The sequence below is a fragment of the Trichomycterus rosablanca genome, chromosome 4 (genome assembly GCF_030014385.1).
Source record: "Trichomycterus rosablanca isolate fTriRos1 chromosome 4, fTriRos1.hap1, whole genome shotgun sequence".
NCBI classification, from domain to species: Eukaryota; Metazoa; Chordata; class Actinopteri; order Siluriformes; family Trichomycteridae; genus Trichomycterus; species Trichomycterus rosablanca.
In genome coordinates this window covers 44,589,209-44,641,112 of record NC_085991.1, presented here as the reverse complement: position 1 = coordinate 44,641,112, position 51,904 = coordinate 44,589,209, and the positions used below count along the sequence as shown (strand labels likewise).

General features: G+C 40.0%; 1 protein-coding gene across 3 annotated transcripts; it reads left to right on the top strand.

Moving 5' to 3' along the window:
- Positions 1–14,515: 14,515 nt before the first annotated feature.
- Positions 14,516–51,648, top strand: LOC134312429 (Fc receptor-like protein 5). Of its 3 annotated transcripts, XM_062994370.1 has the most exons (15): positions 27,436–27,514; positions 28,312–28,447; positions 30,929–30,964; positions 34,465–34,734; positions 38,398–38,670; positions 38,943–39,215; positions 42,457–42,726; positions 45,510–45,782; positions 47,960–48,235; positions 48,378–48,650; positions 48,742–49,056; positions 50,060–50,338; positions 50,503–50,751; positions 50,896–51,006; positions 51,156–51,648. In XM_062994370.1, exons 2-15 carry the CDS (start codon positions 28,381–28,383, stop codon positions 51,221–51,223), a joined length of 3,033 nt encoding a protein of 1,010 aa, XP_062850440.1. In that variant the 5' UTR covers positions 27,436–27,514; positions 28,312–28,380; the 3' UTR covers positions 51,224–51,648. The 3 variants fall into 3 exon arrangements, with proteins under 3 accessions (XP_062850441.1, XP_062850440.1, XP_062850442.1); XM_062994371.1 differs by lacking the exons at positions 27,436–27,514; positions 28,312–28,447 and adding an exon at positions 14,516–14,559; XM_062994372.1 differs by lacking the exon at positions 27,436–27,514 and having other exon boundaries at positions 28,374–28,443.
- The last annotated feature ends 256 nt before the right edge of the window (positions 51,649–51,904 follow it).

The following is a 51,904-nucleotide window of genomic DNA, read 5'->3' as shown; positions in this document are numbered from 1 at the left end:
TTGCCCCTCCCCCAACAAATGTCATTTATATATATATATATATATATATACTAGGGCTGTCGAAGTTAACACGATAATAACGCATTAACGCAATCTCAATTTAACGCGATTAAGATAAATAGTGCCATTAACGCAAATTCTAGTTCATGTTGAGACTTGACTGGTAGAACAAACGTTTTAATGTCGGACATGCCACCGTTTTTCATTTGCGGTTTGTTAACAAAATGTAAAAGAGCGTCGTAGCATCTGCACTTGCATAATAAAGAAATAAATACACGCTATATTCACAAGTTGTCGGGAGCAGAACACTTTATTAACTTATTCTGTTACGGTAAAGAATACCGGACAGCTGAGTCAAGCACGTTGTCCATGAACTATGGAAGCCCCAAAGGGTCAAAACACACTCACTTCGTGTAGAAACGTCCATCAAACCATTGGATAGTATTACTGCCTAGTATGTAAGTGAATAAAACTCCCTTACAGTTTTCTCTTGTCCCAGCAGTTTTTAACATAAGTACATTTAGCATAAAATGTGTTCACCATTGTAATTGTAACATTTCACTTAAAAATCCTTGTTTTCTCTAACATTTACACAGATTTTTTTTAATGTGATTAATCGCGATTAACTATATGAAATTCTGAGATTAATCGCGATAAAAAATTTAAATCGTTTGACAGCCCTAATATATACTGTATATATATATATATATATATATTAGGGCTGTCAAACGATTAAAAATTTTAATCGCGATTAATCTAAGAATTTTACATAGTTAATCGTGATTAATCGCATTTAAAAAAATCTGTGTAAATGTTATAGAAAACAAGGATTTTTAAGTGAAATGTTACAATTAAAATGGTGAACATATTTATGCTAAATGTACTTATGTTAAAAACTGCTGGGACAAGAGAAAACTGTAAGGGAGTTTTATTCACTCACATACTAGGCAGTAATACTATCCAGCAGAGAACCTTGACTTCGTATATATGTCAGATGCGCAGTTATTGTAACAGACTTTTCTGTGGTTGTATTGTGACGATGGTTTGATGGACGTTTCTACACAAAGTGAGTGTGTTTTCACTAGGGATGCATCGATACCATTTTTTCCCAACCGAGTACGAGTACAAGTAAATGTATTTTTGTACTCGCCGATACCTATTTAGAATGATGCAATCTGAAGCATTATGGAATAGTTTAGTGTTTAGTGTAAAATAGTGCAGTGGAACAGTTGCTTGCCATCACTAATTGTAAAAAAAAAACACCGCTCAGACATCATTGAGAAAGCTTCTGACAAGCTAACGTAAACGTTCATTAATAAACGCACGTAATTAACGTTGTGCACATCATACATGCGATGCGATTCTGCTGATTGAAATATTTACTTTAAAAAGATAATACAGTCCGATCCCATCTGAGCCGATTCTATCAGCACGTTCGTGGTTCACCTCGGTAAATCGTAAACGACTCTGAGTCGACTCCCGCTCTGTGGTAATAACCAGTATAATTAAGCCTGAGCTTTATAAGGTAAGCGAGTCACACAAAATGTTCTGTAGTATTTGGTGTTTATTTACAACCGCATCATTTATTATAACAGTAAACACGGAGAGATGACTGAGAAAAGAAACTTACGCTGTGCTTACAATGAATCGATTCCTGAATCACTTGTATCGACACTGTGAACAGAGTATTGAACACAAACAGCGGTCGCTGCTTTTGTAACCGGTTTATCTTCGCTGTTAGCTCTATTTTTAAGTGGTTTTTTTGTCAAACGGAACTAAATAACATTAAACGTGCATGTGAGCGTGGTCAGTGAGAATAATTCAATCTGTCTCCCGTGGGTGAAAAATTAATTGCTTTAGTTTTAGAAGTGAAAAAATCTCGTAATGTAATTAGTGCGTTAACGGCACTATTTTTTTTAATCGCGTTAAATTGTGAATGCGTTAATGCGTTATTATCGCGTTAACTTCGACAGCCCTAATATATATATATTGATCTAGTAACATTAAGCAGGTTACACAGATTCCCAAAATCCCTTGCTGTGCACTCACTGTGTATTTTGATCACATGTTTTCTGATATTTCATTGTCTTTTAGTTATTTTAATATTTTACTTAACAAAAGTAGTCGTGTTTTTACTTTCATTATCACAGACATCCCAAGTTGCAAAAACTCATTTCACGGAGGTACCTCCGGACCCGGACCTCGACCCCGACCCCCCAAGCCCCCAAAAAAAACCTAAAAAACCTCTCGCACACACCAAAGGATCTGGGTGATAACAGAACTTTTAGGAGCTGCTAACTGAGCTACCAAGCTAACTGTTTGCGTCACAAACACATTAATGTGTACTACATAGTGCATTAGATAGTGTGAAAGATAATAGATTTATGTTCCCTACATAGTGCACTAGATTTTATATTAGAAAATAATTCATGTTCCTTATTTAGTGCACTAGATAGTGTACTAGATAATAGACTTATGTTTCTTACATAATGCTTTAGGTAGCGTATTAGTTAACGGAAATTGTATATCAGATAACGGATTTATGTTCCCTACATAGTGCACTAGATAGTATTTTAGATATGAATTTATGTTCCCTACGTAGTGCACTGGATAGTGAATTAGACAATTGGTTTATGTTCCCTACACAGTGCACTAGATTGTATATCAGATCATGGTATTATGTTCCCTACATAGTGCACTAGATATTGTATTAGATAATGCATTTATGTTCACTACATAGTGCACTAGAAAGTATAACTAGGTGATGATTTGTGTTCCTTACATAGTACACTAGATAGTGTATTACATAACTGATTATGTTTTTACATAGTGCACTGAATTGTATATCAGATAATGGATTTATGTTCCCTACATAGTGCACTAAATTGTATATCAGATAATGGATTTATGTTCCCTACATAGTGCATTAGACATTATATTAGACAATTGATTTATGTTCCCTACACAGTGCACTAGATAGTGTATTAGATAACGCATTCATGTTCACTACACAGTGCGCTAGATAGTGTATTAGATAACGCATTCATGTTCACTACATAGTGCACTAGATAGTGTATTAGATAACGCATTCATGTTCACTACATAGTGCACTAGAAAGTATAACTAGATGATGATTTATGTTCCTTACATAGTGCACTAGATAGTGTATTACATAATTAATTATGTTTCCTACATAGTGCACTAGATTGTATATCAGATAACAGATTTATGTTCCCTACATAGTGCATTAGACATTATATTAGACAATTGATTTATGTTCCCTACACAGTGCGCTAGATTGTATATCAGATAACGGATTTAATACGCGATCGGGGAAAAAAGTCTGTCACCTGCGTGCGCACGTGTGTGTGCGCTCTTGGCCGCTCGTTCTAGATTCCGGGAGATTTTATCTGACTTGCGGGCATCAGGGAGCCGCTATGTATATGTGGGAGACTCCCAGAACTTCCGGGAGACTTGGGATGTCTGTTATCACCACACTTTACCGCTAGTATTAGCCACTTGCTACTGTGAGTCGGCTCACCTAGCCGCTGCGAGTGCTGCTCGTCTGGCAGGGATGCTATGGGTCTTTTGCTGTGTGCGGTGGTGGAGGTGTGGGAATAAAGGCACAAGACAAGGTAGAGTCACTTTAACTGTTTAGTCAGGACTTCAATGAGTGTTACAACACTTTAGACTGCCTAGCTCCAGCACCTGAACTTTAATGCTGGGGCCATACGGCGAGTCTCATACACAAAACTAACTAACTGCAGAACGTCCGAACGCACTTGTATAAACCGGGTGCTGCATTCTGATTGGCTGAACTGAATATCACTCACATATTGCTGCTACAATATTGTAAATGTAATAATAACGACCAGGCGAATGCAGCCAATGGGGAGGCAGTGCGGTGGGGGGGTTGAGTTTATGTCGTGGAGGGCACCCCCCCCTTCCCAGCCATGGGCCCCAGTGCACCTGCCCCTTGGTAGTTACGCCCCTGTGGACACCCCAGTTAAATTCTATACATTATTGACATTTTATGTTGTATATTTGTTCATGTTTTGCATTTGTTTTGTTTTTAAGGTAATAATTTTGTAATAAATGTGTTCACTAATATTTAAAGTTTAAGTTTTTTTGTTGTAGAGGAAGTACAAACAATTTTATTTTAAGAATAGATTTGACCAGAGGTGACCAAACTTTTGCATTAAAGTTAGATTAGTTTTAGAATAGTTTTAACAAAAGAGATCTACACTAGTCCACACTAAAGCCATCTTACTTCTTCTTAGTCATTTTAAATATTTGAAGAACTAATTTACTAACATCAATATTAACCTCTGGTATTACTGGGGTTCTGAACAGTAGCTATTGTAGCAGCGAGCGAAACACCAGTAACAATTAACCAGTGACAGCTTTTAACATAAACATTCATATCTGAAATCTGTACAATACAAGGCAGGGAAAGCAGAAGCATTTTTTAGCTGAGCACATGCTGTTTTCTCTTTTTCGTTCTTGCCATTTAATAATTTTCTATTGTTGGATTTTCACTTTGTCATGTTTAATTACAGCACCATAAATATTAAATAGCATTTTTCACAGCAAGACATAAAATCCACCAAGCAATGTAACTCAATTGTCCAAAAAGCTGCTTTCTTTGCGGCCAATAACTGCAGTTTCTACACTGCTAATTGGCTGACTTATTATTGGTGACTCTGTGGCCCAATGCCCTAGAGTCACATAAACAGTATCTAATTTTGTTAATAATTACAAAAAAACACATTATTCTGATTAACCTAGTTTTATATATGTTTGTATATTCACTTACAAAATAAACCACAAAAATGTGCATGTTTTAATGCTCACTTTATGAGCTACTATCTGGTATGTACTTTTGGGTTTACCTGGAGCTGTCTGGTATATGAATGGTTTCATGAAACTGTGTTTCATGGGTAATGGGACATTGTGTTTTGGTATGGTAGCCTTAGTCTGTGGGAGGGGTAGTCTAGATCGGACTGGAATGGACTGTTATGTCCCCTTCAAAAAATACTTTTTTGTTCTCAATGTTTGCCTCCATTCTGCTTAATAAAAGCCTTAATTACAAATCCAGATCTTGACTGCTTTCTTCTAAACCTACCTAACGCTGCGGTACAATAACTGTTTTTACAGACTACACCTACCACACTGATAGGTGCAGTGGCATAACTAGGAGCTCATGGGCCCCAGTGCAAAAAATTTTTCGGGCCCCCTCAACAAATATATATATATATATTAGGGTTGGCACTGAACCGGTATCGGTCTGATACTGGCCCAAATCACTGGATCGGATATCAGAAGGAAAAAAAAACGTGTAATCCGATCCGATACTGTTGCTTAATGTAAATAACACTTAATGTAAATAACACTTAATGTAAATAAGGACATTGTTTGTGTTTAAAGCAAATAACACACAAACATACGTTCCAGCAGAGTGTTGTAAAATAATTCAGTGTTCAAACATTAGAGTGGGGTTTCACGAGAAAGCTACTTTAATGTCACACGCTCAGTGCAAACACAGAACAACATAGCACAGCCGGACACTATCATTTTCTAATCTCTTCCCTACACACTCACTCCCTATACCCGAGCATTGTACACTTAACATTCTTAAAGGGCCAGACAATATATATGTATTTACAACTCATCCGCAACAGCCATTCAGAAATTAAAACGCACTGATGTACTTAAACTTTTGCATTTTTAAAAATCATCTACTACTGCCACATCGAAAAACATTGTTTAAACACAATAAAAATCACTTTATAAATGATAAGTTGGACTTGGATAAATCGGTCTTGTCCCAGCTTGGAGATCTCTCACATCCTCAATGATTAATCTAACTACCCAGAAATCAGAGATCAGTGATACTGTTATACTGACTGTATCAGGTGAGTGTTTGTTCACTTGTACACGGAACTTACCAATGCTGCAGAAGTAGAGAACCTACCTAGTGAGCATGCACTATTATTAGACACACTTGTACACAGAACCCACCAGTGCTGCAGAAGTAGAGAACCTACCTAGTGAGAATGCACTATTATTAGACACACTTGTACACAGAACCCACCAGTGCTGCAGAAGTAGAGAACATACCTAGTGAGCATGCACTATTATTAGGCACACTTGTACACGGAACCCACCAATGCTGCAGAAGTTGTTGAGCATTTAGTTGTTCACTTTGCAGTGATCTGTTGGTTCTTGGGATTAATTGATAGTAAGGTGGCATGTTTGGTGGGAAGATAAAAGCCCAAAGGTGTTCCACCTTTGCTGCATGAAGAAGAGTTGAACTGTTTGGCATGGGTTGCAGGCGCTGCAGGAGGAACGAGGCGATTGGTTTGGTCAAAAAACGGAGTATTAATTTAGTCGAAATTGGCGACAGGTCTCCAGCCTGTATGTAAGTAGCGATGTATTCAACTTGTCTGGTCGTAACAAAGATTTGTAAAACGCTGTTGCTTGGTGTTGAGATTAGTAGCGTAAAGCTGCAGTGGGTCCGCCGATTGGAGAGACTGTAAATAGAGTTTGTGGTATCTTCTCTTTAAATAGTGAGTTAGTGCTTGACTTCAGTGTCCAGGCTACCTGTGGAGTGCAGCCAGTATGAGTGCACGACTGCAGCATTGGTGGGTTCTGTGTACAAGTGTGCCTAATAATAGTGCATGCTCACTGGGTAGGTTATCTACTTCTGCAGCACTGGTGGGTTCTGTGTACAAGTGTGCCTAATAATAGTGCATGCTCACTAGGTAGGTTCTATACTTCTGCAGCACTGGTGGGTTCTGTGTACAAGTGTGCCTAATAATAGTGCATGCTCACTGGGTAGGTTCTCTACTTCTGCAGCACTGGTGGGTTCCATGTACAAATATGCCTAATAATAGTGCATGCTCACTAGGTAGGTTCTATACTTCTGCAGCACTGGTGGGTTCTGTGTACAAGTGTGCCTAATAATAGTGCATGCTCACTAGGTAGGTTTTCTACTCCTGGTATGTAGGTATTTGTAGGTGTTGCATTTTACATAATGTCCTGACTTTTCAGGAACTGGGGTTTGTACATAAATAAATGTATAGAATCAAATGTAATATTATCAAACGTACAGGCGTTTCTAGTAAAGTGGATGAAAAGTACGGTTTGATTCAACCTAGAACTGAACTAGAATGGATTTTTGGATTTGGTACAATAAATGTGTGACTAGATAATCAAACTCTGCTTTCTTATTATGTGTCTGAAGTAGTTAACACAGGCTTTATGTATTGCTATTTTTAATTCAACTGGTCACCACAGCCTATTGTTTTTGGTATTTTTCTTCCAAAAAAATCTGATATCGAGCATTTATTAAAAGTGCATTTATCATAAGTGCAGTTATGTATTTTGTAACTATACTTTAACTTTATATACACCGATCAGCCATAACATTAAAACCACCTCCTTGTTTCTACACACACTGTCAATTTTATCAGCTCTACTTACCATATAGAAGCACTTTGTAGTTCTACACCCTGCTTTCACCCTGTTCTTCAATGGTCAGGACCCCCACAAGACCACCACAGAGCATGTCTTATTTATGGTGGATCATTCTTAGCACTGCAGCGACAATGACATGGTGGTGGTGTGTTAGTGTGTGTTGTGCTGGTATGAGTGGATCAGACACAGCAGTGCTGCTGGAGTTTTTAAATACCGTGTCCACTCTATTAGACACCCCTACCTAGTTGGTCCACCTTGTAGATTTAAAGTCAGAGACGGTCGCTCATCTATTGCTGCTGTTTAAGTTGGTCATCTTCAGACCTTCATCAGTGGTAACAGGACGCTGCCCATGCGGTGCTGTTGGCTGGATATATTTTTGGTTGGTGGACTATTCTCAGTCAAGCAGAGGCAGTGAGGTGTTTAAAACTCCATCAGTGCTGCTGTGTCTGATCCAGTCATACCAGCACAACAAACACTAACACACCACCACCATGTCAGTGTCACTGCAGTGCTGAGAATTATCCAATGATTTGGCTGAACCGACTTCACTCCAGTCCGTGAATCTAAGCAATAAGTTAAATATTCCAATAAACAAGTGGTTAAACACACTGGTGTTCAGTATGTGGCTGATTTTATGCACATGCTATTATTATTATTATCAGTAGTAGTGGTATAGATTAGTAATGCAGCATATTTTCTTGTAAGCAAAACAACAACAAAATATAGTTATATATTATTAATATATTATTATATTATTAAAATGCAAATGCTTACAGGCTACTTCAGTTCTGCACCACGTGCCACTGTGGCTGCCTGACTGGGTGAAGTTACCATGGCAATTTGTTGTTGACCATCCCCCTTGAACTCTTGATCCATTAATATACAGAAGATGGCGCCCACCGTGGCAGACGTCTTTGTACCGTCCTCCTCACTCAAACGCAATGTTTTGTTTATTTTAGCTCTTTTGTTTGAATTAAACACAAAGTTTAGTAATGTACAAATTAAGTATAGCAGAGAAGCACTACTGGATATCGGTAAAGTTCACCATGAACTTTCATTAAGCATTTCGGACTTCGACTTTCTTCTACATCCACACTCCGCGGAATTTGAGCAGCGTGGCCCAGCAGCACCGGCGCTGGACGAGCGACGTAGGCGGCGAACAGAGCGGCCACAACGGAAGCGTGGCAAGAGAGGTGGGCTTCATGCTAGGCTAAAGGCTAGGGCTACGCGACCACCGCTACCTAGCCTGTTGCTGGCTAACGTTCGCTCCCTCGAAAACAAGCTGGATGAGCTGAGAACCAAGATAACAACACAACGTGAGATCAGAGACTGCTGTGCTGTTATTCTGACAGAAACCTGGCTTTTGAATAAAACACCGGACTCGGCAATTCATCTGCAGACGCACTCTGTTTACCGCTGGGACCGCAACTCTGCGTCGGGTAAGAACAAAGGCGGCGGTGTGTGTGTGTACGTGAACAACAGTTGGTGCTTGGATGTACAGATTGTGGAAGAACACTGTTCAGCTGATTTAGAACTGCTAATGCTGAAGTGTGGACCTTTTTATCTGCCAAGGGAGTTTAACGCAGTGTTTATACTCGCTGTTTACATTCCACCGCGAGCTAACGCCGCTACAGCACTGGGACTACTGCACGATACAATCAGTAAACAAGAGACTGTACACCCGGACGCCGTGTTCATCGCAGCCGGCGATTTTAACCATTGCAACCTAAAACGTGTTCTGCCCAAATATCACCAGCATGTAAGCTTTCCGACGAGGGAGAGGAACGTGCTTGACCAAGTCTACAGCAATGTAAAGGCAGCTTACAGGGCAGTACCACGACCACACTTCGGACAGTCCGACCACATCTCCGTGTTCCTCTACCCTGCATACAGACAACTCCTCAAGCGAGCACCACCAGTGAGTAAAACTGTTAAAGTGTGGAATGAAGAAACTGATCTGGAACTTTAGGACTGTTTTAACAGCACAGACTGGGACGTGTTTAGAACTGCTGCTCTGAGAGAGGACTGTACTGTTGATTTAGAGCAGGGCTGCCCAATTTGGGGCCCGCGGGCCAAACTTGGCCCGCCGTCTCTTTTTTCTGGCCCGCCTCACTATATCAAAGTAGCGCTTACTTTTGTCAGTAGCTGGGAATTTCTTTTAAGTGTTGAACTGCCTATAACGCTAGCTGCAATTCATTGGCTGACCACAATGTTACATGAGACAGTGGATAGGAGAGGGGGGCGCTGTGGAGCTCCTGTCAGCAGACATGATGACACGAGTGAGGCTGTTAATCATGGAGCGTATGAGGCAGTGGCATTGGATAAACGAACATTTAAAAACAGTTTGAATATTTTTTCACCGAAATAGATTAAACCGCAGTTTGCCTCATCTGCGGATAGAGAGTGGCTGCACTAAAGGAGTACAACATCCGTCAGCATTACGAAACAAAACATGCACACCTGTTCTCAAAGTACAGTGGCGAGGAAAGGTGAATATATTGAATATTTGAATATTGATGGTATATACGTATATATACAGTATATATTTTGCTTTGCATGTTTTTCTTTACAAATTTACATTTGTTCAAATATTTCTGCTCCTAAAAAGAAACATCTATCATCCGTTGAAATAAATAAAAGCACTGTTAATTAGAATAAACAGTAGTGTTTTATTTAACAACAAAAACGTGATATTTTTAAATTTAATGCAATATTAAAATTAGGGTGGGCGATTTTCACGATTAATTCGAATGAACGTTTTCACACGATGTTAGAAATGTGACAATCGCGATTGTTTACATACTTTATATTTTAATTAAAATACCAACATGTCAGTTTAATATCAAAAGAGTAAAAACAGTAAACGGAAGACAACAGGGGTCATACACGGTAATAGTTAGATTCAGAAATAAGGAGCGCAAACACGATCGGCAAAACTTCACAACGAGACTCACAAACAGAAGAGTTTAATTAAGATTCATGGAATCGAACACAGCTGAACTGAATCAAAACTCCGGAGTGGGAGGACCAATCAGAATTGACTGACCGGAGACTTGTGGTAGTCACGTGACAGTCTGTGAGAGCATGGGAGTTGTAGTCAATATTGTTAGAAGCGGAATGTGCCCCTCCATCCACCCCCCAATCACAAGGGGACAAAATGAAAGCTGAGTGATTACTTGTGGTCCCCCAGTGTAGATACTGATACACTAACTTCATTGGTGAAAACAGTATACAGGCTTGTGTTTCTTTTAAGAAATCTGTAAAGAACTTTTTGTAGCTTTGCACTTTTCTTAATGTAAGGAGGTTCTGCTGCAAATTACTTAAAGTGAGTTGTTTGTGAGCTGTTCCTAAAAAGCATATAGCTAATTAAGATTTATGTTTATTGTTAATTGTTATATTGTTATTGTTATAAAGTTTGAGTCCCTTGAAAAGATAATTATAGGTGGTGCTGTTACTATTTTTTCACTTCTGCAGTCTTTTAAATTAAAATGCAAAAAAAGTCTTTTTTTTTTCAATTGCATTATACAAAAACAAAACAAAAAAAACAAAAAAAAAAACACAATCAGAATCTTTTTTTTTTTTTCAATATCGCCCAGCCCTAGTTAAAATAACTTTTAGTTTTGGCCCGTGGCCCCTCACTGAGATTAAATTTTGGCCCCTTATAAGGAATTATTTGGGCACCCCTGATTTAGAGGAATATGCTTCTGGAGTAACTGGCTACATTAGCTACTGCACTGAGGCTATTGTTCCCACTAAACACTGCAGGAACTACCCCAACCAAAAACCCTGGATAAACTGTGAGGTTTGTTCCATGCTACGTGCTCGCTCAGCTGCATTTGTCTCTAGAGGACTACAAAAGGGCCAGATATGACCTGCGTAGAGCCATCAAAGGGGCCAAGAGACAGTACACACTGAAGCTGGAGGGATATTACATCAATACGGACTCCCGGCGCATGTGGCAAGGTTTGCAACACATCACAGATTACCAGCAGAGGAACATGGACATTACAACCAGCAATGCATCACTAACAGAAGAACTGAATGAGTTCTACGCGCGCTTTGAGGCCCTCACCATCGAACCACTGCAAGAGGTTCCAGCCGCAGAGAGCACACAGGACGCTTCACTCATTGTGTCTGTGATGGAGGTGCGCAGGGCGCTTCTGAGAATAAACCCAAGGAAGGCAACTGGTCCAGACAGCATTCCCAGATGTGCACTACAGGTTTGTTCATCAGAGCTGGCGGATGTGTTTGCAGACATATTCAACCTGTCTCTTATGCAAGCCTCTGTTCCTTCCTGCTTTAAGACCACCACCATTGTTCCACTCCCAAAGACAAACACAATAACCTGCTTGAATGACTATCGTCCCATTGCGCTCACACCTATCGTAATGAAGTGCTTTGAAAGGATAGTCATGACTCGTATCCAAAAAGCTATTCCAGACACATTGGACCCCCTACAGTTTGCTTATCGTCAAAACAGATCCACTGATGATGCAATCTGCACAGCCATGCACACAGCCCTTTCACACCTGGAAGGCAAGGACACGTATGTAAGAATGCTGTTCATCGACTACAGCTCGGCGTTCAACACAGTCATACCACACAGGCTCACCGAAAAGCTCCACACCCTTGGACTGACACAGACCCTCTGTAACTGGATACTAGATTTTCTATCTGACCGATCTCAGTCAGTCAGAATTGGCACTCGAACATCCAGCACAAAGACCATAAACATTGGGACACCTCAAGGCTGCGTGCTGAGCCCTCTTCTGTACTCGCTCTTCACACACGACTGTGTGGCCTCTTATAACACCACCAGTATTATTAAGTTTGCTGATGACACCACAGTCATTGGTCTTATTACTGGGGAGGATGAGACGGTGTACAGGAAGGAGGTAGCAGATCTTGTGGACTGGTGTCAGAACAACAATCTTTCATTAAACATCAACAAAACAAAGGAACTGATTGTGGACCCCAGGAGGAGAGGAGATCAGCATACACCGCTGTATATAGGTGGAACAGTGGTGGAGAAGGTGAAAACCTTCTAATTTCTGGGTGTGCACATCAGTGAGGATCTCACCTGGTCCTGCAACACACGCCACATCATCAAAAAATCACAACAGAGACTGTACTTCCTGAGAAGACATGTCAACCAAAATTCTCAGCAACTTCTACAGATGTACGGTGGAAAGTGTCCTTACCAGCTCCATCACAGTCTGGTACGGAAACTGCACTGCAGAGGACAGGAAGGCTCTCCAGCGTGTAATAAAAACTGCACAGAGAATCTCTGGAACATCCTTCCCTGCACTACAGGACATTTATCACACCAGGGTGGTCAGGAGAGCCCACGACATAATTAAGGACAGCACACACCCCCAAAACTACCTCTTTACTCATCTGCCATCAGGCAAACGCTTCAGAAGCCTAAAGGCCAGAACAACAAGACTGACCAACAGCTTTTACCCACAAGCAGTCAGACTTGTGAACAAACATGGACTGTCACATACACAACTTACCTCATGAATATTGTACATCCTCTACAATGCACTATTGCACATTTAAATGACTGCTGCTACTTCCACATAATGTTGCACAATTTGCACCTCAAAATAACTGCTGCTGTATTGTATGTATTTATGCTGTATAATACTGCAATAATTTCTGCACCTTATGTGACTGCTGCTATATGCCTTCTTTTTTTACTGCCATAGTTTATTTCAATTTTTTTTATTCCTCTGTATATAATACGTCTTTTTTATAGTTTAAATTTATGTATCCTTTAAAAAGTTTTTTATACTAAGTGTTTTTATTCTGTTAGTTAAATTATTATTATTTTTTTTTTTTTTTTTTTTTTTTTTTTTTTTTTAATACTTATTGATGTTTGGAGGACGAACAAAGTAAGAATTTCATTGTACAGTGTAACTGCCGGTTCTTCTGTGCACATGACAATAAAACTCTTGAATCTTGAATATACCCATCTGATTGGTAGGTGACTCCAACCCCCTCTCCCCCATGATCAAGATTCCACTTAGAAAAAAGTGTCAACTTGTCACTGACAAGAGAAGTGTGAGGTGCCAAGAGAATTAAGAGAGAAGGATTATTTACAGAAGATTAGAGCACATAAGACAAGTGATATCTGGATGCATTTTCATGCAGTAAATCAATCGCAATCAAGATGTCAGTACAAGTGACTCAAGTGAACCGGATCACATTACTGAGTGACTCAGATTAACCCGAGTCCATAAAATTTACCGAATTTACCACCACTACTTTGAATCTAGGCCTTTATGGACTGATCATTTCGGTTTGGTTTTATTTTATACACCTGTTGGCAATGGTCGTGGCTAAAACACCTAAAGTAAAAACACACTTTTGGTCATATACTAAATACTGCTGATGCTGCTTGTATTTCTGGGTTTATTTACATTTTGTACAATAAGAACATGACAACTGTCTCCTATTGAAAATGTATATCACATTATGAAGCACAAAAAAACTAAATAATTTAAAATGAAATAAATTGAAATGTTTTAACAGTTTTGTTCATTTAAATCAAATCAAAATGATTTTTTTAAACCATTTTATTTTTTAACTGGCATTTTACCAACATTTTGTCAGTGGTAGTTTAAAATACTGGACCACTGACTAAACCCCTAGCATCACCAAGCTTTCACTGTGAGGCCCTTAACTATGAATTGCTTCTATAAAAATATCTCATAAATGCCCACAATTTATAAATATTACTGATATCAGTTGTATGTTTTGGTTATTAGCCTGCAATATAGAACATACGGTTTATACATTATAATTCTGTAATCACTCTGGTGAGATTAAGTTTGTCTTCTGATGTCACCTTTTAATTTTTGCTACAAATTCCTAAGAAGAGAGGAAGTAACAAAGTCTGATTGTACAAAAGGAAACTTCAAAGACATCATTCTCTTTTTCTGTCTCTCATTAGTTGTCAGGCTATGAGAACAGGAAATGTTGGAGCTTTATCACACACTATTGCTTTGTCATTTAGTCATTCAGTCAGTGATCAGTGGGGCAGGATGGAGATCAGTCCACTCTCTCTGATGTTCTGTGAGTACATGTTCTCTCTGGATCTTTATTAGAGTGATTAGTGGGTATAAAGTTCTGCTTCTAGTCTGAATGAATAAGTGAGGAAGTTTTTGTGAGATTTCAACACTGTACCTCAGAAGCACTGATCAGTGTATCGCTGTATCTGATCTCTTATGTGAAGGGATGTGTTTGCTGTGTAAAATACAGGGGTTGGACAATGAAACTGAAACACCTGTCATTTTAGTGTGGTAGGTTTCATGGCTAAATTGGACCAGTCTGGTGGCCAATCTTCATTAATTGCACATTGCACCAGTAAGAGCAGAGTGTGAAGGTTCAATTAGCAGGGTAAGAGCACAGTTTTGCTCAAAATATTGCAATGCACACAACATTATGGGTGACATACCAGAGTTCAAAAGAGGACAAATTGTTGGTGCACGTCTTGCTGGCGCATCTGTGACCAAGACAGCAAGTCTTTGTGATGTATCAAGAGCCACGGTATCCAGGGTAATGTCAGCATACCACCAAGAAGGACAAACCACATCCAACAGGATTAACTGTGGACGCAAGAGGAAGCTGTCTGAAAGGGATGTTCGGGTGCTAACCCGGATCGTATCCAAAAAACATAAAACCACGGCTGCCCAAATCACGGCAGAATTAAATGTGCACCTCAACTCTCCTGTTTCCACCAGAACTGTCCGTCGGGAGCTCCACAGGGTCGATATACACGGCCGGGCTGCTATAGCCAAACCTTTGGTCACTCGTGCCGATGCCAAACGTCGGTTTCAATGGTGCAAGGAGCGCAAATCTTGGGCTGTGGACAATGTGAAACATGTATTGTTCTCTGATGAGTCCACCTTTACTGTTTTCCCCACATCCGGGAGAGTTACGGTGTGGAGAAGCCCCAAAGAAGCGTACCACCCAGACTGTTGCATGCCCAGAGTGAAGCATGGGGGTGGATCAGTGATGGTTTGGGCTGCCATATCATGGCATTCCCTTGGCCCGATACTTGTGCTAGATGGGCGCGTCACTGCCAAGGACTACCGAACCATTCTGGAGGACCATGTGCATCCAATGGCGGTGCCGTGTATCAGGATGACAATGCACCAATACACACAGCAAGACTGGTGAAAGATTGGTTTGATGAACATGAAAGTGAAGTTGAACATCTCCCATGGCCTGCACAGTCACCAGATCTAAATATTATTGAGCCACTTTGGGGTGTTTTGGAGAAGCGAGTCAGGAAACGTTTTCCTCCACCAGCATCACGTAGTGACCTGGCCACTATCCTGCAAGAAGAATGGCTTAAAATCCCTCTGACCACTGTGCAGGACTTGTATATGTCATTTCCAAGACGAATTGACGCTGTATTGGCCGCAAAAGGAGGCCCTACACCATACTAATAAATTATTGTGGTCTAAAACCAGGTGTTTCAGTTATTTTGTCCAACCCCTGTATGTATGCATTACTTTAAACTGTGTGTGTGTGTGTGTGTGTGTGTGTGTGTAAAGATGTAAGACTCATGTTAAAACCTTATCACATAAAAAGGTCCAATCCAGCACAGTGTTGTAGCAGCTGCTGTACCACACAGCACCAGGGTCCTAGTTACTCTTGTTACTGTCTGAGAGATGTTTGGTATGTTCTCTGTGTCTGTCTGATATGCAGGAGTGTTGGTAACTAAATTGACATTAGGTAGGTGAATAAGTGGTGCTGTTTGTGGTTCTGATAGCTGCCAAATTACAGGATTTAGCATGCTTTGAAAATAAAAATATATGCTTAATATGCAAGACTATGCTATTTAGTCATTAAATTATCATTATCATATCTTTAAATTTAAGCAATTATTACATCAATGTTTTCTGGAAGTTCTGTCAATACCTATATAGTAGGAGGAATAAATGTGATTATTATTATTAATGTAAATTTAATTGTTGAAATGATTAAGATTAATTAAGATTATTATTATTACTGGACTGGACAGAATTCTCTCAGGTGTGACAAGTGCAGAATGAGGCTTTGCATTGTCACTGTACAAAATGCTCGTAACTGCTTTACTTTTAGCTTTTACTGCTAACAAGACGTTGGTATTCAGAAAGCATATGTTTTTAATAAAAGTTAAAAAAAATATTACAACACCATCTAAAAATCAGTTTTTTAACAAGCACATGTAAAATATTTACCCTAAATGTGCAATGTATCCTGGGAGATACGAACTGTAGAAAATTGATATTAAGCCTGAAAGTATTAAAATTGGGTTTTCAGAAGTATGCCTTTTTGATGTACATATTTGTTTTGTGGATTTTGGTTAGTGGTTATCATCACTGACAGCTTGTATTTTTTAATGCTGTTTTTCAGTGTTTCTTTTTTTTTACATATAGCTTAACAGTAGTGACACGAGTTCAGCTTGCAGACACATAAGAAGACAGTGTTTCTTAACAGCTACTTTGCAAATCCTTATAAATTTCATCAGGTGACCAATTTTACCTCCTCTGTGTTACAGGGCTTAAACGCCTCGTGTTGTGTTTCCCAGATCTTAAATAACAGTCTGGTGAGACCCAAAAGCAGATATGAAAAATTGCAGTAAGCGAGATTCGAACCAGGATCGCTGGTGTTAAAGAGCCTTGCTGTACCCGATTCGCTATGGGCTTGGATATATAAAAAGGGAAAACAGAGAGGAAAGACTGACTGAATTAGCGAAGACCGCAACTTGATAATAAAAAATAAAGCATGTGGTTTCGAACCCCGCACGTCAGCGTACTGAGCTCGAGAGACCGATGCACTAACCACTACTCTATAGGGTAAACTTAAGAAACTGCGATCTGAATCGCTTATTAACATATGTGCCTCAAACAGGCGGGAAACGAAACAAAGGATGCCAAACAAACCCAAAAAAGATACACAAAGAAAAACTAATCTGATGAGCTACCCGCAGGCTGTTGGGTAGTCGTTTCAGAACTCAAAGAGACCTCAACAAAGGTGTGAGGTTACTAAAGAAATAATAAATTACTTTACTTTTCTAAAACTGTTCCAGTTATTTAAACAGGGAGATAAACAAAAAGGTGTCTTTTTTAAGAAGAAAATACCAAAGTACCGGCGAGGTCTGGTATTACTAGATTAACACAAGACTCTGCGCCAAGTGAGCCGTGCGCAGCCTTTATAAAGGTGCTGCACAGCTGATGTCAATCAGCTTAATTATCCCTGGGTGTGGCACGCGGTCTCCCTCTAGTGGTGGGCGGATGGCTATATATAAGTGTCTTACAGGACCCCCTCCCCGAGGGGTGTCTCCTGACATCCCCAGGCCGGTCACTCGATCCCGGTTAAAAGTCCGGATGAGATCGGGATCGAGAATCCGCGCTGCCGGTACCCAGGAACGTTCCTCCGGGCCATATCCCTCCCAGTCCACCAAATATTGGACTCGATTTTTGACTTATCGGGAATCGAGTATCCTATTTACTGTGTAGGCTGGAGAACCGTCAACCATGCGAACAGGGGGAGGTTTTGGTGATCGGGTCCCAGGGGAACACAGGTATGGTTTGAGGCGGGAAACGTGAAAGGTTGGATTAACCCTGAACGAGGGCGGGAGTTGCAACCTGTAGGAAACTGGGTTGATGCGTCGGACTATTTTGAATGGTCCAACGTATCGAGGCGCCAGTTTTCTGTTGCTGACCTTCAGAGGTAAGTCTTTTGCGCTTAGCCATACTCGTTGACCCGGGCGGAAGGTATTTCCCAACCTTCTCTTACGGTCTGCTGTGCTCTTCCGTGAGGTCGTTTGGGCTACCAGGACCGCCCGAGCTCGTCGCCAGGTGGACCTGCAACGGCGTACCATATGGCTGGCTGACGATGTGGCCAGCTGAGTTTCCTGTTCAGGGAACAGGGGAGGTGGATAGCCAAACTGGCACTCAAAGGGGGACATGCCCAAAGAGGAGTGCCAGAGAGTATTGTGGGCGTATTCCGCCCACAATAGGTGATCCACCCAGGTGGAGGGGCTGGTTGAAGCCAGACACCTTAGCGACTGCTCTAGGTCTTGGTTCACCCTTTCAGTCTGCCCATTGGACTGGGGGTGAAAACCTGAAGAGAGGCTGACAGAGACCCCTAGGGAAGCACAAAAAGCTTTCCAAAATTGGCTAGTGAACTGAGGACCCCTGTCTGAAACCAGGTCTGTGGGCAGGCCATGATACCGCACAACCTGTTGAAGGATGAGGTGGGCCGTCTCTCTGGCTGAGGGAAGTTTGGGCAAGCCACTGATTCTGGCGGCCTTAGAAAACCTGTCTACCACCACCAGAATTACTGACAGGCCTTCAGATTTGGGCAGGCCAGTGATAAAGTCCAGAGACAGATGTGACCATGGACGATGGGGAATGGGCAAAGGGTGTAACAACCTTGGTGGCTTGGCTCTGGAGTCCTTGTTGCGTGCACACGTTTCACACGCAGAGACGAATTGCCGGATATCCCGAGCCATATTAGGCCACCAGAACCGCCTCTGAATTAACTTCAGGGTGCAGGTAGCTCCAGGGTGTCTTGCGAAGAAGCTCTCATGCCCCCATTGCAAGACCTGAGTCCGGGCTGATGCGGGGACATACAGGCAATGGGTAGGGGTTCCCCCCGGGTCGGGTTCGACTAGAAGGGCTCTCTTGACTACTTCCTCAACTCCCCAACGCAGCAGTGCCACTATGCGTTCTGGAGGAAGGATGGGTAATGTTGGTCGGGCTTGTGGCTCCTCCCACTGTCTGGAAAGGGTGTCAGGTTTGGTGTTCTTGGTGCCTGGCCGGTATGAGAGGGTGAAGTCAAAATGACTAAAAAATAACGTCCAACGGGCGTTATTGGACTGAATGTATGCAAGGTTCTTGTGGTCCGTCCAGACCAAGAACGGATGTTTGGCCCCCTCTAGCCAGTGCCGCCACTCTCCGAGAGCCATCTTGACTGCAAGGAGTTCTCTATCTCCTATATCATAATTGCGTTCAGTAGGCGTTAGGCGATGGGAGAAGTAGGTGCAAGGATGAAGTTTCCTGTCCACGCCCGAGCGCTGAGAAAGGATTGCCCCCACCCCTACCTCGGAAGCATCTACCTCCACTAGAAAAGGAAGTTGGGGATCAGGACGATGAAGAATGGGTGCCGATATCACTCTACGCTTAAGTTCGTCGAACGCCTTCTGTGCTTCGTCTGTCCACCGAAAAGGTCCTGGCACTTTTCGGGTAAGAGCCATCAGGGGCGCTGCGACTGACCCAAAACCTCTAACAAATTGTCGGTAAAAGTTGGTAAAATCCAAAAAGCGTTGGACCAGCCGGAGGGAGGTTGGACGTGGCCATTCAGCCACAGCCTTGAGTTTAGCAGGGTCCATGGCCAGTTTGCCCTGGGAAACCACAAACCCTAAAAAGTGGACTTCGGGTATGTGGAACTGGGATTTCTCCAGTTTCACGAAAAGGTGGTTCTCAAGGAGTAGTTGAAGCACTCGTCGTACATGGCCGACGTGTTCCTTCACAGTTTTACTAAAGATGAGAATATCATCAAGGTATACGAAGGCGTAGAGACCAAGTGTTTCTCGGAGGACCTCGTGGATCAGGCGCTGAAAGACAGCTGGTGCGTTCATCAACCCGAACGGCATGACTAAGTATTCATAGTGACCGGTCGGGGTGATGAATGCTGTTTTCCATTCATCCCCAGATCTAACTCGCACGAGGTTATAGGCACTGCGAAGGTCTAGTTTAGAGAAAACAGACACTTGCTGCAGTGTCTCGAAAGCAGATGTCATAAGGGGCAAGGGATATCGGTCTTTGACTGTGATTTTGTTAAGGCCTCTGTAATCGATACAGGGCCGTAGGCCTCCATCCTTCTTGCCTACAAAGAAAAAGTCCGCTCCAGCGGGAGAGGATGAGGGTCTGATAAAGCCTTGGGCAAAGGCTTCTTGGATGTACTTCTCCATTGCTGTTCTCTCGGGTCCTGAAAGAGAGAAATGGCGCCCCCTAGGGGGAGATGTGCCCGGTAGCAGATCAATGGCACAATCGAACGAGCGGTGGGGGGTAGCACCTCCGTCTTCCGTTTACTAAAGACTTCTCGTAGGTCATGGTAGGCTGTCAGGACAACTGGTTTGTGAGGGAGGTTGCCTGGGTGACACCTAGGAGCCAAACAGGAGCCCTGACAATATGGGCCCCAGTGTCGGATGGATTTGGAAAGCCAGTCGATTCGGGGGTTATGCCTGACCGACCAGGGGAATACTAGGATGACCGGCAAATCCGGCGCTTGCGTTAAAAAAAATGAAAGTGACTCCGAGTGTTGACCTACACTCACAGTAATGGGTCTGGTCTGTCTTTCGATGGCCCCACACCGGAGTGGGAACCCGTCAATGGCAGCCACCGGTAGCGGTGTCACCAAAGGTTCCATGGGTAGCCCTAGTTCTAGGGCCATTGTGAGGTCCATAAAATTACCTGCGGCGTCGGAATCTATGAAGGCCTGCAATCTTTTTTCGGCGCGCGAGTTGTTCCAGCTCAACGTGACAGGAAGGAACAACCCACTGGACCTGGGACCTAGAACTGGGCCTACCCTGGGGCCCCCTACCGGGGGTAGGCCTGGCCTTTTACTGGCCTGACTGGACACTGAGCCAGCTTGTGGCTCCCCTCCCCACAGTACATACACCGCCCCCCCTTGCGACGTTGCTCAGCCTCTTGGGGAGTCAGGTGAGCCCGCCCAATCTGCATGGGCTCACCTCCTTCGGAAAAGGCCGCAAGTCGGGGGCGGGCAGGGGCTTCCTCTGGGGTCAGGGCTCGTTGTGCCTTCTTATTGGTCCACCGACGCTCTCGTAGGCGGTTGTCAAGTTTGGTAGTGACCTCGTACAGGTCCTCCAAACTGGCAGGAGGGTCTCTGGTGGCCAAGAGGTCTTTAAGGTCCTCATTAAGCCCCTGTTGGTAGACGGCCATCAGAGCCTCCGAGTTCCAACCACTCTCCGCTGCCCAAGTGCGGAAGGAGATGGTATAATCGGCGACTGAGAGTGAGCCCTGCCGCAAATTCAGAAGGGCTGAAGCAGCTTCGGCACCTTGTACAGGACTATCGAAGGTCCGCTTCATAGCTGCGGTAAAATCCGCAACGGTGCTACAGTCAGAAGACTTGCTCTCCCACAAGGCTGTAGCCCACGTTAAAGCTCTGTCCGTGAGGAGAGAAATCATATATGCGACCTTGGCTCCTTCAGTGGGGAACCGGGTGGGTGCTAGTTGGAATGTCAGGGAACACTGAAGCAGAAATCCCCTGCATGCCCCTGGTTTACCACTGAATCTAATGGGTGCTGGTAGCATGACGTCCTGGTGGATAGAGGGGGGTGGCTGATCAGGTGAAACAGAAGGTGTCTCCTCCTTGGGAGGGGAGTTTAACCGTTGGACTGCCAACGTTAGTTCATGCATGCGTTGGGCCAAATGGCTCAGCGCCTCCTCATGCTCCCCTAACCGGGCCCCCTGGGCTGTTATGGCTTGCTGCAACACATTCCTGTCTGCTGGGTCCATGCTGGCAGAGTCTTTCTGTTACAGGGCTCAAATGCCTCGTGTTGTGTTTCCCAGATCTTAAATAACAGTCTGGTGAGACCCAAAAGCAGATATGAAAAATTGCAGTAAGCGAGATTCGAACCTGGATCGCTGGTGTTAAAGAGCCTTGCTCTACTCGATTCGCTACTTAACGAACTGAACTACTTAACGGTTTTAAATGATAATCCTTGAATGTAAACAAATAGCAGAAGATATACTGTATATGTACACTGTATCACAAAAGTGAGTACACCCCTCACATTTCTGCAAATATTTCATTATATCTTTTCATGGGACAACACTATAGACATGAAACTTGGATATAACTTCGAGTAGTCAGTGTACAACTTGTATAACAGTGTAGATTTACTGTCTTCTGAAAATAACTCAACACACAGCCATTCATGTCTAAATGGCTGGCAACATAAGTGAGTACACCCCACAGTGAACATGTCCAAATTGTGCCCAAAGTGTCAATATTTTGTGTGACCACCATTATTATCCAGCACTTAATTATCCTTAACCCTCCTGGGCATGGAGTTCACCAGAGCTGCACAGGTTGTTACTGGAATCCTCTTCCACTGCTCCATGATGACATCACGGAGCTGGTGGATGTTAGACACCTTGAACTCCTCCACCTTCCACTTGAGGATGCGCCACAGGTGCTCAATTGGGTTTAGTCCATCACCTTTACCTTCAGCTTCCTCAGCAAGGCAGTTGTCATCTTGGAGGTTGTGTTTGGGGTCGTTATCCTGTTGGAAAACTGCCATGAGGCCCAGTTTTTGAAGGGAGGGGATCATGCTCTGTTTCAGAATGTCACAGCACATGTTGAAATTCATGTTTCCCTCAATGAACTGCAGCTCCCCAGTGCCAGCAACACTCATGCAGCCCAAGACCATGATGCTACCACCACCATGCTTGACTGTAGGCAAGATACAGTTGTCTTGGTACTTCTCACCAGGGCGCCGCCACACATGCTGGACACCATCTGAGCCAAACAAGTTTATCTTGGTCTCGTCAGACCACAGGGCATTCCAGTAATCCATGTTCTTGGACTGCTTGTTTTCAGCAAACTGTTTGCGGGCTTTCTTGTGCGTCAGCTTCCTTCTGGGATGATGACCATGCAGACCGAGTTGATGCAGTGTGCGGTGTATGGTCTGAGCACTGACAGGCTGACCTCCCACGTCTTCAACCTCTGCAGCAATGCTGGCAGCACTCTATTTTTTAAAGCCAACCTCTGGATATGACGCCGAACACGTGGACTCAACTTCTTTGGTCGACCCTGGCGAAGCCTGTTCCGAGTGGAACCTGTTCTGGAAAACCGCTGTATGACCTTGGCCACCATGCTGTAGCTCAGTTTCAGGGTGTTAGCAATCTTCTTATAGCCCAGGCCATCTTTGTGGAGAGCAACAATTCTATTTCTCACATCCTCAGAGGGTTCTTTGCCATGAGGTGCCATGTTGAATATCCAGTGGCCAGTATGAGAGAATTGTACTCAAAACACCAAATTTAACAGCCCTGCTCCCCATTTACACCTGGGACCTTGACACATGACACCAGGGAGGGACAACGACACATTTGGGCACAATTTGGACATGTTCACTGTGGGGTGTACTCACTTATGTTGCCAGCTATTTAGACATTAATGGCTGTGTGTTGAGTTATTTTCAGAAGACAGTAAATCTACACTGCTATACAAGCTGTACACTGACTACTCTAAGTTATATCCAAGTTTCATGTCTATAGTGTTGTCCCATGAAAAGATATAATGAAATATTTGCAGAAATGTGAGGGGTGTACTCACTTTTGTGATACACTGTATATAAATAAATAAATATAGAAAACAGAGAGGAAAGACTGACTGAATTAGCGGAGACCGCAACTTGATAATAAAAAATAAAGCATGTGGTTTCGAACCCCGCACGTCAGCATACTGAGCTCGAGAGACCAATGCACTAACCACTACTCTATAGGATAAACTTAAGAAACCGCGATCTGAATCGCTTATTAACATATGCGCCTCAAACAGGTGGGAAACGAAACAAAGGATGCCAAACAAACCCAAAAAAGATACACAAAGAAAAACTAATCTGATGAGCTACCCGCAGGCTGTTGGGTAGTCGTTTCAGAACTCAGAGACCTCAACAAAGGTGTGAGGTTACTAAAGAAATAATAAATTACTTTACTTTTCTAAAACTGTTCCAGTTATTTAAACAGGGAGATAAACAAAAAGGTCTTTCTGCCATATCTAGATGTTGTTTTGCAAGGTTTGCTGCCGATTATGTTTCTATGCAGTTTGGACTGTGCAAGCAACACCACATAGTGTCACAATGCACCACCACCCCTGTGTCAGTTAAACCTTCCTGCTGGGTTTATTTTTGGTATACTGAATGAGGTTTTTGCTTTACCCTTCCTGGTCTTTAAGATCTTGCCTTGACTAACAGTTCAGGATGTATTTTTGCCCATCATACACAATACACAATGATGAAATTTGGGATTACAGTTTAATGTATGTCTTGCTAAGTCTGTACTAATTTATCAACGAACTGCAGGTGGATTTATGCACTAAAGTGGTTGAAATCTTCTCTCTGTTTGATGGAGGTAATTCAGTTACAGGTACTGTACGTATAACATGTAAAATCGTTCTAGTATGATCAAACAGACCCTGCACAAGAGGAAGTGAAAGATCTAAAATCAGAGACATGTTGGTTTAGCTTCTATTTTTATTGGCTTCTGCAGTAAAACATGATGATGTACAAATGTGGAGATGTGGGGTAACTGACCACTGCAACTTATTCCTATAACTCATTATACTGAGCCAAAAGCAAACATGTTCACACATCAGTTTGTGCTTAATTCTACATGTAATGAATATGTGAGCCTGAATTTTGATAGTGAATATGCATCAGTTGCTGATTTACTGTCATTTCTGCTCATTTTATATCACATACACATCACCATCTTATGCTGCTTTAGATAGTGATTACTTATGGTCATTGTTAACAAGAAGATTAACAAATAAGACTGTATTTGCTCTTGCTTTCATACTCAGTGTGCACTGAGACGGAGGTAAGGTAAAAACATTCAGATCTATTTTCTAACATTATTACTGACCCTAAATTGCCCCAATCCCATTTTTGGAATGTGTTGAAATATCTTGTTTATACTGTCTGCAATGAAATAAAAGTAACAAGCACTGCATTTTTTATTTTCTATACAGTCCCAACTTATTTGATTTGGGGTTGTAATGTAAAAAGCTTTTGAAATGTTATCTTCTAAGTTTCAAAGGATTTATGGTGGGTTGTGGGAGGATTTTTAGGTATAAAATATTCCAGTTATGTGATAAAGGAGAAAGAGATCATCTCTGCAGTACAAGTTTAAGATGTTTAGTAATACAGAGATTAGGAATTTACAGAAGGAGGTTGACTTTATCCTGCCATCCTATCCTGTTCATTAAACCACTGTTAATTATTTTTACAGTATGTACAGGTGTCACGGTGGGGCTTAAGGCAAGACAAAAGGGCAGACACACACGCAGAGATGTAAAAACTAAGGAATATTTTTTATAACAAAAAGACAAGGCATACAGAACAAACAAGACCAAACAAAACTAACAAGGCTAAACTAAACTAAACACAGCTAACTAAACATGACAAAACATAAGCAAGAGCTAGAAACATGACTTTACGTGAGCAAGAGCTAGAAACATGACTTAACCTGAGCAAGAGCTAGAAACATGACTTAGCATTAGCAAGAGCTAGAAACATGACTTAGCATTAGCAAGAGCAAGAAACATGAACAGATTGGATGAAACGGCACAGATACAGTCAAAGAGTCTCCAAACAAAGTACAAACCAAAGCCACCATAGAAGTCCAATAGTTCCCAAAGTCTGTGGAGAAGCTGCCTCCTTAAATCAGGAGCAGCTGGGACCAATTAGTTCAAATGAACCAATCAGGAACAGGGGTGTGGCAGGAGACAGCATGTGCTCCCAGTGAGAGAGGGGTGTTGCACATAGGCACACTGGAGCACACAAAGGCTCCAAATGTGACATATGCCCCCTGCTGAAGGCACTACTCCTGGAGTGCCTTCCAAAACAAAAACAAAAACGAGGAGGTCCTGGTCCCTGAGGGGCAAATTCAAAGTAGTTAAGGAAGTTCTGAGGCAGGCTTGACAAAAATGCTGTAACGTGGACTGCCGACGGAAATCCAGAAGTGCCGTCTTGGGGCACCAACGACGGAACAGAAGCGCCGTCGTGGGGCGTTGACGAGGAGCCAGGAGCACCATCTAGGGGGTGCCAACGAGAGTTCAGAAGTGCCATCATTTGATTGATATGGTGGGTAGAGCTGTTGGAACTCAGACTGTGGTTATTAATCGCAACATGGATTCCATTTTGGAGAAACTAACGGCTTTGCGAAATGAGATGGATCAGAGACGCATTAATTCTGTGAGTTCTTGTTAAATTTGTATTAGGGCTCAGACAAAACAACATGTCATTTCTGCACTTGGCTCCCACTGTTATCATCAACGACCTTGGTGATAAGAAAATTCCTCCAGAGGATCTGCTGCGAAGCACCCTACCCTCCTCCACTGGCTGGTTCATTCAGGGCAGTAAGAGAGCTGTCAACAACCATTTCATCGTGAACTTTATACAGACTTTTCTTGCTGCACGAAATGACTGTCAGAACTTTATTTCCCCAACCCCCAACCCAACGTTTTCCACTCTTAGCTTAATTCCACCAACACGGCAGGACAGGTCTGTAGTGCGCACTGGTTTGGCTGCGAATCACCAGATGGCTGCTTGTCGCAGTTGGTTACTCTTCATCCCCTCATCCCTACTAGTGGCTGGTCGTGTGACTATGTTATGTTTTGTTTACATGTGCTTGTATGCTGTAAGGAGCTTTTTTTCATGTTACCATAGTGGGCTCCTCAGGGAGCACAATCTGGTTGCTGGGTTTTTTTTTATCTCCTATCCTCCCAATGTGTTTATTATTTCTTGTTTCTTATCCTGTCTTCCCGTCCTGTCACCCCCTCCTTGTCATATTGAATGTTTGGACGGGTGGATGGCTAATTTTGCTGTAATTGTACTTGTTGCAATTTATAGTGACAATAAATTTCTACTACTACTACTACTACTACTACTACTACTACAAAAGTGAAACAAGCTTCAACAAGCCTCTGTATCAAATGTTCCGTCCCTAATAAACAATGTTTTGTCCATTTTGTGTTAATTACTTTCATTATTTCGCTTTTGTTTTCCTTGTGGGAATTCCGTAGATGTTTAGAAGAGCGGACAGTAGATAGAGATGCACACGCCACGTCTAAACATCTGCACAATCTAATAACTTTCCACAAGAAAAACAATAGCGGATCAACTGGATAAAATGATTTCCACAAACTAGACAAAACCTTGTTTATCGTCACCATCACAAACTCCGTTCACTTTACCGCTGACAAACAGTTTGATTGACAGCAGGTAAGCAACACGCACTTCCGGTGTTATTGTCCCTACCTTTTCCGTCAGAAATGTGCGGCCGAGAAGTGCAAAACAAATTAACATTTTAGAAAACAAAATTACATATGCCGAAAACAAATTTACAAGTGCTGAAACACTTTTACATATGCCAAAACAAATTTACAAACACTGGGTACCCAAACACTTGTAAATTTGTTTTTGCTTTCGTTGTAAATTTGTTTTTGTTTTTTTGTAATTTTGTTTTCTGAAATGTAAATTTGTTTTGCACTTCTCGGCCACCGTACTAACATTTGCTAATCTAATTTTTTGCCCTGGAGTGCATTACAGCAGTAAACCTGCATTAACCTACAACCTGTGGCAAAAATGATGGACCAGCCACTCCCCAGACATAGCCAATCATGTATCTAGATTGATCAAAAAGTAAAAAAAAAGAAAAAAGTTAAAAAGATAAAAAGATGCTGATATTTAATTTAAATTCCTTTTAGTTAACTTAGGTTTGGACAATAAACGGGTCAGTTTCACTTATAATTGTAATCTACACTGAGTAACCATGAAGCTTTTTGTATTATTATATATATTTGTACATACATTAAATGTAAAGTTTCTTCTTATTTACATTCATCCATTAATCACATTCTTAACTTTAATTTCATGTTGGTGAATTAATTGTAATGTTCTTGTTAGTGAATTTGTCTACTTATTCTCATATAATTTATTCAATATCATGAAGTATTAAAATGCATTTTACAATTTAACTATTCAGATCAACAATGTAGCTGTGGTTTTGCTTTTAATAGATCTATCTATCTAAGTTTCACAGTAAAGGAGGATAGAAATGTGTGATTAATGGCCACAGCTTCCTGTTCATGTTTCATGTCACAGAGTTCCTCAAACAGAAGAAACAAGTTCACACACTGCAAACTGCATCAGTAGGTGAATCATATTAAACCTCTGTAATCCCTCAATATCACCTTCCCCAAATCTCCTTTCTGCATCATTCAGTAACATCCTGAGTAGAGATAATTAAAAAAAAGGAAGCACATAAATAAACATTGACACACAATTTTAAATATAAGAAGCAACCAGTGGCTTCAGAACACTGCTATGTGTAGAGGAAGTGATGTCAATATTGGTGGTGGGGGTGTAGGGCAGTATTTGGGGTTGGGGGGGGGGGGGCTGGAGTGATTACTGTTTCTCAGGCAGTGATGGTCTATATTTCAGTGAGTGTTACTGTGTCTCAAAAGTACAATCAGTGTTTATGTTTTCATGTCTATTACAACCCTGAATCAGAAAAAAGTTGGGACAGCATGGAAAATGCAAATAATAAAAAAACACAGAGTTTCTTACATTTACTTTGACTTTTATTTGTTTGCAGACAGATTAAACCTGAGATATTTCATGTTTTATCTGCTCAACTTCATTTCATTTATTAATAAACATCCATTTCTGCATTTCAGGTCTGCAACACATTCTAAAAAAAGTTGGGACAGTAAAGAATTTACCACTTTGTAATGTTGCCATTCCTTTTCACCACACTTAAAAGACGTTTTGGCACAGAGGAGAGCAAGTGATTTAGTGTTTCAGCTTTTATTTTGTCTCATTCTTCCTGCAAACACTGTCTTAAGATGTGCAACAGTACGGGGTTGTCAGTGTCACATTCTCTATTGGGGACAGGTCAGGACTGCAGGCAGCGTGTTGGTGACCCCTGATGTAGATCAATCAAAAAGTAAAAAAAAAAAAAAAAAACTTTAAAAAGATAAAAAGATGGTGATATTTAATTTAAATTAAGTTAACTTAGGTTTTGGGCAATAAGCGGGTCAGTTTCACTTATAATTTCTTCAGTGTAATCTACACTGATTAAACCTCTGTAATCCCTCAATATCAACTTCCCCAAATCATTGTTAATAAACACTGTTTATTTTGCTGTATACACAGAATTGGGGCCAGACCAGTCCAGCACCTGTACCCTCTTCTTCCGCATCCATGTCTTTGTGATGTGTGCAGCATGTGGTTTTGCATTGTCTTGGACGTCCCTGGAAAAGACGACGTCTTGAAGGCAGCACATGTTGCTCTAAGATCTCAATGTACTTTTCTGCATCAATGCTGCCATCACAGAAATGTAAATGACCTTTGCCAAGGGCACTGACACGACCCCATACCATGACAGACCCTGGCTTTTAGACTTGTTGCTGATAACAGTCTGGATGGTCCTTTTCGTCTTTGGTCTGGAGCACACGGTGTCCATTTTTTTCCAAAAAAGACCTGGAATGCTGATTCATCTGACCACAATACACGTTTCCACTGTGTGATGGTCCATCCAAGATGCCTCCGATCCCAGAGAAGTCGATGCCGCTTCTGTACATGGTTATCATAAGGCTTCTTTTTTGCACAGTAAAGTTTTAAGTGACATTTGTGCATGTAACTCTGTATTGTAGTACTTGACAAAGGTTTGATAAAGTAATCCCTCACCCATGTGGTTATATCAGCTATTGCTGAGTGGTGGCTCTTGATGCAGCGCCGTCTGAGGGATGGAAGATCATGGGCGTTCAGCTTAAGCTTGCACCCCTGGCCTTTATGCACTGAAATTCCTCCGATTTCTAGAAACATTTAATATGCAAATCCCTTCCGATCTTTCTTTAAGACACATTTGTTGACAAACTGGAGATCATCTTTGATCATCTTTGCTCATCAAAGACTCTTCAAAGTCTTTCCTGGATGCTGCTTTTGTACTTAACCATGATTACAATCACCTGTTTAGAATCATTATCTCATGTTTTTACCTCATTACTAGCCCTAAATTGCCCCCGTCCCAACTCTTTTTTGGAATGTGTTGCAGGCCTGAAATGCATAAATGGAGGTTTATTAACACATGAAATGAAGTTGAGCAGATAAAACATGAAATATCTCAGGTTCAAACTGTCAAATAAAAGTCAAAATAAATGTAAATGCATTTTCATTTTATTTGCATTTTCCACACTGTCCCAACTTTTTTCTGGTTTGGGGTTGTAAATCTGGGATATAAGTTTAAAATTTAAAGTAAAAATGATACTTTATTTATTGGCAGTAAAGAAGAAGTGTATCTTTGTCTCAAACTTATCTGTCAAGCAATGGGCCACAATAACAGCAGTGTTTCTGTAATGTGTTTGATGGTGAGACGATGGGCACTGAGTCTGTACCTAGTTAAAACCATGGGGAAAATCATTGTGGTTTGAACATTTTAAAATGATCTTTATCATTTAGGTGGTGTGATGTAGTTCCTTTGTGCTGACTTGTCAAATTGACTAAATCATTTAATCTCAACTCAAAACCTAAACATTGTTATGGTCAGTGTGTGTCTGAAATCTATTGTTTTAATATTTTTATTGTACTGTAGAATTGAATTATTTACATCATTTTCTCTGTTTTCTCTTTTAGTGCTGATTTTACTTGTTCAAGTAGGAAAATCTGAAGGTAATTTATTTAAAAATTACTCTTTATATTGTGTACATGGTTAATGGTATTGAATTAATGTGTGTGATTATGATGCAGAATTTGAGCTTTATACAGCTGATGTGTTTTTAATGAACTTTTACAGAGGTGTTTATGCTGGTTCCTACTGTTCAGCCTGTTGTATCACAAATAATCTTGTGGAAAGTCTTCTCAAAGAGAGAGTGGGAAGAAACTCCATATTATTGCCCCTTGGTTTGATTGTCCAAAAAGATCATGGTTGGTGTCCACATTCTTAATAACATATAGTGTATGTTTCATAGCTTCTCTTGGATGAAATTAGCTGACAAGAGAACTTAACACAGGGGAGTGGGGTGTACATATCCTCTGTGATGAAGGGGACCTTGAGATTGGGCGGTTTCACCTCTGCTGGATCCATGGCTGACTCATTGACTGGTTTAATCATTCTGTAATGGGGTGATGAAGATCACAGAGGAAGACTCACCACCAGAATGATTCTGGTCTCAAGTGCAGATACTAGAGAGCATCAGAATGGTAAAGCTTACTTTACCAGATATAACTAAATAAGAGATGAATTAGAATGTAAACAAAAAGAGACAGTTGAATAAACGTAAAAGGGTCACTGTCTGAAGCTGGATTGGATATGTAGTTTGCTATGCTCTACTGCAGACCAAACAGCCTGACTTACCGTTCAACAAACCGGGAGGAAGGTGTCAGAGAGTTCCCCCATAGAAATGCTCTCGCCCACCTACAGCTAAAGGGAGAGAGCGCTATGGTCAACCAACCAGCTACTTGGTCCACCAGTCCTTTGACACACTGATAAAGTGCTTCTCTCACTAAAGGAACTGAAAGTGACAGAAAAAACCCACAAAATTGGTTCAAAGAACCAACACAGGTGAAAAAGTGTCTTCCAACAGTTAGCAATAGCCTTCTAAGGCAAAATAGTAAGAGGTCTCATATATTCTTTATAAAAGGTGAAAATTTAAGAATAAACACCGGCTAATTACCTTATCAACTAAGTGTAAACAGTGATTCAACATTGCACCAATCTCCAAGTCTTCCTTAACCAGCCCCAGAGTCAGGTGCAGTGCATTAGTGCTCATCAGCGCTGCAGCTACTGGGATTCATAGTCCGTTCAGGGTGACTACATGTATAACTGGCTGATCTTTCGTTCCTGCCACAAGACTTATATATACAGGCTGTGTGTATTGAAATGGTGTGTATAGCATAAAATTAAAGAAAAAGAGTAAGGATAAAAAGGAATATTTCGATAATGTTCCATTTTTGATAATATTAGTTGACATAATTTTAGATTAAAATTTTAGCCTTGTGTCAGATGTAATGTCACATGTCTTGCAAAAGTTCACAGCATTGGCTTATCAGTCCACAGAATATTATTTAAAAGTTTTGGGGGTCATCAGATGTTTTTGTGGCCGTTTTTAGCTAAAATATTGTGAGGTTTTTTGGTCATCATTGATTTGCCCCCTGAACCTCTCACATGAATGCCATTTTTTACCCAGTATCTTTATTACTGTGAATTTGTGTACATTATCCTTGACCGAGGTATATGAGACCTGCAGATGTTCGTTTGGGTTTTTTGTGATATCCTGGATGAGCCATTGATACGTTTTTGACTCACACTGTGGTTTGCTGTAGTCCCAGAGCCTTAGCTTTCCATACTGGTAGATTTCAATTACTTTGTTGCACATTTGTATTTGCATCTCTTTAGAATGTGGCATTGTATATAGGGTCAGGTAGGGCTGAACAGCATTTCTCCTTTAATAAATACACTCATCATTAAAAAAACTGTGTTGTGTTTACATGGGTTCTTGTTTACTAATAATAACAATTGTCTGATGTGTGACAAATATTAGCTGTCAAGTCTCACACAGCACAGTTCATAATCTAATCATGTTTATGCGAAATAACTGTAAGCAGTCTGAAAATCAAAGCTTTTAGATTTACACTGTAAAAGTCATTGACTTTGTGAGCTAAGATTTTAGAATTCACACATAAGAGAACTGGAGACAGATTATGATGATCTCCACTAATTTTAGTGCTTTTCTCTTCAAGGTCTTACTTTGGTTTCTTATATCAACAATATAATGTGCTAAGATCTAATTATTAAAACAGTTCAGTCAACATAAAGAGGTTTATTTATTGCACTGCGTAGCAATGGTTAAAATTAGGAAAATTAAACCAAAAAGTAAGCTAAAAGTGTACTTTTTTTTTAATGTTCTATTTTTCCCACTTTTCTCCCCTAATCTAGTCATGTCCAATTACACTGATTGAGGATGCCTCTCAACTGACTTGAGCCCCCTCCGGCATGCAGTTAGTACAGACTGCATTTTTCACCTGCACGAGTCGAGTTCATACACTGATGGGCAATGTGTACGGAGGGCCACACCCCGAGGACCTATGATCCGACTTTTTACCCTCTAACCCTGTGAACAACAGCCAATCATTGTTCATGTAGCCACCCAGCCTAGTCGGAAAGGCAGAGCTGAGATTTGATATGATGTATTCAAAACCCCAACTCTGGTGTGCTAGAGTACTTTACCGCTGCGCCACCTGAGCGGCCTAGCTAAGAGTTTACTTAATCTGTACAAACTTATTTTAGGTGTACTAGTGGTTTTTAATGATATGACCAAATCTGCAGTGTCGAAAATATATAAATAAATACATGAGAAGTAAAAAACTGTTTGGTTTAAGTGTGAGCTGTAGCTGATGATTAGGGGATGAGTAGGAGAATGGTTAATTATTTATTCATTCATTGTCTGATTTACCACCGCTTTATTCTATTCAGGGTCATGATAGGTACGATTCATTGGACGAGAGGCAGGAAACACCCTGGACAGGTCGCCAGTGTGTCACAGGGCAAACACACACAGGCTCCAATTAACCTGGCTGTATGTGTTGGGACTGTGGGAGGAAACCAGAGGAAACCCACAAGTACAGGGGAGAACAGGCATACTCCACACAGAAAGGATTTAGGGGAATTGAACCCAGGACCTTCTTGCTGTGAGGCGACAGTGCTGTTACAAAAACAACTTTACTTCAAAGACTTAATAAATCTTCACAGCACTTTTGTTTAAAACATGTTCTTAGTAGAACATTTTCATAACAGGTCCCTACTGGATCACTTACTGGTTTCTCCAGGAACCAAACTAGTTTTTTTACAAACAAATCGTTTTTTAGATTCAGATTCTTTTTTTTCCTTCTTTTTACAGATGTGTTACAAAATAAAACATGAAACCTAATCAATGTAATGCTATGTACCACAAACATATTATTACCTTAGCAGGCAAATTAGTAAGACCTAACACTAACCTAACCAGCTTGATAAGTCACTGTATTTTATAAAGTATTAAAACCATGGACACGTGTGATTTTTTTTTTTTTAGCAATTGTGAAATGAGACTAGAAAGAACATTTTGTGTTGTGCCACTGGCAGGTGCACTTGACATAAAAAAAAACCTCTGATATCTTTATTATTTCAACAGTAAAACCCAAACCAACCGTGACTGGAGTTCCTCAGAGCTTCATCTACACTGGAGACGTTGTTACTCTGAACTGTGAGCTGCAGGAGCAGCAGTCTACTGAATGGACATTTATCTGGCTCATTCATCAGTTTCCTCTACCACTAGTAACTACAAACACCAACCCACTCAGTGTGTCAACCACTGATGCAGGAAAAACAGAGTACCTGTGTATAGGACGCAGGAAAAACTACGACTCAGAGTTCAGTGATACAGTCACAATTACAGTTAAAGGTACGACATGTTTTTTTTTACACAGCAAAAAGTCCAGTGTTGAATTAACTCCCACAGAGTTGATCTTAACACTTTTTCAGGGTTTATATAGCTCCACACTCTGCAGAGTTAAATCAACACTTTCAAAATAGTTCAATGTTTAACACCTTGTCAGAGTTCCTGTTTTAACTCATAAAACAGAGTAAAAGTAACTAAGGGAGTACAAACTTTAGCTGAACTTGGATAGTGGTAGTCTAGTGGGTAGAGCTTTGGATTATCAACCGGAAGATTGGTGGTTCAAATCCAGGATCTGCTATGCAACCACTGTTGGGTTCTATCTAAAAATAACACTGCTCTGAGTTATATTTTACTATTTCAGTAGTGTTCATTTAACTTCCTAAATTATTCTTCTAATAATACAAATAATTAATTCCAATACACCAAATAATTTTCAACAATAACATTTATTTTTCCTGGTGGTGGCGGTTGAAGATGCAAAAGCAACAACAGGTCATTTGTTGGTCATAGGCTGAAGACAAAGTCACAATCAAATAATGGAAAATTCATCAAATTTAATACTTTTACAGAGAGGTGTTAAGTTTTGAAATGTCTATCTATTGGTCATATTTTCCCTTAAATTAGATAAACAAAACAGAGAATAAACAAACAATCTTAAACTCTACAATAATGAATGCATGAATTAATGCAAAAAAAAGACTGCAATTATTAGATTAGATTCAACTTTATTGTCATTGTGCAGAGTACAAGTACAGAGCCAACAAAATGCAGCAGCATCTAACCAGAAGATAGAGATTTACATATAATACAGTTAAAGTGCAGTAGTGTCCAGATAAGGAACAATGAAGAGACATATATTAAGAACAGTAAACAGACAATGATTGTCCAGTGTATAAACTAGTCTATAATTACAAAGTTATGAAAGGTGAAAATTACAGCAAATGCATTAAAACACACATAACATACATGTCGAGTCAAGATCACCTCCTGGTGAACTTTCTGCTGACTGCAACACGTGACGCAGCTCTGGTGTTGAAGTGAGCCTCTTGGCCTCTTTTATGATATTTGGCTTGAAGAACGCATTCCGTCTAGTCATCAAAACAGAAAAGTCTTAATCAGCCTTTAATAAAGAATAAATTTTTAACTACTAGTTGTACTACTACATTAAATGCTTAATTTCAACCCTGGCGGTGCTAAAAAATCTCCCTCATCATCTTGTCAGATTCTCATTTAATCTAAAAAGAGATTAAATATCTAATTTAAATGTATGCAATTGTCATGCAGTTATTTGGCACAAATAAAAAGAATATGGAACACATACCCATGATTATCAATCATATGAGCCACCAATATGTTAACCATTTGCCCAGAATAATCATTGAAAAAAAGAACACAAAACAACCACAGTACACAGTTCCCCATCAGGCAGGGAGAAAACAAGTCATTTCACTTGCTAACCTAGCAGACTAGACGGCAAACAAACAAACCAAAAAAAACAAATCACACAGGACCAAAAGCAGCTGATGTAACTTCAGTGGCAGCAATCAGCTGCAGTCAATTTGTGCAGCATACTTACAACAGAAACTTTCTCTCTCACTCTCACACACACATCCTTCAGTACACCTGTGTTTTATACTGACTATATCATTATCAATGTATACTTTCATTAAGACTGAATTAATTACACTTACCATGTAAACTTCAGAGGAGGAAAATGGTGCCGTCGTCTCCCTGTCTCCAACCGAAGAAGTAAAATGCATGGGGGGAGTTTAATTAAATCTAAATGCATGGGCGGAGTAGAATTAAATCTCTGTGGAGTTAGGTTAACACAGATCCAATTAACTCTGCCAAATAACTCCAACACTGAACACAATTTAAACCCGAATGTGTTAAAATAACACTTTGAGAGTGAAAATCAACTCTGAAATGTTTAACTCTGAAATTTCAACACTCCAGTTTTTGCTGTGTACTTTTTCTTTCAGCTATAAAGTTAGAAGTGCATTAAAAAAACAACACTTAATTTAAAATGAAAAACAACATGAAATTAAACTGATATTTAATGATTTATATGTTTTTAAAGTTTTTGTCATACTGACACAGACTCAAATCTGATTGTGTTCATCTGTGTGATCCAGAAATATTTTTTTACAAAGTGAAGATGACAGTGATGATTACATAAATGTGTGTCATCGTAACGTTTGGACACCCATGACATTTTTATGTGATTTTGTTGTTTGTTTCTGTCTTTTGTTTCCAGTTTAATATAATGGGTCACAGGCTAGCACACACCTCTGACAACACACGCAGCAGCAGACAACATATTTTTACTAACCTAATACAAGACAAGACTGTCAGCTGCCCACAAAAAGCATCTGCCAACTGTTATATTTGTCAAAGATGTTAACTTTTGCACATGTGCAGTTACTATTTTAGCTTTTTTATATTTAAGTTCATCAGATTTTATTTATATACCTTTGTCCTTGTGTTCTGTTGACAATGACTTTACTGGCTTGTTATTTAGATTGATTTTATATCCATTCCCACATTTCATTGACATGCATGATTCTATTTTTAAGTTGTATATAGAAACACATAACATTTTATTTAGGTTACATTAGCATGTAGAGTCAGTATGGATTAAATCAGACCTCTTGTTCCAGCCCACAGTGGGCTCCTACAGGTCCATTGCTGAATTATGGTCAAAACAGCTTTATGAAATTTTCCACTTCAAAGTAGCCAAATATTTAGTCAAGTCAAATGTATTGTATGTGTGGAACAAGAAACAAGACAGTTTCCTTTCTTTATTCTTTGTCCTTGTGACCAGCAACAGGTTTTACTAGAACTTTTAAGAGTTGATTTTGGAGCAGGAGCTTCTTCCTTGCACAGCAGAAACTAAGCTCATCTAAGCACATCTGGACAGTGCCACCTGTGTTTCAGCAGCTTCTAAATAATAGCAGAACTGTTTTGGTGGTTCTTGGATTACATTTGATCATCCAGACAAGTTTATATAATTATATATGTACCGATCAGCCATAACATTAAAACCACCTCCTTGTTTCTACACTCACTGTCCATTTTATCAGCTTCACTTAGTATATAGAAGCACTTTGTAGTTCTACAATTACTGACTGTAATCCATTTGTTTCTCTACATACTTTGTTAGCCCCCTTTCATGCTGTTCTTCAATGGTCAGAACCCCCAAAGAACTACTACAGAATAGGTATTATTTAGGTGGTGTATCATTCTCAGGACTGTAGTGACACTGACAGTGGTGGTGTGTGTGTGTTGTGCTGGTATGAGTTAATAAGACACAGCGATGCTGATGGAGTTTTTACATACTGTGTCCACTCACTGTCCACTCTATTGGACATTCTATCAGTGGATATAGAAGAAGCATACAACAAAGAAGTGCATGGGCACTCTAAAGTAGCATCATACACTGAAGGGTTCACAAAGGTTTAAACACAAACAGTTATCAAAAACAACTTTGCTGCTTTAATTATACATAATATCATTTTTCAGTATTTTACTGTCCCATAATTTTTGTAATTTTATTTGTAATTAGACTTAATCACTATGATTATAGAGCTCACATTATCAGAGCAGAATGAGTTTATAACATGTAGAACTGGTTTGTGATCACATTTATTTGGTGTAACTGTACAGAGAGACCAAAAGCTGTTCTGAACCTGCTGCCTGATGGACGAATATTCAGTGGAGAACATGTTACTGTCACATGTGAAATACAAGACACAAACAAGAACTGGATGTACAACTGGTTTAAAGATAATCAAAAACTTTTCCCTGCTAATGAGAACAGAGAATATTCATTCACTGCTACAGAGCAGGACAGTGGTAGTAGCTATACCTGCAGTGGACAGAGAAAAATTCACTCCCAGAACTCAGAGATCAGTAATACTGTTACACTGACTGTATCAGGTGAGTGTGTTCATCTCTTCTACACACCAGTTAAATGTAATAACAGGTAAAAACACCAATACAATGTGTCTCCAACTTTTTAGAAACCTTCATTAAGATTTTATATCATAGTTTATTAATATTTAATAATCACTTCATCCAGATCAGGGTTTAGTATAATTTTCACTGTAACATTTTAATAAACGCTACAGACACAAAACATCTGTTGAAGATGAGAAATCCTCTGTTTATATTGTAAGGGAAAAAAACTCTGATGTCTATTATTTCAACAGCAAAACCCAAACCAACTGTGATTGGAGTTCCTCAGAGCTTCATCTACACTGGAGACGTTGTTACTCTGTACTGTGAGCTGCAGGAGCAGCAGTCTGCTGGATGGACATTTAACTGGTACAAAATAACTGGGAAGAATCCGACACCTGTAACTCCAAACACCAACCCACTCAGTGTAAAGACCACTAATGCAGGAGTAACAGAGTATCAGTGTAGAGCTCACAGGAGAAACTACGACTCAGAGTTCAGTGATAGAGTCACAATTACAGTTAAAGGTACAATTTTTCTACTTTTTTACAGCTAGAAAGTTAGAAGTGCATTTAAGTAACAACACTTTAGTTTAATTTCATGTTGTTAACCATGGATGTTGAATGATTAAAAGGTTTTAAAGTTTTTGTCATGTACTGACATTGAGACACAGGCTAATTATTCACACGCTAGCACACACCTCTGACAACACACGCAGCAGCTGACAACATATTTTTATTAATCTAAAACAAGAAAAGACTGTCAGCTGCCCACAGAAAACACTTGCAAACTGTTATATAAATGTGTTAACAACAAAGTTTAAACAAGTGCAGTTACTGTTCTAGCTTTTTTACATTTAAGTTTATTTATATAAACTTATTATTCAGATTTTATTCTTTTGTCCTTGTGTTCTGTTGACAATGACTTTTCTGGCTTGTTCTTTGTGGTCACAGAGACCCCCGTGTTGTGTGGATAAAATAAAATGACATTAATTTACATTACATTAAGTTCAAAATTAACCAAATGAACTGAAGCGTATGTTGGTGTGATGGGGGATCCACTTATGCCTTGCTGGAACTGCAGTTTCCTACAGTTCTCTGTCTTTTCCGTTTTCCAAGAGCTGGCCTTGTCACAGATGGCTACAGTAGCCTGTCACATCGCAATGACCAGTTCTTATTTCTTTTTATTTTCCATCCACTTTCTCTATTGCTGGTTGAGACTGTTACTGTGTCTTTATTTTTATACTTGGTTTCTACAGCCCCATTTAGAAAAGGTTAGGATAGTGTAGAAAATAAAAATAATTATGGATGTAAATAAAATATGCACTGTGTTTTTACACAGTGCATATTTTATTTACATCCATAATTATTTTTTTAAGTTGTATATAGAAACATAAAATTCTATTTAGAAAACATTACAATTTAGAGTCAGTATGGATTAATTTAACAAAATAAACAAACTCTCATGACTCTTTGTTCCAGCCCACAGTGGGCTCCTACAGGTCCATTGCTAACTTGTTTTTGAGACAGTGTAACGGGTGTGCTCGACTCAATGTTCTTAACACTGTCCGACTGCACATCCGTTACTATATACGTAATCTGCGTTGTGTTCGATGAGTGCTGCGGTGTTTAAAGGAAGGACTCTGAACACGACCACTACTGGTTGATTTCTTTTATTTGGCCGGTGCTGTATAAACAAATACAGTAAATATAAGCATTAAGGCTCTGGAGACCTTGCAGAAAAGTGTAGCTCAGGAAAGAACACTACTCTCCCATGTATACATGCAAGACATCAGCCCCCTTCCTTTTCTCAGTTTTGCATCCCGCAGACTGAGGGTGCTAATAATTATACATGTACTTATCTTTTATACAAAGGTAAATTAAACACATTACACATGGAAATAAAATAAAAGATTCTAATATTCACCATAAAATTACCATAACCAGCTCTGTATGTAAATATAATCAATTGAAACACTATATCTTAGTTAATGAATGATAGAAACAATAAACAGAAAGCACTGGAGAAACCACATACCTGTATAAACAAATAAATATAAGCATTATGGTTCTGGAGACCTTGCAGAAATGTGTAGCTCAGGAATGAACACTACTCTCCCATGTATACATGCAGGACATCAGCCCCCTCCTAACAGAAACGCACATGGGGAAACCCCGTGGAGCAGAAAAACACACATCTTCAATAAAACTTTAAAAAGTGTCTTTTACAAAGTTCACATATAAGCCACAACTTATCTTCATGTTCATAACCTTATTTATACTGTTTATAACTGAATATTTATTGATGTTTTTTTTTTTAAAGTTTTAACCAAAAACCGCTAGAACACATACCTTTTCCCAGTTTTGCATCCCGCAGACTGAGCGCGCTGCAGCAGTGTCAAAACAGAAAAAAAACCGTGTCTCTTAAAGAGACAGTACACGATTAACCTAAACTTATAAATGGTTCTAGAGTACAAATATGTAACATATTGTAATAAACTTTGGATGTAACTAGGTAGCGTAATGCTGCCACCACCTTTGTTATCCCGGTAAGGTCCGGATCAGAGGCTGGAACCACCACACACACACCACGGAGATAAGTTACTCAGTTCATCTTTATTAACCACTTAATCACCAGGAAAAGAGGTTCAGGTAGATCGGACAAGTATTTTCCAGAGGCCAGACAAGCTAACTCACCCGTGTAACTCACTGCACACTAAAAACACATCCACAGCACTCAAGGAGCTAATAAATATTCGCTAAAGAAAACCACCACTACAAAACTCATTTAAAGGGAAACCTGAAACACCAACGGGTCTATTAACTTACCCCCGGACCTACTCATCAACCAACCTACCTCCCCTATTATTATTTAATTATTAAAATACACATAACACAAACACTGAAGACAATATAAAAACGTTAACCCACCATTTTTATAATTTTATTTGTACAGTGGAACCTTGACTTACGAGTGACCCAACTTACGAATTTTCCGAGATACGAGCTGTCACTTGGTCGATTTTTTGCTTTGTGATACGAGCCGAGATCTGAGTTACGAGCGAGCGAGCTTACGCCACCCGCCACTAGGTAGCCCAGCGAGCGTTCACTTCACCTGGTTATCTTGCCGTACAAGCAAGTGAACGCGAGGAAAGTGTGGCGAAAAAGCCAAAAGTCAGTGAAGAAGAAGATTAAGTGAAGTGAAAAAATATATATTTTTTTAAAAACAGCAATTAAGTTTAGCAATAAAGTGTAGCATAGTGTGTAAGTTAAATTTAGCAATATATTGTAGCATTAAGTGTGTAGCGAGTAAGTTAAGTGATAGAGCACGAAATGAAACACTCCCCCAACTTCCTCCGCCAATCTCCACCTCCGCAAGCATCTTCGTCTGATTTTCAAGGTAAATACACTTAATAAAACCAGTTTATTTCTTTACATAATCTTTTATTATGTATTATTATTTTTTATACATTATTTGTTATTTATAAAGTACATTTTTCTTATTTAAAAACAAAAAGTCGGTGTGGTTTTTGGGGGGCTGGAACGGATTAATAGTGTTTCAATTCATTTTAATGGGGAAATTTGATTTGATATATGAGCAAATTGAGTTACGAGCTTGGTCACAGAACGAATTAAACTCGTAAGTCAAGGTTCCACTGTATTTAGACTTAATCACTATGATTATATAGAGCTCACATTACCAGAGCAGGATGAGTTTATAACATGTAGAACTGGTTTGTGATCACATTTATTTGGTGTAACTGTACAGAGAGACCAAAAGCTGTTCTGAACCTGCTGCCTGATGGACGAATATTCAGTGAAGAAAAAGTCACTCTCACATGTGAAATACAAGACACAAGTGAGGACTGGAAGTACAACTGGTTCAAATATGATCACAAACTTTCCTCTGCTGGTGAGAACAGAGAATATTCATTCACTGCTACAGAGCAGGACAGTGGTCGCTATACCTGCAGTGGACAGAGTAAAATTCACTCCCAGAGCTCAGAGATCAGCAATACTGTTACACTGACTGTATCAGGTGAGTGTGTTCATCTCTTCTACACACACATATTCACTTCAGCATCACATCACTACATTCATCACAAATTACGATCATTACTTTAAACATTCTACCATTAACCTATAGTCATTGGGAGGTGCACTTGCCGGTCCCAAGCCCAGATAAAATAAGGAGTGTTGCATCCGCCGTAAAAACTGTGTCAGATTATGTATGTGGACCAAAATTATTTCCTTAGATTTTACACCAATTAAACATAATTAAAAGTAAAAACACCAAGTGTGTCTTCCAAATGTTTTTCCAACATTGTAAAAATAGATTTTATGTAACGCTACACAGTCATGTGAAAAAGTTAGGACACCCCATGAGAACCTTTGTCTTTTTGAACATACAGTGGACCCTTGATTTACGAATTTAATTGGTAATATAGCATCTGGGGGCGCCAACGAGAGACCTGAAGCGCCGTCTGGGACTACAAACAAAGTATCTATGGAACCCTAAACTGCTGACTGACCATTAAGACAGACAGAAACAGATGAACATGGAACAGGATTAGTAGACTGCAACACAGGCACTTGACTAGACAAACCAGGACTCATGGAACCTGCCAAAGAGACAGGATGAAGTTGGACGGACGGACAAGGACCAGACACGTCAGACTGACTGACAGAATTAGCTTCAATTAGCATATCCGGACTGACTTGACATGGCCATATCATGGGACTAACTTGAACCGGTGAACTTGATGAAACAGGCTGAGCTGACAAAGGGCCTAGAACTAACCTGACTGAACTGAACTATGGGCACATTATGACTAGACAAACTAGAACTCATGGAACTCGATGAAGAGACAGGACTGACTTGGACAGACGGACAAGAACAAGACATGACAGGTTGACTGACAGAACAAGCTTGACCAGACTAATCAGGACTAATGGAATATGACAAAGAGACAGAACAGATTTGGACAGACAGACTAGGACCAGGCATGACAGACTGACTAACAGAATTAACTGGGCTTGAAAAATTCACGGGCTGGACCTGGCATGGCAGAACTTGAACCGACAGACCTAAAGAAACGGGTTGAGCTGGTAGGGGCTTGGAACGAACTTTAACAGGTGAAAACATGTATGAAACAGAAGCAGGTGGGAAGGCCTGAGGACCCCTGGAGCCTATAGGGTTGAAACAAGGAACAGGACACAACAAAACATCCCGACTGGCTCCTAACATGGACGTGGGACGGTCACAAGCATTTTTAGCGGGCACTGGCACCCGGACTATATAAGCAGTGGGCACTTGGGGAACACAAACATCCCCAGCAAGCACTGGATGCCGGGCATACACTGCAGTGGGCGCTTTGCTGCGTGGAGCGTCTCCAATGGGCACGGGAGTTTGGGCAAACTTCCCTACACCAAACCTGTAAGGGTTTCTTCCTGGAAATTTGGCTCTCATGAGGCCCTCAAAATCCTTAACCAACTTCAGCTCAGCTCCCCTGTCAGAACAAAGCTGCCTAGCTCATTTTCGAGCAGCACCCTTCAGCCGAGACGTCATAACAGACGTCACCTTGTCTGTTTCAGTGGGCTGAGGGTCAAGAAGGTTCTGCAGGTAGAGCTGGCTCTGAAGAAGGAAGCCTTCAACACACGAGTTGCTTCCATCATAAGGAGCTGGCCTACTGAGCGGGAAGGTTTGACAGAACCTAACAGAGCCAAATTCAGTGAATTCACTAACAAAAAACATCTCGCTGTGTCCTTTAAGGGGAGACTATTATGTAACACTATATAAGCTATGACAAGACAAGAGGGGGCGGACACACATGCAGAGATGTTATAACAAAAAGAGTTTAAATGATAACAAAATACAAAACAAGGTTTACACAAGAGAAGATACTCAAACAAGACCTATGCTAAATGCTAAGCTAAAGGCTAAAGCTAATACTAAACTAAATGCTAATCTAAACACACAGGAGCTAAGCTAAATACTAAACTATACTAAACACACATGGACTAATCTAAATGCTAAACTAAATACTAATCTAAACATAAACATAAAATCTAGACATAAATCCTAAGCTACACAAGAACGACTAAAACAGAAACAAGACTAACAAGGTATGAACAAACAGACAGAAGCTAAAAAGACAAACAGGGCTAAAGAGGCTAAAGCTAACAGACCAAGGCAAAAGAGGATAGACGGATGGATGGATGGACGGACAGAATCAAAAGCAAAGTATCATTATAACAAAACAAACCGACAGAGCTAAATCAAAATCATCCACTGGCGAAAGAGCAAACCAAATCAAAATAGTCTTCAATCAAGGATTGGAGAAAGGTAAAGGTGGGCGTGGCAGGTGTACATGAGTTCTAGGAGCACAGGAGCACACATGGGCTGGATATGTGACAAATTTATATCATAATTTATTAATATTTATTTATAATAACTTATAATAAGATCAGGGTTTAGTTTAATTTTACTCTGTTACATTTTTAATAAACATTACAGACACAAAACATCTGTTGAAGATGAGAAATCCTCTGTTTATATTGTAAAAGGAAAAAACGTTGTTACTCTGTTCTGGGTTTACAAAAAAACACAAACTTAAAAACAGTTATCAAGAACAACTTAGTTGCTTTGCTTATACATAATATCTTTCTTTTTATTTTTATTTTTTACTGCATCACTATTTTTGTAATTTTATTTGTAATTAGACTTAATCACTATGATTATATAGAGCTCACATTACCAGAGCAGGGTGAGTTTATAACATGTAGAACTAGTTTGTGATCACATTTATTTTAACTGTACAGAGAGACCAAATGCTGTTCTGAACCTGCAGCCTGGTGGACGAATATTCAGTGGAGAACATGTTACTCTCACATGTGAAATACAAGACACAAACAAGGACTGGAAGTACTACTGGTTTAAAGATAAGCTACAACTTCTCCCTGCTGGTGAGAACAGAGAATTATCATTCACTGCTACAGAGCAGTACAGTGGTAGTAGCTACACCTGCAGTGGTGAGAGTAAAATTTACTCCATGAACTCAGAGATCAGTAATACTGTTACACTGACTGTATCAGGTGAGTGTGTTCATCTCTTCTACACACACATATTCACTTCAGCATCACATCACTACATTCATCATGATCATAATTTTAAACATTCTACCAATCGAAGTTGCACTTGCTGGTCCCAAGCCAAGATAAAATAAGGAGTGTTGCATCAGAAAGGGCATCTGCTGTAAAAACTGTGTCAAATTATGTTTGTGGACCAGAAATATTTTTCTTTTCAATTTTTACATAATGAAAAGATTTTACATCAATGAAAGGTAAAACACCAATACAGTGTGTCTCCTAAATGTTTTTTCAACTTTTTGGAAACCTTTTTTGGAAAATATTTTATATCATAATTTATTATTATTTTATAACCACTTTATCCAGATCAGGTTTAGTTAAATTTTACACTGTAACATTTTGACTAACGCTACAGACACTGAATCTGACTGAATGATGAGGGAGCATCCAATGACACATACAGTGGGGCCAAAAAGTATTTAGTCAGCCACTGATTGTGCAGGTTCTCCTACTTAGAAAGATGAGAGAGGTCTGTAATTTTCATCATAGGTTCACTTCAACTATGAGAGACAAAATGAGAAAAAAAAAATCCAGGAAATCACATTGTAGGATTTTTAAAGAATTTATTTGTAAATTATGGTGGAAAATAAGTATTTGGTCAATAACAAAAGTTCAACTCAATACTTTGTAACATAACCTTTGTTGGCAATGACAGAGGTCAAACGTTTCCTGTAAGTCTTCACCAGGTTTGCACACACTGTAGCTGGTATTTTGGCCCATTCCTCCATGCAGATCTCCTCTAGAGCAGTGATGTTTTGGGGCTGTCGCTGGGCAACACGGACTCCACAAATTTTCTATGGGGTTGAGGTCTGGAGACTGGCTAGGCCACTCCAGGACCTTGAAATGCTTTTTATGGAGCCACTCCTTCGTTGCCCGAGCGGTGTGTTTGGGATCATTGTCATGCTGGAAGACCCAGCCACGTTCCATCTTCAATGCTCTCACTGATGGAAGGAGGTTTTGGCTTAAAATCTCACGATACATGGCCCCGTTCATTCTTCCCTTAACACGGATCAGTCGCCCTGTCCCCTTTGCAGAAAAACAGCCCCAAAGCATGATGTTTCCACCCCCATGCTTCACAGTAGGTATGGTGTTCTTGGGTTTTTCTTCTTCCTCCAAACACGACGAGTTGAGTTTTTACCAAAAAGTTCCATTTTGGTTTCATCTGACCACATGACATTCTCCCAATCCTCTTCTGGATCATCCATATGCTCTCTGGCAAACTTCAGACGGGCCTGGACATGTACTGGCTTAAGCAGGGGGACACGCCTGGCACTGCAGGATCTGAGTCCCTCTCGGCGTAGTGTGTTACTGATGGTAGCCTTTGTTACTTTGGTCCCAGCTCTCTGCAGGTCATTCATCAGGTCCCTCCGTGTAGTTCTGGGATTTTTGCTCACCGTTCTCATGATCATTTTGACCCCACGGGATGAGATCTTGACCCCAAGGGAGATTATCAATGGTCTTGTATGTCTTCCATTTTCTTACAGTTGTTCCCACAGTTGATTTATTCACACCAACCTGCTTGCCTATTGTAGATTCACTCTTTCCAGCCTGGTGCAGGTCTACAATTTTCTTCCTGGTGTCCTTTGACAGCTCTTTGGTCTTGGCCATGGTTGAGTTTGGAGTCTGACTGTTTGAGGCTGTGGACAGGTGTCTTTTATACAGATAACGAGGTCAAACAGGTGCCATTAATACAGGTAACGAGTGGAGGACAGAAGAGCTTCTTAAAGAATAAGTTACAGGTCTGTGAGAGCCAGAAATCTTGCTTGTTTGTTATTGACCAAATACTTATTTTCCACCATAATTTACGAATAAATTCTTTAAAAATCCTACAATGTGATTTCCTGGATTTTTTTTTCTCATTTTGTCTCTCATAGTTGAAGTGTACCTATGATGAAAATTACAGACCTCTCTCATCTTTCTAAGTAGGAGAACTTGCACAATCAGTGGCTGACTAAATACTTTTTGACCCCACTGTATGGTGGACAAATGCAGAACATTTACAGAACATTTACAGAACATTCCTCTTTCCAGAATTACACGATTTGATGTAGACGTTCCTCTCTGTAGAAGTGATATCTGTGGTAAAGGTTTCACATCCTGCACTGTGTGTTTATCTTCTACAGAATTAAAGCCTAAACCTAAACTCACATCTAACCTTAATGGAGCAGCACTAACAGGAAACTCAGTGACTCTGTACTGTGAGCTGGATCCACAGTCTGCTGGATGGAAGTTTTACTGGTTTAAACAAACACAGAACCATCAGACTGAAACTACAACACACAGCTACACCATCAGCTCAGTTAGTGTTTCTGATGTGGGTCAGTACTGGTGCAGACCTGGGAGAGGAAACCCAGTCTACTATACACACTACAGTGATGCACTCTGGGTAAATGTTACTGGTGAGTGACATTCATGCTTGCAAATACTAAAGCATTATGTTCACTATATTATTATATATTACTTAAATAGAATATGTAGTACAGCTGTAATTGTTGTGTATGTGTGTTGGTTTTAATAACAAACTCTTAAATATTTATGCAGAGAGTCCTAAAGCTGTGGTGACCATAAATCCTGATAATCAGGTGTTTAGTGGAGAAACTGTCACTCTCAGATGTGACATACAGAGAGGAGGAGATGCTGAGTGGACATACAGCTGGAATAAAACTGGTGGATTTAACCCAGTTAGAACAACACAGGAGTTCAGTATCAGATCTGTTATTTACTCTGATGGGGGTAAATACACCTGCAGAGGTGAGAGGAAAAGTGACTCAGAGAACTCAGAGATCAGTGATACTGTTATACTGACTGTATCAGGTGAGTGATTGTTCACATTTTTATTGCAAAAAGGTTAATATTGAGCAAATTAATCACAGATTTGCTATTTTGTTTTTTTCTTGTGTAACAGACCGACCACAGCCGGTACTGAATGTATCTGTACAGAACTGGCTGACTGAAGGAGACTCAGTGACTCTAAGTTGTGAGGTTCGAGGTTCCACTACAGGCTGGATATTCAGCTGGTACAAAGTGATTCAATACAGCAGCAGCTTCATTAGAAGAGAAAACTTAGTTCTCCTCTCAGACAGCAGCAGAGGAGCTGGAGGCTCGTACACTCTCAGTCCTGCTGTTCTCAATCACACAGGGGTTTATGTATGTGGAGCAGAGAGAGGAGAACCAGCCTATCACACACAGTACAGCCAACCACAACCACTGTGGATCACTGGTAAGAAAATCTAACAATAAAAGAGCTCAGTTAAAGTGTAACACGCTTAATTTTCAAAAGTATGTGAACATGTTTTATTTATTGAGTTTAGCTGTTTCAGCTACAGCCATTGCTAACATTGCTAGAAAATCAATTATATAAAATAAATAATATGCATTTTAATATTGTGGCAACAGTTTGGGGAAGGCCTTGTCCTGTTCTTGTGTAATTGTGTCCCTGTGTACAAAGCAAGGTTCAGACATTATCTTTGGTTCAATGTTGCAGTGAAAGTATTCCAGTTGCTCTGACCACAGAATGAATTGGAACATTGATTGTGAAAAAGGATTTCTTATTTCACATTAACACTTGGACTCATGAAGTGTGTGCTGTACTGATATAAATGTATCAAGTGCAGCAGTGTTGTTGGGATTTTTTTATTATTTATTGTAAATACAGAAGAATGAAGCTCCAGCCAAAAATCTAAAACCAACAGCATAATGGGATCAAGAGTCCACTGATGAAAGATTAAAAGAGGATTAACATGAATTGTGCATGAAAAATATAGTTAACTGTCTCTAAATGAACCCCTAAGAAGTCTTAACATATTATGTGTTCCTAATAAAGAGACAACAGTTAAAAATCCCAACAGCTCTGCTGCACCTGATGCTCTCATACCAGTACACAGTGCTTAGAATATACAGTACATCCCTATAGGGGTCTTTTTTTGATTAGTGAATGAGCCAGTCAGTTAGAGTCAGTTGACAAGGTGTACAGAGTGACAGGTAAGCTACAGTCAGTATTTGTATACCCACAAAGTGCATCAGTATGGTAGGTGTAGCTTATGAAACTGCCAATGAATGTATGTTTAAGGTGAGTATATAACTACAGCTCTGTTACTAATTGCAGAATTTGTTGTTTTATGTATTTTTTTGTTTAATATCCAGAGCGGAGAATGTTAAAAGCACTAAAATATTTCTAGCACTTGTATATGATTCTCATTTCTGTTTTCATTTTTGTGTTTAAGGTGAATCTGGTTCAGTGTCTCTGATCATCAGTCCTAGCAGAACTCAACACTTTTATGCTGACTCTCTCTCACTGAGCTGTAAAGGACAGAGAGACTCTACTGGATGGAGAGTGAGACGATACAGAGAGAGTAAAGACGTGTCAGACTGTTCATCAGATTGGAAATCAGCTTCTGGATCTACATGCAACATCAGCTTTCTCTATTCATTCTACACTGGAGTGTACTGGTGTCAGTCTGAATCTGGAGGCAGCAGTAATCCTGTCAACATCACAGTGCACGGTGAATCCCCAAATTTTTTATCAATAGATCAGCATAGAAACTACGTGTTATTGTTTTAATATACAGAAATGTTATTGTACAACTTAATTGTATTACATAAAGCTCTTTGTGGTACTGCATTCTTGACAAATTGTTTTCAGTGTTGTCTTTCTTTTTTCTTACAGATGGTGATGTGATCCTGGAGAGTCCTGTCCATCCTGTAACTGAGGGACGTTCCCTGACTTTACGCTGTTTATATATTCAAACAAATGTCTCAGACCACCAGGCTCATTTTCATAAAGATGGTTTAGTCCTTCAGAAACCAACGACAGACAATATGACCATACACAGTGTCTCAAAATCAGATGAGGGTTTCTATCACTGTAAACACCCAGAGAAAGGAGAGTCACCAAAAAGCTGGATCTCAGTCCAAGGTACGAAAACATCTGGATAATAAATACAAGATTTTATGTATTCAGGTTAGCTTTTTCATGTAATGTGTATAATAAAATTAAGTCTATGAATAGTGTAGTATTTGTATGTATTTGAAGTGTTAATTTAGTGTGTGTTTAATTTAGTGTCTAGTCGATCACATTCAGAAGACCTGCTGTGGGTGCTCAGGCTGATGACAGTGTCTCTGTTTGTGCTGCCCACCATCATTCTGGTGAACATATATTACAGAACTCAAGGTAAGGACCCACAGTGTTCCTGGTCATCATTTATTTTAAAATAAACATACTTTCTGCATCAGAGACATTTATTTATTAATCATATAATGACAGAATTACATTTAATACTATAGATTTCATTAAAATGATTATTGATGTGTATTTTACAGCTAAACCTGATGAAACAGAGAGATGGAACAGAGAATATGAAGTAATTGAAGCTGAAGCTTCTTGCTGAGTGATAAATGGGTGATGAAGCTTCTACTTTAGAATTAGAATTCATATAGATTTAAGAGCAGATGAATCAGTAAAAAGTTTCATATGTTTGTGGACGTGATCTGTTAGGAAATGCAGGATTAGTGATACACGACTGTGATGCAGTTCGAATTAAAACTTCAAATAATGACCTACATGCTTTCTAATTCCACATACTGTACATGAATTATATTAAGAATACAAACTCCATATACAGAGAAATTGGGACATGTACAAAGAAATTACTTTTATTGTATTGGCTGAGCAACTTGTACTTTGTGGAATTTTTACAAAAGTTGGGACAGGGACAAAATAAGAGTGAGTTTACAATTTATTGAGGTTACATCATTTTGAAACATTCAACAATAAACAGGTGACTTGATAATGGGGGGGGGGGGGGGGGTATCATGATCGGGTATAAAAGGAGTATCAAATAGCTCAGTCTTTATAAGCAATGTTTCTGGGTTGCACCAAATTCACCAAATACTCTTATCAGAATAATGCAGCTATTCAAATAAATAAATGCACTCCACATTATATTTGTATATTTTATATGATACTTTTATTAAATATATTTTTCATTGTTGCTAATCTTTAATGTATTTGCTTTTGTATTTTAATAAAGTTACAGTTTTCTAAATACTGTGTTTACTCTGAATAGAGC

What these genes read in the sequence shown, in the direction of transcription:
- LOC134312429 (XM_062994370.1), top strand. Translation starts at nt 28,381, where the DNA reads ATGTTTCATGTCACAGAGTTCCTCAAACAGAAGAAACAAGTTCACACA. An exon ending in TCAAGTAGGAAAATCTGAAG is followed by an intron (nt 30,965 to 34,464) that starts GTAATTTATTTA and finishes TTATTTCAACAG; the next exon opens with TAAAACCCAAACCAACCGTG. An exon ending in TGTTACACTGACTGTATCAG is followed by an intron (nt 42,727 to 45,509) that starts GTGAGTGTGTTC and finishes TTAACTGTACAG; the next exon opens with AGAGACCAAATGCTGTTCTG.